Source organism: Neospora caninum, chromosome VIIb, assembly GCF_000208865.1.
Source record: "Neospora caninum Liverpool complete genome, chromosome VIIb".
Taxonomy (NCBI): Eukaryota; Apicomplexa; class Conoidasida; order Eucoccidiorida; family Sarcocystidae; genus Neospora; species Neospora caninum.
In genome coordinates, this window is record NC_018394.1 from 2,798,110 (window position 1) to 2,860,110 (window position 62,001).

Consider the following 62,001-nt stretch of genomic DNA (forward strand, 5'->3'; position numbering starts at 1 on the left):
CTGCCTGTTTGCGCAGTCAAAGAACTGACGTCGGTAGGGAGAGCACAAGTCACAACGATGTTTTTGGTCTCACCTTATGGAGATAAGAGGCGCTTCAACTCTCTCTGCGTCGTCCTTGTGGCCTCGCAAACGATCGCCCTTTCGATAAACATTCAGAATGGCGGCCTGCATGCACACACGAAGCGAGCTGCAGGGCGGGGGCTAAGGCGCCTCACGTCGACACCTTCCGTTTCGCGTCGAAAGCAGCTGCGAAAAACGCGCGACTTCACGTACGCACAGGAAGAAGAATCCACTGCGGCAGAAACGGAGTGGAACGCCGCGAAGAGATTGCAGAATTGTGGAAACTAAAAGGGCGACAGAACGCGACAAAGCACCGAAAGAGGCACACGCAGCCTCGATGGCGTGTGTGCAAAGAGAGGCAGCTCAGCATCTCGCGTGTGCATTCAGTGCGACCCGTGAGGGACAGCGGGGGGAGTGGCTGCGCATTTCGTTCATACTCAGGAAGGACGACACACTTCTGTGGATCGGCTCTTGCCTCGTCTTACATTCATTTTGGGCCTTTTGCACCCTGCTGCTGTTGCCCCTTGAAGAAACGGCTCAGCGAACTGGAGAATGTCGTCACACAGCTTCTCGAGTGCCGGCGGAAATCTCGGCAGTCCAGCATGATTCACGTTTGCCTTTTCGTCGCCTAATCCTCTGTCTGTACGCGTCGTCTTTGTTGTGGTCTGCCGTTCTGCTTCCCTTTCTTCTCCCCTTTCGTCTTCCCTTTCTTCTTCCCTGGCCTCGCCTTTCTCGCCACTGGACGCCACCCCGCAGCCTTCTCGCTGCTTCGTGTTTGCGGCCTCGGGGCCGGGCTGCTCGCTTCCGGTCTCGACTTTCGCTTCTGCAGGGCTCTCAGTGGGGAGCGCGCTTGATTCAGTCCGAGACTGTGTGTCTGTCTCTTCCCTTGCCGAGCCATTTGTTGACCATTTCGAAGATTCAGAGGAACCCAAACAAGGGGCGGACAAGCAAGATCTGTCGAAGGAAGGCGAAGTCGGAGGACAAGTAGGCAGAGTAGGCAATGAAGAGGAGGGACAACACGAAGAGGACGCGGCTGCGTCTTCGCCACAAGCGCCGGGTTGGTTCTCGAGGTGCTCAGTGCGGGATTCGCCCCGCCTTTTTGTGTCCTCAGCCGCACTCGCACGACCGAGCGATGAAGGAGCTCTGGACGGACGCTCCTCTCCTTCGTCTTCGTACGCCCTCCGCGTCCAGTCGTAGTGCCGTCCTAGAGTCACCCATCGGAGCTGGTTCTTCACAAAGACGGAGGGATTCTCCCGTGAGAGATCCCCGTCGAATTGCCTGCATGCAACTGGCTCGTGGGCGTCCCTCGAGCTCTCGCCTTCCCCCGCCTTCCGTTCCAGATTCTCCTTCGGGGAGGAGCTGCGACTCTGGCCGTCTTCACAGAGGTTGCCGTTCCCTTGTCCGCGCTTTTCCGCAGAGGAAGGGAGGGAAGAAGACGCGGCCTCGGGCGTCTCTCTGGCGCCGAGGAGATTGCAGATGTTGCAAATGTGCGGGGGTCTGCTGTAGACAGAGAGACACTCGCGAGCGAGATAGAGCTGCTCGGATTCCGACAGAAACGCGGGAAGCAAAAGCGCGCCTGTGCACACTTCGTAGACGGCGAGACGCGCAGAAGCACCCAGAGACAGAGACACTTCTTCGCTAGTCAGAATCCGCGAAGACAGCGAAGGAGACAACGCGACAGCGGGGGAGCCCGCAGACGAATCAGAGACAGAAAGCAACGACGAAACGCACGGAGACGAAGATGAGGAACCAGAAGAGACAGAAGAGGGGCTGGAAGAAGGTAGGCCAGACGCACCAGGCGAGGACGGAGACGAACAGCGCAAAGATGAATGGATCGGAGCAGAAGAGAGAGGCGGACGCGGAGCAGAGTCAGTAACAGGGTTGGGCTCTGCAGACACCGAGGACCGACTGGTAGGCAGCGCCGGGGACGACGGCGAAGAAAAGGAACGTTTTTCCGAGGAAAGAACGGGAAGAAGAGCCTGTGGCGTTCGATCCAAGAGTTGACGCAGCTCCAGAGCGTCGAAGCGCAGGGTCTGGTCTGGGAGCGGAAGTCCCCCGATGAGCTCAAAATCGCTCGCGTCCTCCCTGTCTTCTTTTGTGACCAGCGCGCTGGGGCAACAGTCCCCCTCACCTCCCTCACTTTCCGCTTCCTCTACCTTCCCAGTTCTCTCTGCTTCTTCTCCCGTCTCCCCGCGAAGTTCTTCTCTCCTTCCTCGAGCTTGCTGGCCTCGTTTTCCGTCCCCCGCTTCTCTTACTCTCTCAGCGTTTCTGCTCGGCAGGCCGCGTCGACAGCCGTCCTGTCCGAGCGTTGCGTCCGTTGTTTCTTCTCCACTTTTTCGCGAGATGCCTTCCTTTTCGCAAGAAAGCAAAGGCTGTTCTGCCGATTCCTTCTGAGGCGTCGGCGCTGTTGTCAGAGATTTGTCGACGCCGCTCGAGGTCTCATGTCGCCCGGCTGTCAATCGGAGCACCTGAGAGATGAAGATGGACTCCCAAGACTGCGCACGGAGAAGCGTCTCCCTTTCCTTGTACGCATCCACTGAAGAGCCGCTGCCTCCTTCGCCCGTCCTTCCTTGCATGCAGCCATGTTGCCGCGACATGCCGCCTTTTCGACTGGCTGTGCTCGTCTTCATCTGAGAGTTGCGAAACAGATCGCCGCCCCGAGCCTGACTTCGGTCTCGCCAGCCTCGATCTTCTTGCCGCAGAGAACCGGTGCTGGCAAGAAAACCAGACACAAAACAACCTTGCTGAGAAGGTGTGAGACAGGGCCGTGGGTGGGGGACAGATGAACGGAGAAGAAACAAAGAAACATGCGTCGACACAGAGGCGGAGGAACCGCTGCGCCGGCGACCGCTCCGGGCCCTTCTAAAGGGGGCTCCAGCGGATGTGGAGACTGCCAGCAGACAAGAGAAAAAGCGACTGGGGAAACTAAGAGAGAGGAAAGGCGCGCCAAAGCGCGCGCTGTGTGGTTTTTGTGTAGATGCACGCGGCAGGAGACAAAAAATCCCAGCTTCGACAGCCTTCTGGGACATGCACGGCATGCACGCCACACAGCATGCAGACCCCAGCTTCTCTTTGAGACTCGCGTTTCTGCCACGCAGCAAGCACATTCTCTTTTTTCCCAAAACATGCTTGTTTCTCTAAACTTCGGCGAAGCCTTTGAGCTTCCCATTTCTCTTCATTTGTAGGGGGTCGCCGCCAGGTGTCTCGCCGTTGCTGCGGCGGTCAGCTAACTGCATGCGCCGGCAGTCTCCTGACCCCGGAGGAAATAAGGCGTCCCCACCGGTTTTGTCACAGAGAAAAAAACGTGGAGAGAGCGACAGCTGGACGCGTCCCTCGATCTCGCTTCTCTCCTCCGTCTTCGGTTCGTGTGCGCTTCTCCTCCCTCCGCTGCTCCGTTCTCCCTTTCCTCCCCCGTTTCCACCCTGCCCTACCGTCATCCTACGACACGCCCAGCTGTACGTACAGAGGCCAGATGCAAGGTCCAGACATACACACAGAAAAGAGCCGCGCATTCGCTCTGCTGGCAACGGGTTATGACCGGCCGGAGCGCTTCCCCATGAGCCGCTTCCTCTGGGGAAGGGAAACAGAGGGGAGAAAGAGAACCCAGGCTGCCTGCGCTCGGACGCTTCCCTTGTCTCCCAAACGCTTGCAGCAATCTCCTCGTTCCGTCATTTTTTTCAATGCATGCGATGAAGCCGACCGTCTCGGGAAGTGTTCTGACACTCCCGCGTGTGAGACGGGAACTTCCGGGCCCCACGGCGCCACTCAGAGGCGCTTCTCGGCACATCAAACACTCAAACTGTTCAAATTTTATCACTAAAGGCCTACGTGTCCCTCCCGTCCCCTCTGCACTGCTTTCCGTCTCGTCGCGAGCAGCGAAGCACAGCCAAGATGAAGATGTCTCCAGCTGGGTTCTTCGAGAAACGCGCGTCTCTGCTGGCTGGGACGCTCTGGCACACGGCAGGAATCCTGAAAATGGAAACGCTTTCTCTCGCCTCGCTCTTTCCGCTTCTTGCGCTTTCTCCCCTCGCTCGGCGTCTCTCGAGGCTTTTTCTCGCGTGAGGAACGCGCTCAGCGCGAGTAGCGCCGCCGTCTCGCGACCTTTCTCAACGGCTTCCAGTCCCCTGCTCTCTCTTCCTGGCGCTTCTGTGCGCAGGCCGTATGCGCCTCGCCAGAAGAGTGTATTTCCACAGCCGCTGCCATGCGTGCATCTCCCGATCGCTGTCCACACGGAAGCAGCCAAAGGATTCTCTGGCAAGGCCGCCTCGCAGTCGCTGCGGGTCTCGCATCCATCGTCCTCGGCCTCGCGACTTTCCTGCGCTTCTCCAGCCACGCTGGCCTCTTCCCACTCGCAGACTGGTCGATCGCCTTTTTTTCTCTCTCCTTTTTCCACCGCACCTTCTTCTTCTCCTTCGCCTTCCTCTCCTTCTTCTCCTTCTCCTTGTCCTTGTCCTTCTTCTCCTTCTCCTTCCTCTCCTTCTTCTCCTTCCTCTCCTTCTTCTCCTTCCTCTCCTGCTTCGACTCTGGCTGTCTCGCCATCGAGTTCCATCGCGGATTCGCCCGCCCTGCGATACCCCTGGGTGCGCCGCATCGTGCCGGACTCTGTGTTTCCGCGCGTAGCTGCCTTCCTGGACCTCTCACGTTTCCACGCCCCCATCGGCTCTTGGCTGCTCTTCTGGCCTTGCGCGCACAGCGCTGCGCTGGCCGCGCCTGCGTCCGTTCTCTCGCCGACGTATCCGCAGGCAGCGGCGGCTTATATTCGGGCGCGCGAGGACGGCACGACGCTCTACCAGGTGCTGCACGCAGGCGCGCATCCCGCGGCAGACGAAACCGCCGCACGGACTGCGTCCGAAGCGGCGCAGACGGGCCAGGCTGCGGACGCTGTTTCGGCCGCAGCGTTGTCTGTCACCGAGCGCGAAGGCTCTTCAGTTGCGAGGCTTCTGCCGGGAGAGACAAACGACCAGGATCTGAGCGAGATCGCAAACTGCCTCGCCGCGCTCGTCCCCGTCGAGGCCGTCTGGCTGGACACAGCCAAGTGGATTGGCCTGTGTGGGGTGGGCGCTGTTCTCATGCGCTCAGCAGGTGTGCGACAGACAGCAGGCAGGCCAGCGAAAAAATCTCAGCTTTCCTCAGAGGCAAAAAACAAGTTGAGGACGCTTCGGCAGCCGACAGTGAAAGACAGCGGATGATCAGTGTCCGTGCCTCGGCATGCCTACACAGATATACATTGATGCACACATTCGTACATTCATCGAGTCACGCGCTGATACAGACAATGACACATGCATTAATGCATAGGGAAATATTTCCATGGATATATATATATATATATATATATAATATACGTGCATGCATGCATACATGTTGCTCCAGGGACCGAGTGGTGTGTCTCGCACCTCTGCGTGTCTTGCTGTTTCGCTTCTAGGTTGCATTATCAACGATTTACTCGACCGGAAGTTGGACGCGCGCGTCGAGAGGACGCAGAATCGCCCGTTGGCCAGCGGCCGGCTGTCTCCGCGAGCGGCGCTCGCTTCGCTGTCTGTACACTTGGGGCTCTCGCTGGGGCTGTTGCTCCTCTTTAACCCGCCCACAGTTGTGACGGCTCTATGTTCCGTCGGTTTGGTTGCGGTGTATCCTCTGATGAAGCGCGTTACGCACTGGCCGCAGCTGGTGTTGGGGCTGACGTTTAACTGGGGCTCTCTCGTCGGATGGACGGCGGTGATGGGGCGTTTCCTCTTGCCAGAATCGGCGTCTCTTCCGGCACCAGACGCGGCGCCTTCGCTCGCCGCCCTCTCCGCGGGCACCGCCGAGCCTGTGAAGCCTGCAACTCCCTGGATCGCCAGCGGCGCCGGTTCGCTGGGCGTGGCCTTTGCTTCAGGGCTCGATTCAACCCTCTTCCCGCTGGGGCTAACTCCCTTCCTGTTGTACTTCTCGGGCATCTTCTGGACGCTCACCTACGACACCATCTACGCGCATCAAGACAAAAAAGACGACCGGAGAGTTGGGATCAAGTCGACTGCGCTCCTGCTCGGGACGCGCACGCCGCTGTGGACCGCAGTCTTCTCGAGTGTCTATGCAACGGGTCTGGTCGGCGCGGGGCTCTGCACTCAGGCCTCCTGGCCGTTCTTCGCGAGTGTGGCTCTCTGCTACGCGCAGCTCCTCCAGCAGTCGCGCACGAATTTGGATGACCCGAAGGCATGCGGCGCCGCCTTCAAGCGGAACCACTGGGTGGGATTGACGCTTTTCTGCGGAATTCTCGCGTCCAAGTGGACGGAGGCATCTCGAGAAAACTCCGCCGAGGCAGGCCAGGCCAGAGGCGACGCTGCGAGTGCAGGCGCAGCCTAGGAGACGCAGCGTAGAAGAAACGAGAAGAGACAAAGACAATCCAGAGGAGGCTCGTGGATCGCGCGGGGTCCTCGAGGGCGGAATACGCAGATCTGAAGGGGGCTGCGCCTGCGTCGAGGTGAAGCGAAATGAAACAGAAAGCTTTGACACACGGCACGCAACGAAGAACCCAGGAAGGGACGTCTGGCGAAAGGGAGAAAAACGGACAGCGGGAAAAACAGGCCGCTCAAACGAACTCCGAAAAGCCAGGCGAGAGGGAGACTCGCTCTAACAGGAAGTCGCAGAAAGTCTCTTCGTCTGGCAGTTCCCTTGAGTTACGCGCCGAATGACAGCCGCGCACGGACCCAGTGTGGAAAAAGCGCAGAATACTGCGAGTTATTCTAAATTCAAAATATATATATGTATATACAGTTGCGAGCATTTGTATGTATGTATATATATATATATATATATATATATATGGATATACATTTTGATATGGAGATACATATTTGTACCCTGCTGAGGCGGGTGTGGTTACTCTCAAGGCGAATGTGAGATTTACGCCTCGGCATGTGGTGAGGGGCTGAATTCGAGATTTGTTGAGTTGTGAGCAGTGTGTCTTGTCAAAATGAAAGATTTGTCGATGCACTCCCGTCCACGAAAGCCGTCACCTCTCACTGCCGTTTCGATATGCGGTGTACTCCCTGCTGCGCGTGCACTCATGCAGGCGTCTGATCTGGCTTCAATTCACTTTCCTACCCTCTTGGTTCTTCCCGTTCACTATCTGTCCACGGTTCACGTGCGTCCAGAGGTTCTTAGCACCGCATTTGTCACAGAGTGTGGACCAAATCGCTGTTTTTCGTGTCTCTTTTCCTCCCTTCTTTGCATGCGCTACTTTCTCCGATGATGTGTGGACTTGCGGTGCCGAGCGTCGGGTTATCTGTAAACTGTTTTGTTTCTACAAGGTTTGTAGATGCGTTCGTTTCTTCTGCGCATCGAATGCACCCGCGACACGACTTCTCTCTCAAGAGGAAAGCCGCTTGCGCGTTTGAACAGATGGAGCCTGTGCCACGCACCCCGCAGAATCGAGAATGGCGAGAAGTCCCCAGACGCGTTTTTCGCCTTCTGCGGGGCTCTGCTCGCAACATGTGACCCTCCGTGGGGCGTGAGAAGGCCGGGCGTAAATCTCCCGGACTTTCCTTTTTTTGGAAGGCGGCCTTGAAAGTTCGCCGCTTCTCACGCACGTGAGAGCGGCAGGTTCTCGCAAACTTCACGACGAGAAAGGAAACTCTCGAGTTTAATGCATCCCTAGCGTCACTCTAAACGGCGCGCCCGCATCGGGAATCAAAAGCCTGGAAGAGAACCCTTTTTTTTGAAATAACGTTTCCTAGACGCACGCAGTCACACGCACTGCCCCTGACAAAACCTGATAGAAGAGAAAAACTCGAGTGATAAATGTGATGAACGAGTCGTCTCCCCTCTATTAATTCGGCGTCAAAAACACGGATTCCTCCTCCGCTTACATGTGTCCCAACCGCGTTTCTCTCCTGTCCTCGGCGGCAGCATCTACGGGACATTTGTTTTTGCTGCGGCGCTGCAAATTCTTCTCGCCACAACCGCCTCGCCGTTCTCGCCACGAAAAAACAGCGCACGTCTTCTGTCGCGTCTCAGGAGGCTTCGTCCGAAACGTTCTCTCTCGCGCCCCTGGCCACTCGCCCCCTCTTTGACAAATACAACTTTTTCACAGCTTGGATCGTGTATGGCAGAGCCGTCTTTAGAATGTCCACGTTCGGGTCCAGCTGCTTGCCCACGCCTTCCAAGATGCTTATGGCCAAAAAGACCTGAGAGAGAGAGACAAAGCCGCGTGGCAGGAGAACTCCCGGCGTGCAGGGGCATTGCTCTGGGACGTACCCGAGCCACATGGTAGTGAGCAGTTCCCCACCTGCCTTTTTCTGCGTCATCTACAGCCTCTACTCGACGCACTCGCGTCGTGATATGCAGTCGCGTGCACATGGAGATTGGTACACTTTTTCTACATATATATGTATATATATATATATATATATATTCGGCCACAGAGATATAGATATGTATATCAGTATGCATATACGTGTGCATTAGCCATATATATATATATATATATATATATATGAATGCATGGTTTCCTTTCCTTACATTTGCAAATTGGCTGTCCAAGACAACGCGGTGCTGGCGACTCAGTTCGAACATTTTTGAGAAAACTTCTCCGAGCTGCGCGGCGGCCAGGAAAAAGCCTTCGCCGTCCTGCAGAGACAAGGCAGAGACAGGGGGGGGGAAGGGTGAAGAGTGTGCATGCATCGAATGGCGTCGATCCTTCGGTGCGCGACAGGGACAGAAAGAAAGGAAAAAAACGCTGTGCCGTGAGCGGGAGTAACACGCGTCCTGACAGCACGCTCTCCATTTCCTCCGGCATAGAAAATATCAGAAGACCTCTCCCAGTCACTTCTTTGCACCTGACAAATTCGAGAGACAAGGCCCATGCGCCGTAGACCCTCTCTCCATTTTTTTTATCCGAAGCTAATGAGCGGAAAAGGGAAGCAGAGAAAAGAAGAAAGTGAGTTGTGCCTCCTATGTCTCGACAGACACAGGGGAAGTCCGCATAGAATCCTGTGCGTGGATGCAAAGATCCAAGAGTTGTTGAGATTCCCAAACACGGAGGAAAACTATGGAAGACTGCCTCTTCAGTTTCTAGAGACTTCGCCTTTCTGCTGTCGTGGCGCCTCGCCTTGCCTCCAGTCCTCTCGTTTCCGTTTGCTTCTGCACCACCCGCCTCCTTTCTTCGTCTTTTCTCAGTTTGCTGTTCACCACTCGCTCGTCTGAATCTCTTGTTCCCTCGAGTTACCTACCGGTTTCCCGTCTTCCTCACGCCTTCGGTTGCTTCCCCTCGTCCGATTCTTCCAGTTGTCTCCGTGACAGGCCTCTCACCTGGTAATGGTACTTTTTCACCACATCCGAGACAGCGCGAATGAAGGCTTCGGCGTCGGAATCGGCGAGTTTTCGCCGCGCACGCTCCACGAGCAGCCGCCCTGGAAACGCGCAAAAAACACGAAACTCCCACGCGTTCCTAACCGAGCGAAAAAAGGCGATGAAGAAACACACCAGACAAAGAGGAATTCCAACCACCGTAGAGCCCGAGTCAAGAAACCAAAGGCCCCAAAGGACTCTCTATACGTGCATGCGACTGTAACCCCACACGCTGATCTCCAGCAATTGAGTGCATGTCCATGCAAATGAATCTGTAATTAAACACATAAGCCTATATATATATATATATATATAAATTTAGAGATAGTGATAGGGAGTGTAGCAAAAGGAGCAAGACCGTACAAATTTGGACACGTGGACGGTGATGAAGAAGGCGGCGAAGCGCGCTTCCCGTGCGTCTCTCCCTGGGACGGCGAGCGTACCGGCTTGCTCTCCTCTCGCGAGGGCGACCGCCTTCAGAAGCAACAGAAAATTTTCAAAGTCCGGCCCATCGAGCGACGCAGCCAAACCGGAATCCAAAAAGACAAGTTGCAGCTGAGGCGCAAAGCCCGAAGCTCTTATTCGCAGTCGTCTGCTCTCCCCTTCTCCAGCCAGTCCAGAAGAGACCGCAGAATCAGATGTTGATAACGGCGGAGAAAAGGCAGTCGATGACGGCGACTGGGTCGGAACCTGACTGCAGCCTTGGTTCGTGCATGTGGCGACTCTCGCGAGAGGGATAAGTGGAATGGAGGCCCTCGCACGTCGCGAGAGAGACTCCCGGGACTGCAGCCGGCGGCGCACGCGAGAAAACGACGCAGGAAAGAGAACGCGACGCGCAGATTAAGGAGAGGCCAGCGCCGCGAACGACGAGGTGGTGTACAGCGATACACACATGTCTCGCCCCCCATGAAGCACGCAATGACTCGTGAAAGCAAGAAACATCAAGAATCTTTGGCTGCCTTGCGCGAATGTCAGGGTCAGGTCTGCGTTGTGGATCTAGCGATCTTTTGTACGCGAGCTCGAAACGGGAGGCGGCCGGCCCTCGAGCTGAGTGGACGCGCCGGATCGCGGCAAGTCTGAGATGCTACAGCCAGTCTTCTCTTTTCGAAAGCGATGCACACAGTCGAGACCCGGCCTCTCGCCTACCTGTCCAACGCGTCCAGCGCTGCTGCCTTCCGCTCCGCCGTCCTCGGGCTCCGCGGGGCAAGGCGCGTGCAGCGCGGGAGGCTCGAGAGGCAACAGCGAGCGCCCCCGGCGAAGCAATACGTTGCCGGGATGAAGATCCGCATGCAGGAAGTTGTTCAGGAGCAGCATTTTCAGAAACGCATGCAGGGTGGCGAGGCCAATGCGCTCCCGGTTCTGAGGAAAAAAGGCAGGCCAGACCAGGAGCGAGAGGACTGGAAGAGCGGTTCGGGACAAAGCCCCGGAAGCGCGCGCGCGGGGAAATCCGGAAGAGTGGCAAGGAAAAGCGCACTGCACACCGACGGCAGAGCGGATAGGAAACTGGCACGAGACGCGAGATGCGCAAAGACGGAGGGAAAGCCATCAAACGGCGGGGAGGGAGGTTCGATGTGCGTGTGCTCGGGGGCCATGCTCGTTGAAGGCCTCGCGAGGCGGTTGGCGGATTTCTCAGGCGATTTGCACCCGGTCCGGCACCTGCTCACCTCATCTACTTGTCGCGAGGCCAGCTTCGCAGCTCTCACGAGCTCCGCCTCAAAGCTGGTCCCTGCATCTGTCTCAGCGTCTCCGTCGCCTCTCCCCGTCGCTTCCTCGCGCCTCTGATCCTGTCGCACGCTGTCTCCTTGCCCTTGTTCAAGTCTCTCCCGCTCGCCGTCTCCTGCTGTTCCTGGACGCCCTTCTCTGTCGAATTCTCTCTTCCTGTCGTGGGCGTCTTTCGCGCGCGTTCCCTTTGATGCCGACACCGCAGCAAATCTTCCGGCGCGTGGCGCTGGAAGGCTCTCTCCCGCACTGGCTGTGTGCGCGGCGCGGGTCTTCTCTCTTTGGCGTTCGTTCGCGAAGCGAAGAAGGAGGTCCAGAGGAAGGCCTTCTTCCAGGGTCATCACCAGCAAGTCCGGGGCACACAGCGGCAGAACAGGCAGAGGGAACGAGACGCCCGGAGGAGCCGAAGGCGCCGCATCTGAAACTGGCATCGAAGGAAGCAAACTCGCCATCCACAGAAACAAAGGAGAGAAAAGGGAGGAAGAAGGCGGGGAAGAAGGAGAGATAGAAGAGGAAGAGGAAGAAGGAGAGGAAGAAGAGGAAGAAGGAGAGGAAGAAGAGGAAGACGGAGAGGAAGAAGAGGAAGAAGGAGAGGAAGAAGAGGTAGAGATGGCAGGAGGGGAGGAAGAGGAAGATAGCGGAGAGAGAGAAGAAGGAAAGGACGGGGAAGGCAGATCGAAGTCGCGGCGAAACCGCAGCAGGTTCCTCGCTTCTGTCTCCAGATTGAGTTGGTTTTGCATTGTCTCTGCGAATTCCGCGGCGCTGGAACGAACCAAACAGGCGTGAGGAAACGATAGAAAGAAACACAGTCTGTCACACTCACAAGAGACTAAGCTTACTCGCGGCGGAGAGATCAGGCATATATCTGTATAAAAAACCACTATGTCAATCACGCAAAACCCCCAAGTCCCCGATAGAGAAAGTGTCGCCACGATGCATGCGTGAACGGTTAAATGCATTCGAAGAAAACTGTGGAAGAGAACGCGGGATCTGATTCCACACGTGGGCCGAACGATTCCTCTCCACACCTGTGCATCGATGGTTCACGCCGACATGGATGGTCAGTTACACCAAGTTCATTTATTGATTTGTCGTCTCGCTGATACGTATGGATATATTTACTAACATACTAAGAGAGACAGCCGCCGGATGGGCCCTGAAAGCGACGGGACCTCTCTCTGCATTTATCCATCTCTACTGGGATGTATATGTGGTTAACTACGTCGCAGGGGGCGGGAGGAAAGACCACGTTGACGGCCCGTTCTCACCCAGGGGAGAGGTTAAGCCATTGCATGCCTGGGAGACTTTCGACGATCTTCGCGAGAGTCTGGAGAATAACAAGATCTGCACTCATGGAGTCTCGGGTGCCGGGTTTGACAGCTTTCACAGCCACACACATCCAGAGCGTCTCCTCGGTAGGACTGCCTTGCACGCCTCGACTCCCTGCATCGCTTTCTCTCGGACCCGCCCCTGCCTTCTTTCTCTCCCCTCCGTCGCTGTCCGTCCGCGACCACTCTACCCGATCGCTGCTTGTGTCTTCTCTCTCGAGGCCTGGACAGTGGCGCCGCGTCGGCGCGACGCTCGCGCGCTCTCCCTTGCCTCCTGCTTTCCCGCATCTCTGTTCCCCTCCGCTGTCCTCTGCCTGCGTCTCTGAAACTGCGGCCTCGCTGAGCTTCGTCGCCCCTTCTGCAGCGAGAGCCGCCGCTCCGACCGCAAGAGCGCCAGCCACACCGGGAGCCGCGCCCGAAGAGACAGTAGAGCCCAACGCGCCCGAAGAGACAGTGGAGCCCAACGCGCCCGCAGCGCCAGGGGCAGCCGCGAGGCCCGCGCAGGTGCCCGCCACGGCCACCGCCCCTGCTCCGGCGGTCTGTGCATGCGTGGCAGGCTCGGGAGGTGCGGGTCCGGAGTCTTCCGGCGGCGCGTCGAAGGCGTAGAACGCCTGAGAGAGAAAGCGGCGGTGGGTTGGATCGTCGGGGTGCACGTGAAGGCGCAGGAGCCCGCGAAACACGACAGCGATGCAGCCGCTGCCGACAGGCCTGAAGAACAAGAGACAGCGAGAACGAGGCGACAGACAGCACACATCGTCGGACCGAAGCAAGAAAAGGTTCTCGTGCATCTGCGAGTAATCATCATCGTGACGCTTGAGATGTAGGCATACGCGGCAGGGGCAAGGAGGCACACGTCTACGCCGCTGCCAGGAACAGCGAGAAAGGGAGACAAAGGAGGCCGTCGAGAACAGATCGACGACAGGATTCACGTCTCAGTGGAATGCAGCAGGCGGCTTCCCTCTCCAGATGCGCCTCTCACTTAGGGTCGAGAAGAAGTTCCTCTTTCCAGTTGTCGCCGAATCTGGACTTGAGAAGAAGCGCGACGTGCGGGAAAGCGAAGGCGCCGTCTGCAGGTTGCCGCTGAAAGCTGAGGGCAAAACGGAAGTCACGTGAAGGAAAGCGCGCTTTTGTCGCCGAGACTCTTTTACCAACCTGTGTTCCTGCCTGGGGCTGCCGCGCCCGATGTCCACAGATGGCTGTCGACACACCGAAAGCGAGGGGGGCAGAAGGAGCGAGAAAGCCGAGAGAGAAAGGCGGGGAGAGAAAGGCTTCGTAGCAGAAAGAGACGGACGGCGAGGAAGAAGCGACGAGGCAGGTGGAGCGGAAACGTGAGAGAAACCGCGGCAGGCGCATCCACACAACGAGCGACAGGAGGGAAAAAAGTCGGAGGGAAACGGGAAACACAGCCCCCAGCTCTTCGGTGTGGGGCCCTCGCAGCAAGAGACGGATGCATCTTTTCCGCGAAATCAGAAAAACGCTCGCGTCGGTCGGGCCTACGCCGCACAAAAGTTGCAGAAGCTGGTCGGGAAGAGGTCGCGGCGAGTACCTGCCCACTGTCGCCGCCAGAAACAGAAAGACAGAAAAAGAGAGCAAAAGGACGGAAGCGAAGGCGAAGAATGAGAGGGAGCGAGGTAAGGCGAAGCGGGAAACGCAAGAGTCCAGGACACAGCAAACGACAGACGGAAATCTACACGGGCTGTACACGCACAAATATACATAAAGAAAGAGAGGCAGAGCAAGACCACGAAAGGCCCTGGAAGAAGAGGCAGGAGTCCACACACACCGCGGGTCTCATACTAGGAAACGTAAAGGATGACAAATCTGGAAGGATTCCTATAGCGAGAACGAACGGACGAAAGCGCCCTCTCCTCCTCCCCGTCCCCTTGTTAGAGTCAGCTAAAGGAGACCAACTGATTCGAACGAGAATCTCTTCTTGAGACCGCGGCCCTCGCTCGATCTACTGGACTAAGGTGTCTCTTGTTCTGCCGACGGCTCCGCAAGTATCGCGCTGTCCCTCTGTCCCTCCCTCCCCGCGCGGCGCTGAAACCACAACAGATTTTTTTTCAGTTACCTGCAGGCACTTGACGTAGGTGGGCCCCGCAGCAGAGGCGGCGGCTCCGATCATCTGGAACAGCGCTCGCTCGAGAGTCTCTTGAACTGTCTCCCTTCCCGGGCGCCGAGTGTCGGAAGGGCCCTCAGGAGTCTCCTCCGCACCCCACACGTGGCGCACGCCCGACAAGGCGAGCACCACGACCCCTGCACAGATGGCGAGAGGCAAAGCGACGGCAAAGAGCTGAAGAACTTTCCATGTCAAGAGCCACGTCCATCTGAGCTTTTCCGTGAGAGTCTGACGTTGGCCTTCGTCTTTCGAGTCTCGCAATTCCACACTTGTTGCCGCCTCCTGCGGGTCCGTTGCTGTCTCCGGCGTCGCTGCGCCCGCGCCCTCAGCCTCCAGATGAAGCAAAAAGTGTTCCTCTTCTGATTCAGGAGTGCCGACGGGGGGGGCTGAAGAAAGGCAGCGCACAGGGGACGACTCGGTGACAGGCGAAACGGCCCTTTCCTCGCCCTCGACGCTCGCGTCGGTCCCGAGATGCCGAAGAAAGTACGCGTCTGCCGCGTCTCCAAAGGCTTGAGAGGCGGCCGCTGGCCCGCGACCAGCAGGAATGAAAAAAAGGGGAAATCCGCCGCGAAACTGAGAAGCGGAAGGCGAGAAAGACGCCCGTCCTCCCGCGGAAACCGCAGAGACCGAAGGAGACAAACGACCAGAGAAGGCAGAGGATCGAGAACCCTGCGAGGCTGAGAGACGCACGTAGGGGCGAGAAATGTCTCCTGCTTTCACAGACTGTCTATGTTGCTCGCGTGCGCATGCCGACTTGCGCCTTTCTTCCATTCTCTTTCGTCTTGTCTCCCAGCGTCGCCTTCCCCAAGCCTCCTTCAAGCACCTGCTCGCCGCCTCACTGCCTCGCCTGTTTCTCTCTCTCCTGTCCCTTCGGTCTCTGGAGTCTCCCGGGACCGGCTTCTGACCGTTTGAACCCCATCGCATCCCGCTGCCGACTCTGTTTTGCCCCTTTCTGTTGACGTCGAGCTCCCCTGCTTTCTCAGTTTCCGCACCCTGCTTTGCGTTCGACGACTTGGCAACCGCGCGAGACGCCATGCAACGCTCACTCACTGGCCCTGTCCCTGGAGCCGGAGACAGCGCACGGGGAACCCTTTCAGGTAACCGGCTGGTCTGCGCCCTCGCTTTTTCGTCTGTGTCTTTCGTTTCGAGCACGCCTCTGTAACGCATTCGCGCATGCGCTTCCTCCGGCTCTCGTCCGCTGCTGTCCTGAAGCGCGCCCCCGACGGCGAGAAAGAGAAAACCCGTTCGAGCGTAGGCGAACGCTGATGCGTGCGGCAGACGAACTGTCTCCTGCTCTCGCTCGTCTTCTCGGTTTGCCTTCCTCCGTCGGCTGTGCTCCCCACCCTCTCTTTGCCGCGCGCTTTCCGTTCCTTTCGTGGCGTCATCCCGTCTGTTGTTCGCCTCGACGGTAGACTGCTGCCGTGCTCGGTCAGCTCTCAGATTTCCGACCAGCCAAGGCGAAGTCGCGCAGCGAACCGCCAAGAAAGAAGGCGAGGCAGCCGCTGCAGCCAAGGAGACGCAAACGGTCGGAGACACACACGGAGCAAAACGTCGAGCGTCAAGAAAAAGGCGCAGAGACAAAGGGAGGACAGGAAAGGCACAACGGCGAAAAGAGAACGGGGCCGGGAAGAGGGAGAAAACGCGACGAGCAGCCGACAGCTTAGCAGAGAGGAAAAAGAAAAGCCGAAAGATCTGAGACGCCCGAGGGTTCGGCACGTGGCAGATCATCGCATGCTAGGTGCGTGACGCGTGTGGTACGGGAAACAGAACAAGCGCAGAAGAAAGGCAGAACGCGCGAGCGACTCTTTATCAAGCATGTGATTTTGCAGTGCAGGGGGGGGGGAGGCTGGTGTCTTGGAGATTTCGCCACACTCGTGTGCATGTGTTTGAAACAGAAAGAGACATTCACGAAAGCGAAGGACAGCGAGATCTACGCAGCGAAGGCGGGCGCTTAACAGATATGCACCGAATTGTGTGTCTCCCATCTTGGTGGGGACAACGACAAGACGAGAGGCTGAGGAAGAAAAGATAGTGCTGGATCGGTGACTTACTTGCATCTCGTGGGCGTGTGCGTTCGCCGGGGGGAAGGAAAGGCGAACGCTCGCTCGCCTGGCTTTCTCGCCTCCGCCTTCTTCCGCCTCCAACAGGAGCCGCCTCGTTGATTTGCCTCGGATGAGGTCGAGGGGGATACGCCAGAGACCAGAACGGAGACACATAGGAGAGAGGGGAAGATAAAAGAGATGCGCCTCGCAGGCGAGCGAAAGAAGAGAAAAAAGAGGAGAGGAGACGGATTGGAAGACGGGGGGTACGAAAGGACGGAGGCAGGGGAGTTTGATGCAGGAGCAAAGCGAAGGATGGGCCGACTAGAGGCGGAAGAAGACCCGCGGAGGGGAAGGAAGGAGACAGCGGAACTATGCAGCGGCCTGGCGACAGATGAGGAAGAAGAAAGGACTCAGGGAAATGTCGAGGGAATGACGTTGCAGCGCCGAGGGTAGAGCCGCGAGTACTCCCTAAAGGTTTAGGCGGAACACAAGCAGGAGTGAGGACTTGAGAAATGCGGTGGACATACGCATCGGAAAGAGCTGAGGAAGAGGCAGAGGTGAATGACGAACGCGGATGAGGAAAAGGGGTTGGCGAAGGGCCAGGTGGGTGGCGTGGACGAAGGAAAAGAAAGGCGTCCTTTTGCTTCCATCCTGTCGACGGGAAGAACGAAGGATGATGCGAATGAGGCGATGAGACACGCAGCGCGGGCGAACCGAGAGGGGCGAGGGCGGCGCGATGAGACGGCATATCGGGAAGGCTGAAGTCGAAACCGGATAACCTTCACCTGCTGAAGTAGGGCGTGAGCGGGGAGGTTCCGTTTCCACGGGCTCTTCTTCTGGTACTGCTTCACTTTGTTCCTCAACTATCGGGAAAACCTGTTATCTCCTCACCGCAGTTGTAAAGCCTGCCCCGTCGTCTGGTTCGCCTCTGCTCGTGTCTTTCTTCTTTGTTCTGTCGACTTCCAACCCTCTCCCGCATGCGGTTCTTGGCGCAGATTGTCCATCGATCGGTCTTCTTTTCGTGCTCGAGTCTGATCGCCTTCCTACGGACCTCTCACAGCCTTCTTCGCATGCCAGCTATATTTCCTCCCAGTTTTTTCTCTGAGGCTGAAGACGATGAGGGGGAGCAACGGAAGAGAAGACAAACAGGGGGAAAGGACAGGCCGAACAGGGGGGAGGGGTAATCTAGCTACAGGAAGTTCAATCTTCCAGAGGCAAGAGAGGAGAGTGAGAACAAGTGGAGGAAAGGAAGACGGGACTTAAAATCCGCCCACGAGAAAAAAATTCTGATGGTTTTTCAGAGAGAAGGACAGAAAAGCGTTTGATTCTCTTTCTTGCTGTTTCTCTCGCTCGTCTTCTTTCATTTTGCGAAAGACACGCACAGTGTGCTTGACGCGCACAGCAGTTGTCGCTCGATCTTTGAAGGTCCGTTGTTTGTCGGTTTTCTCTCTCTTTCTATCGTTTTTTGCCTCCGCTTCTCTCTTGAGTGCCTCCAAGTTTTCTTTCGGCGCAGAGATGCTCTTGCCGTTTCTGGTGAACCCTCTTTTTCTCTCGCCCCGCGTCAATCGCCGATTTGGAAATCGGCGATTGACATTCAGGTCTTCAAGCTGCCGCCCCCCCCCCGTCGCCCGCCTACGCTCGTGTGGCGCGCAGAGTGCGCAAACAGCCTGCCTCGCTTTCTCGCTCTCTTTGTGTGTGTTTCACCAGAAGCTTCTACAGTCATTCCTTGACTGCGGTTGCCCGCGGGGAACTAGAACAAGCAAGATTTTCCAGTTCTTCGCCTCTTTTTCAAGTTCACCGAGATAAGGCAGCGGTGGGGAAAACCCCAGGTTTTTGTCGTTTCTCACGTTTTTCACTTGGATTGACCGCACAGGGTAGCAAAACACCACCGTCGCTTGGCTCCACTTTCGCACATGTTTTCTGTTTCTGTCTGTTTCTGTCTCTCTCCGCCCTCTCTCTCTCTTTGCTTCTCTCCTCGTCTCTTTCCAGCACACTCCGCGGGCACCCTGTCACGAAAAGGGAGACAAGGACAGCTGCGCAGCTCTCCCTGCCTATCCGTTTTCCAAACTTCCGGAAGAGACGCCTTTTATTCTCACACTGATAGACGGCCACGCAGAAAGCAGCCGAGGGAGCGGTAGTTCGCAGCGTCTGAAGGCGCAAGTGTGCTTTTTCCTTCCAGAGTCTCTGCATGTTTCTTTTTGAGACAGCCCTCACGCCGTGGCGCCTCGGGAAAAAGGCGTGGCGCCTCAGCACCACCAGAGACCCCAACTTCGCCAAGACCGGAAACTCTGTCGCTGCTCGGGGAAAAGAACAGAAGAAAGAGAGCGAGAGAGACAGGTAGCACGGGGCAGGTTGAGGTACACCGGGACAGCGGGGACAGCCCAGCAGTGAGCGAAGTGTGGTTCAGGTCAGACGCAGCCAGAGCCGATTTTGCGAGACGAATGGAGACCGTAACTGAGAGAAGAGAGGTTCTGTACCCGCGAGGGGCTGCGAGAGAAAGAGGCAGGTCCATGTAGTGGCAGGTGCTAGGCTATCCCGTGAGCTACAGACAGAGAATGCGTCAAGGGAAAAAAAAACACGGGTAGAAATAGAAATACAACTGCACGCTTGCCTGCTTGGCGATGGCAGTGTTACGAACGGAGAGAAAGACCTCTCGGAACACGAGGGGTTGAAATTTTGGAGATATTATGTAAGGCCGATCGTCAGCAGCGGTCAAAGCGCCAAATTCGCACGAGGAAGGTGCGCTTTGGGTAGTATTCTCCTCTCGAGTCGAAAGGAATGTGTCAGAAAGAAGGCCGAGGGCGACGGACGGGGACGCGTCGAATTCTCGCGCTCGTCTTGTATACCAGGCCTCGAGGGCTCTGTTCTGCCGTGTCATGCGCGGCGAGGATGTCGGCAGCGAGAGGGAGGGACTTGGAGTGGAGCACGATGGTGAACCCTCTTCCTCTGTCGCTCTCTGCTCTCTGCACGGGAGTCTATGGCATTTCTTCTTCCCTGCGTTTGCGCTGTTCTGTCAATTCTCCGGTGGAGACTGTTTTCCGCCGCCCGCCCCGGGCAAGCGAAACCCCTAAGGACTGGAAGGCTCGAAACGCAGAACTTATTCCGTTGAGAAGCGTAGGGACGAGGTGAACTGGAACGTAGCCGGGGAGACACACGCCGCCTCTCTCGCTCCCTGCTTGCTCCAAGTGCTGTCGCGCGCACTCTTGCACCGTTCCCGCCCTGTCGGTGGCATTCGGCGCGGCCGCAAAACCCACATTTTTCGCGTGAAAAAAAGCGGGAAAATGTGTGCGTCGTCTTCAAGGCGAACGCTTTCTTCCTCTCGACCGAATTCGCCTTCCCGCGGGAGCGCACCGCAACCTGCGTCAAATCCCCGCAAGTTCCCGCGCGAAAGGCTGTCCAAAGAAGACACTGCGCTGAGCGGAAGGACCGCGGCGAGTCAACGGGGTGTATGTACACCCGGGGAAACCGCGGAGACGCACGGCGACGCAGCGGCAAGAATCGGCATTTCTTCTCGTTTAACAAGGTTGGATTCTCAGCGGCAGTCCCGCGATTATCAAAGGGCAAGAGCCCTGCGTCAACCGCCTCCCGTCTCCCGTGCCCCGCCGCCCAAAAAGCCGCCGTCTCTCTTGTCCGTCGAAAAAGTAAGCGCTTCCCGTGCTCCCTCATTTCCCCTGTCCACATCGTCATCGTTTCCCCTGGCCGCATCGTCCGGTCTGTCGCAGCCTCTCTCGCCGTCTAGCCTCCTCTGTCCTTTCTCGCCTTCCTCTCGTGCCTCGCCTCCGCCGTCGGCTTCGCGCGCTTCTGCGTCGCTTGCGGCTGCGCTCGCTGCTTCGTTTCCGGCCTATGCGTCTTCGGTGCCGCCGTTGAATTTTTCCCCCGTGTCGCGAATAATGGGAAACGCTCAGGGCGGGAGCGACAGCGCGGTCCTTCGGCAAGTTCAGTCTGAGTCGCTTCCGTGTGGTCCGCGGCGCCTCTCTTCTGGCCGCGACCCGTCAACGGCCGACCAGCCTGCGCCGTCTGGTCTCGCGAGCGCTGCACTCGCAGCCTTCGGAGCTTTCCAGAGACCGAGAGGAAGCCGAGACAGAGCAGAACGAAGCATCGCACAGCATGCTGGCTCAACCATGTACAGACGGTGAGCGATGTCTCGACAACGACAATCCCCGGTCTCCCATGTATATGTACAGCCTTGAAAGTGAACGTAGTTACGTATTCGAAGGATTTGAATGTGTGCATGGACGGGAAAGTAAGAATGGGATTCGAAGCGCGTGAAGGTAAGGTTGCACTTGAAGGGAGATAGGCGGTTGTGAGGACGTGTACTCGCACCGTTGTGTGTTTTCAATAAAGCACGGAGGAAAGCACGGACAACAACCGTTCCCTGCTTCTACAGGGGCCCTCCGTCCTTGAACCGAGAGGGTGACTGTCAAGCAGAAGAGTAGTTCAGTGCAGACGAGGCATCTCAGTGCTATTAACAAGAAGACGCTGTACGGATCCACGGTCTACTTATGCATTATATATATATATATATATATATAGCGAGAGATCTTCGCGGCGTATGCGTAACTTGCCGAGATGTAGATAGTACAGGAACGACTCTTGAAATGGAAAAAATGCATTCGAAAACTCTAGTGTGTGGCTCACGAACCAAGCAACTCTCGACCTGGTGCCACCAGTTTCTTGCAAAATGGGGTAGAGAGGACGCAGGCAAAACACCTTGCGAGAAGACTTCTCCCCATCTAACGTGCCTATGGCTTTTCCTCCTCCCCGGGTGGACTCCGCACTCTCGAAGGTCTCGGCGTTTGGTCTGACTCCGTTGAAACCAAGCAACGCGTCTTCTTTCCTATCGCCCTTTAGTTCGTGTGTCTCGCCACTCCTTCCTCTCATCATAGTCATCTCTTCTTCAGATTGTCGCTTCGTCGCATTCTCTGCTTTCTGCTTAGACTTGAGCGCGAGAGAGTGCAGCTGCTTCGCGATGCCTTCGAAGGGTTGATTTTCCTCGCCCCTCAAGAGTACCGGAATCTTCCTGCTTGCGCCGAGGGCGACAGCGCACCTCCCGCCTCATCTTCGTCTCCCTCTGACGCGTCTTCTGCGCGCCAGAGAGTTCTACGAGTGCTGCCTTCCCATCTCACCGATTATTCCATGCTCGAGACGAATTACGATGGATTCGTCTGGTACATTGCTCTCGAGGGCGCTCCCGGCACGCTGTATGACAAGGAAGTCTTTCTTCTTCGCTTCCGGTTTTCGCCCAAATATCCGATAGGTGAGTGCCGTGAAATCTTATTTACCGCCTGTCGTGTGCGGGGAGAAGAGAGGACATGGCCGTCCCCTCATTTTGTGCTGGTCCAGTGTTGCCTCTTTGCATTGTCTCTGTGTGGGTGAGAATCCACTCACTCTCTTTCTCGTTCCACATTTCGTTGTTCTGCCAGTCTCTGCTTCTTCTTCGGCTGTCAGCTGGAATGTGCGTCTTCACGAAATGTCCTTCCTTTCTCGCAGTCCCGAATGCCCCGCACGAGACGCTCTCCCTCCATCTTCTCGTTTTCCTTCTCTCTCCATCTGTTAATCCTTCCCGTCCGTTTCCTTCTGTTTCTCTAAATCTCCTTCCTGTCTCATTCCCTTTCTCTCTCTTCCGCTCTCTCTACCTTACGCTTTCCACTTTTCTCTCATTCTGCGCCTTTCCTCTGGTTTATGTTTCTCCGCTGCAGAGGCTCCGGAAGTCACGTTCGTGCCGCCGTTCCTGCCGGTGCATCCGCACGTCTACTCGAACGGACACATTTGTCTCTCGATCTTGTACGACTCTTGGTCTCCTGCGCTGGGCGTCAGCAGCTGCGGCATGTCGCTCCTCTCCATGGTCTCAAGTTGCCGCGAGAAGCAACGGCCGGCAGACGACGATGCGTACTGCAAATTCTGGGGGGCAAAGAGCCCCAAAAACGTCAAGTGGGTCTTCCACGACGACCGGATCTGAGGAGGCATGCAAAGAAGAGTGACCTGCGAAGCCACAGGGGAAGCAGAGCAGGGACGAGAGATAAGACTCGTGACTGGTGTCACCGATGCGTGGCGATCGTTGTCTCTCCTGTTTTGGGAGAGGACACTGACGTTCGGGCTCCGGAGAAATGCCCGCAAAGACGCAGGTTCTGGACAGTAGAGGCATGTGCTCGCGAGAAGGCTCCGATTTGTTTTTTCGGGTGTCGGAGTTGCGACTGCGCCGCGCGCAGTCGCTGCATCTCGCCGAGCATTCCGGCAAAGGCGACAGCCTTCCCGCGAAGGTTCACGTGCGGCCTCTCTCCAGAGAGAAGAGAAATGGTGGCAGAGAAGGAGAGAGACATGGAGAGAAGAGACAGGAGAGGGCAAGAAGCTCGGAGCAATCTGTACAGAACTGGATATGGGGTCAGAGAGAGAGGACAGGTAGAGAAGGGTAATGAGATAGAGATGGAGACAGAAGGGAAATAGAGATTGAGAGAGAGGAGAGAGATGGAAATAGAAAGTCAAGGGGGAGAGATGGATCGCTAAAGGGTAGAGCGATGGGGATTGAGAGAGGGAGAAGACAACGAGACGGAGAGAGATAAGCGAGAGAGTCGAGCGCGACATTGGCGGAGTATGCAGAGCCGAACAGAGACATTTTTCCCTCTTCCCACTCCTGCTCGAAGTCGCCGATTGCCGCGGTCTGCGGTGGGCAACATCGCGCCGTTCGCGTCTGTGTCATTTGGATCCGTAACAATGGCAATGGGGATCTAAACCAGTCCCTCGTTTTCCCTTTTTATTCCCGTGTTTATCAGTATATTGTCCGTTCTTTAATTGTTTGTTCGTTTTTTATTCAGTTTTTGTATTTAACTTCTTAAAAAGAGCGCCGCGGGCGACTCGGAGAGCACGGAACGCGGCGGGTGTATGCATGTGAGCAGTTCGTGGGAAGCCAGGCGAACAGTCTGTACACTCCAACTGGCAACGAAGGGTCGTCAACGACACTGGAGAATTGCCAACGAAATAAACTTGCAAAATTATCAGTTCCCTTGCACGTCAGCTTCTTTGTACTCTGTGCTGCTGCTCTTCTTTGTACTCTGTGCTTCCTGCTCTCGGATATATATATATATATATGGAATATATATATATATATATGGAGTAGGCAGATATACGTATAGGTAGAGCTCGCTGCAGTGACTACTAACGACGCGGCGTCAAAGAGGAAGCAGATAGAGCAGATGAGGAAGAAGATAGGCATGCGGAGTGGGGGTTCTTGAATACGTCGTTTAGATCGATACGCAGCCACAACAGGGGATGCATGTGTTCCCATTCCGCAGGAGAGTCCAGTCCTCTTCTCGCTCTCCACTTGGATCCTTGCCTTCCTTGCGTTCATCTTCTCTCCGCATGTGTTCCGCGGACGTCTGCTTTTCAGCTTGTCTTTCGTGCTGTTATTCGCCTCCACTCGTTCGCGATTCCCGCGCGCGTTCAGTTTCTTCTGTCCGTTCGTCACGTCTTGATTCTCTCGGCGGCTCCACCGCTTTCTGCTGTCTCACGCTCCTCGCTGCCTCCGACCCCGCCTCGATGTTCTGCAGAAGGCCTTCACATCTGTCGGGACTTGGCGCTATGGCAATCGCCTTCTGCCGCCACGCCCGAAACACCGCATGCAAACCTGCGAAGCGCAAACATGCACAGGAGCTGAAAACGCAGACGCTCTCTACATCGTCACCTCCTACCCGTCGTGCTCTGCGCTCGCTTGGTGATGTCTGCAGTGCTATCGCGCTTCTGCTATCGTTTGTATGCACATTTATACACCTGTATATGGCGTAGGCTTTACGTATAGACAGAGCGATCTTAGAGAGAAGACCCCACCGCCTCCAAACGAGGGAAACGCAGTGCGTCGATGGAGACCGACGCAAAACTCAGAAACAGGCGCGACGAACGTGCGAACGCACTCTTCCGCTCAAAGGGCGACGGGGCGAGAGGCCAGCGAACCTTCAGCTGCTTCAGCAGCCAACATGGCCGGAACGGCGTGAGGGGGAAAGCGTGAGCGACTGAACGCCCGCGCAACTCATGGAAGCTGAGCACGCGCGAGCGTTTGCCCTGTACGCATTTGTGCGCATGTGAAGACGGGACAACAGCTTCTTCAGAGCGACGGCTCTCCTGCGATGATGCCAGAGTCTGCTCTCACCATCTTCGACGACGATGTCGTCTCCTGCGGTCCCTTCTTCTTTCGAGCCACCTCGTGGTTTGTCGACCTTCGCTTTAGTCGCCGGGTTTCGCGTCTCTGCGTCTCGTCCGTCCTGCCATTCATCTGGTGCTCTATGTGCTCTATCCTCTTCTGGGGCTCTCCATCCGGTTTCTTTGTCACGTGCTTCCCGTTTTCCCCTCGCGCGTGGGGGAGATGTCTCGCGGAGAAGGCGACGACGGACAGTCTCCGGGGCATTGTCATGTTGAGTGTCTCTCTGTCTCTCCCCCCCGTCTAGCTCCACAATGTCGAGCAAACGCCAGGAATGAAAGAAGAAACCCCTGTTTGCGTGTGCACACAGGCTACTTGCCTTCTCAGCCTGTTCCTCTTCCATCTGCTTCTTCGCCCGCCTGTCCAGCTCGCGGAACGCCGCCGACGGACTCAGCCGCTCGGAAAAACACTTGCTGGCACACGCGCGCGGTCTTGTTCGTTTTGCATCTCGAAACGTCTCGTCAGAGGCAGGCCGCGTCTCCGACTCTCCGCTCCAAACCCCTCTCTTTGTCTACCTCCTCTTCCTGCGCCACGTTTCGCTTCGCAGTGCTCCATCCGCTCTCGGTGCGCGTGCCGCAGGTCCTCCTACACCCTCTTCCTTGCTTTGTTCTCTGGTGTCTGTTTGCCCATAGCCTGCCTCGCTCTCTGTTTTGCACGGTTCACATTCCAGAACCTTGTCTCTCGAACCTCCGAGATTCGCTGTCGGAATCGGCGGTGGAGAGACACCCGGCCTCGTAGACTGGTCAACCCAGGGCCCGGTGTACAGACACATGGCGAGGAAGTCGTCGGCTTCATATCCCCAGCCAGGATAACGCACCGACCACGCTGACAGGCAAAAAAACAGAAAACTCACCCTTCTTAGCTTGCGTATCCGCCGGTCTCTGCTCGTGGGAGGCGTGATTCTCATTTTTCATAGACCAACCACGATCAAACGCCCTGCATGAGGACGCGACAGCTTCTCTGAGGCATCTACACAATTATATACATATATATATATATATATATGCAGGGGTGTGTGTGCAGGCGCGTGTACACGGAAACAAGAATATGCGTGATATATAGAGGAAGGCATCGATGAACTTGTTGTTATGCTGGTAGATGTGAGGATTGATCGAACAAGCAGGTGGATGTAGATGGAAAAAGATAGGTACGCATGTGCAAATACGAAAACAGAAAGAGATTGCTACGTAGGCAGATACCGGTAGATGGACAAACGGAGGGAGACATATAAAACGATCGGTAGATCCAACTTCATGGTATAAGGTTCCTAAATGAATTGGTTTATCCTCCACAGCATCCGTCGTATGCTTGTATGCCCCTACCGTGAGCTCGAAGGAAATCGGTGCATCGTAGGACAACAACGCCGCCCAGACACCAGCGGTGTCCGTACAGCTGGTGAACACATCCCGCAGGCGGTGGGGGGAAGTAGGCGCCTGCGAGAACAGCAACGAAACAAAGAGAGGCGTTTCCTGAGAGATCAGAGGCAGCGCCAATGCTCGTGCCTTGTGTGCGGGGGGATGCGCAGAGGGCGAAAACAACGGCGCGCCTCAAGAGCGCGGCCACGTCGCCTAGTAGCCGAAATCCCTCAGTGTCGAGCGAGCGAAAGGCGACTGGTCACTCGCGCACGCGAGTCTCCACAGGCACTGCAGGTTGCTACAGGTCGATGCAGAACGAGGGAGAAGAAGAAATTCAGGAAAGCAGAGAGGGTTTAGATGGCTTTCTGGCTGTTCTGCCGTCCCGACCCTTCGCGTTCCACATCTGTCCTCAACGAAAGCAAAGACGCGACACACGCACTAGTCTTCTCTCCGCGTTGCCGCATGCTTCGCCTCTCAGTGTTCTCTGTCTGAAAACTCTTCTTCACAGGCGAAGCCCCGACGAAGCTCGAGAGACAACAACACCACATGCAGAACGGTACGGGCGCGGGCTGCTCTACTCGCTCTCTCTCGACTTGAAAACACTGGGCTGCTTGCGTGTACTCTCTTCCTTTCCGCCTGAGTCGTACACGGTCGGTTGTCGCGGTAGAGGAAATCGTCATGCCGTCCTTTAGGAACCAGGTCAACGTCGTGGAAGCAGAAGAAAAAGTTTTTTCCAGTCTCACGGAGAGACGCCGAGGAACAGGTCGGCGGCTCGGCTTCTCCTTGGCGCGTTAGTCCGCCTCCTTCTTATTCGTCCTTCGCAGTTTGCCCCTCTGTCTCCGTCTCGGCTTTTGCTCCCAGCCCCTCTTCGCGTCTCCCCATTGCAAGTTGTGCATCCTCTCTGCCGCGTCCTTTACGTAGCGAATCGCGAGAAACGCTTCCGGTATCATTGTCTCCATCGCTGTCTCTCCCTCCTGCACGCTGTGGGGGACCGCCACGGGCAGCCTCGAGTGTCCCCTCGCCTGTCTCCTCGCGTGTCTCCTCGCATGTCTCCTCGCTTGTCTCCTGGTGTCCGATGAAAGGCACACCCCCGGTGGAGAAGGCAGGCGCTGCCCGCGTAAGCGCGGACGAAGAAGACGCAGCCAAGGCGCCGGCTGCGCGCAAGGCGGAACACGAGAGGGGGACAAACGATGAACCACAAGAGAATCGAGAAGAAGTCGAAGAGCGTGAAGGCCGAAAAGGGGAAGCGGAAGACGAAGAAGACGAAGAAGAGGAGGTACAGGACGAAGACTGCAAGAGACAGAGGGGAAGACGCGAGGCGTTGCTCAGGACCCAGGCGACGGCCGCATTGAACAGGGCGCCTGCAAAAGGAATTGGAGACAACGAACAGGGCCGAGGATAAACCGCCAAAGTGGGACCATGCAAGGCCACACCCTGAGAGCCTCCCTTTCTGGGGGGGCCCTCGCAGCCTCTCGGCAGTTGGAAAAAGAAGCGCGTCCGCGCTCCATCAGAAACAAAACGGGGAAGCCTCGGAACCAGTTTCAGGTATCGACAAGATGTTCCCCATCGGGACGACACGAAGGAAGCATGCACGTGAATTGGGGGAGACCAGAAGACTCGACTGAAGCGGTAAAGACGCGCCCCCGACGCAGCGCAGCTGCGGATGCGAGCGCCAAAAACACGCGACTGGAACAGGAGAGATGTACGAGGAAATCCGTTTGAAGCAGACCGCAGAGCCTCCGGAATGAGCACAAGGACACGGCAGTCCGCGAGACACACAGAAGAAAGAGGAGAGAGGCTTGCCGGGATACAGAAACCGCGAAGTGCGAAAGCCAACGGAACGGCTGACGCGACTGGGTGAAAGCGGCCAGGAGACGCCGCGTCGAGAGATGCATCCAGGAAGGCTGAGAAAATTCCAGTTGATGCATGCAGGTTCCGCAGGCAAGCGATCGGAGCGGCACACGCAGAACTCCGTTCATCCAAAACCTCTCGCGCTGGAAGTCAGTGCTTCCCGGCCTTGGAGCTTTCCGGTGCCGAGGCGAGACAGGATCCCGCCTAGAGCTTTCGCCGCGAGCACGTGCACGCGCGTCAGACGCCTAGGTTCACTGAAGACTATTTTTAAAAAAATACTCGCCAGAACGACAAATTCCACGCTCATGGATTTAAGGTCCAGGGCTACCTGGCGCTTACGACCACAAACCAGTCGCTGTGTGATTGTGGATGTACCTTTGTTGAAGGCGTGAGAGTCCGCCTGCTCCGCAATGACGATCGCGCACCGCGGCTTATATTCGGGGCGACGGACGCCAGCCATCACCGATTCGAGATAGCTGGACACGAGGGGCAACCACTGAAGCAGTTGCGATCTTCGATCTCGGTACGCCGCCACGACAAACAGAACCTCGGAATCTTTCTCACAGGCCCCCCCGTCATCTGGGTCTTCTCCCTCTTCGTCTCTATCGTCTTCTTCACCTTCGCGTTCATCTCCTCCCTGTCCCGCTTCTTCTGCTTTGCTTTGGGTCTCCTCTTCGCTTCTCTGGCCTCATGTGGCTGTACGCCTGCGGCCGCGGGCGAGTTGGGCGAGTTCTCTCGTGAGCGGTCGAGACAGACTCCGTTTTCAGAGGAGACAGACGGAGATTCTCTGTCGCAGGTGCGCCGTCCTCCTTCTCCTGGCGAGATGTCGTCGACGCACGTGAACCGCGGGCAGAGACGTCCGGCGCGGTCTGGCTTTCCTCTGGGCGACGAGGCGACGCACCACCGGCGAGTGGTGGAGTCTTGCGAAATCGAAAGACGCGGCCTCGATATGTCGCCGCCCTCGGGCGAAACCTTCCTAAGCCTTCCAGATCGGGCTTCCCTGGACAGGCGGAAGCCGGAAGGAGATTTGCCTCCGCAGACCGCGCGTCCCCTTCACGGAGCAGCGAAGAAGACGAGGCTGCGAGAGCGGCCGAGGAAACGGAGGCACAAGATAGATGATTGGAACACAGAACCAGAGGAAGGGAAGATGGAACTGCTTGTCGCGCTGCCGGCGAAAGCTGCGTTCGACATCGGGCATGGCCGCATGTTTTACTCGTCTCCGCAACGCCCGTGCGAGAAGCGTGAGAGGCGCGTCGAGTCTGTCGCTCTGGAGGCGAGGAAAGACCCGAGGGGGTCGAGGAAGCAAAGAGGCGATGCAAAAGTTCTCGAGCCTCATCAGGAGAAAACCGACAGGAACGAGAAGCTTCGACTTGCGACAGCGCAGAGGAAGAAACAGACGCACTTCCTTCTTCCCCACAGGCCTCCTCCTCGCCCTCCATCTCTCCTCGCAAGTCTGCCTCCCCGTGTTGTGCCTCACCTCCCCGGGTTCTCTCCTTCCGTCTCCGTCTGTCCTGTCTACCTCCTTCCGTCTGCTCTGTCCGCTCTTCTCGCTCTGTTACTCCGGCACTGCGCACGGACCTGACAGCCCCAAGAGCGGCGAAAGAGGCCCGAAAACCACCTTTTCTGGCTGTTTTCTCTGTTTCGCATCGTTGCACACCCGCCTCGAAAGGCTTCCGCCCACGCACTCCTTTTGACGAGAAAGGATCCCTGACTCTACACATCCACAAAACCGAGATACGGACTCTCCCGCGTACTCCCTGGAGTAGACATATACATCACCGAATCTACACATACACGTACATTCGGAGGCATGTCTATCGGTATATGTGGACATATATGAAAAAATGCTTGTACGACGAACAGCAGCCAAAAGGGGGAAGGGCCAAAGTGTAGGGCACGAGCAGTCTTCAAATTGCATACGGAAGCTCATATGGGTCCATGTCACATGTCTTGCCGCCTGCCGTGCCTGCCTCAGATGCACAAATAGTTCGGGCTCTCAGGAAGTGACTCTTCTTTCTGTGCTGACTGCACTCGGCTTACAATCCCCGGACAGCGTCTGCATTGACGCACCGGCACATTCTTGGATGAATGAATGTTGGAGACGGGGAAAAGTATAAGAAAACGGCCGGAAAGGAAAAAGGCGGACGACAGAGGCGCCGTGCTTCTAGCGTTGTCTGCGTGCATGCAAGCATCGACGGCGCATGCACCCGTTTTTCTGTCGACTTCCGTGGAACGCGATTCTTCTTGCGTCAACACGCCAGAGTTGTTTTCAAATGCCCTTCTTCCGTGTCTCTTTTTCGCCTCTCTGCTAGCTGGCCTTCTCCATCTTTTCCTTTTCTTCTCCACTTTGAATGTCGTCTTTGGCGGTCCCGTCTCGCTCTTCTGCTCGCGGCTGTCGGCGCCAGTGTGCGCAAGCACGGTCGAGCAACAGCAGAAAATGAGGGAAGCAAAAGAACGCGAGAAAGAGAGAACGAGAGGAAAGGCGGGTCCAAACGCGGCGCAGACCGAAGGCATGGAAGAGTGAGATGAGCGTCGGTGCAGTCGCCGGGGAGGCACAAGCGAGAGAACCGGAGAGAGAACCGGAGAGAGAACCGGAGAGAGAACCGGAGAGAGAACCGGAGAGAGAACCGGAGAGAGAACCGGAGAGAGAACCGGAGAGAGAACCGGAGAGAGAACCGGAGAGAGAACCGGAGAGAGAACCGGAGAGAGAACCGGAGAGAGAACCGGAGAGAGAACAGGAGAGAGAACAGGAGAGAGAACCGGAGAGAGAACAGGAGAGAGAACAGGAGAGAGAACCGGAGAGAGAACAGGAGAGAGAACCGGAGAGAGAACAGGAGAGAGAACAGGAGAGAGAACCGGAGAGAGAACAGGAGAGAGAACCGGAGAGAGAACAGGAGAGAGAACAGGAGAGAGAACCGGAGAGAGAACCGGAGAGAGAACAGGAGAGAGAACCGGAGAGAGAACAGGAGAGAGAACCGGAGAGAGAACAGGAGAGAGAACAGGAGAGAGAACCGGAGAGAGAACAGGAGAGAGAACAGGAGAGAGAACCGGAGAGAGAACAGGAGAGAGAACAGGAGAGAGAACCGGAGAGAGAACAGGAGAGAGAACCGGAGAGAGAACCGGAGAGAGAACCGGAGAGAGAACCGGAGAGAGAACAGGAGAGAGAACAGGAGAGAGAAAAGGAGAGAGAACAAGGGAGTTGTTTTGTGTGGATTCAGGGAGGACTGACTGGAGGAAGGCTCTAAGCCAAGATGGACCGTCCAGCTGACAGGTCCCATTTCCCAGCTGAGGCGACGGTTTTCCTTAGCTCTTCTTTCCAACACAGCCGCTCCTCTCCGTCTTCGCCAGGACCCCCTTCTTCGGGATGTCCCGAACCTTCTTCTCTTCGTTTCTGCCGCTTTCCGCGTCTTCTTCCGCTCTCCGTTTTCGACAGCGCGTCGCAGCGCCTCAACGAGCTGTCAGCCTTTCAGCCGTCTGTCCACGATCATTCTTCTCCTCGCGTTTCTGCCTCCTCTTCTTCTTCCCCCTCGTGCTCTACTTCCTCTCCGGCGTCGAGCGCTGCCTGGCAAACGCGAGAACTGTGGTACTGGAAGGCATCAGAGGATCTCCGTGAACTCGAAGATCGACAGGCGTCTCTGATGAGAGAGAGGGACAAGGAAGAGACCGACGTCCATGCTCTGTTGAAACGCACGCTCTCCGAACCCTACAGTGTCTATACACTTCGCTACTTCCTCGAAGGATGGCCCGAACTAACCATCCTAGTAAGTATCGCCTCTTCGTCCTCTCGTCTATCCTCGACGTTTCCCGTTTTCTTTTCTTCCTCGGCCGTTTCTTCCTCCCTCCTTCTGCGTCGCCTTGCTTCTTCTTTGTTTTCGCCCTTTTCGCCACACTTCCGTTCTGCAGTCTCGGCCTCTTGGTCTCCATCGCGGTGCATCCTCTCTTCTCTCTGTCTCCTTTTCTCTCAGGCGTACGACGGCCAAATCTGTGCAGGCGCGTGCATGTGCAAAATCGACGAGAAGGAGCGAATCTCCTCCGTTTCTCTTTCGCCCATCGACTCTTGCGTTCCGGCCGACACTCCCGACACAGAGGCCTTCGACGACGACTTCTCGCTTCCTCCGGTAGCGAAGGCCCGCGGCGGCGGATCGCCAGACGCTGAATCCTCGCAACTGCCGGGGAGCGCGAGAAAAGCGGGCGTGCACTGGACAGCCTTTGCAAAGCGACAGGAGAGTGTCAGGAAAGGGTACATCGCCATGCTGTCTGTACACCCCAACTACCGGCGGCGGGGCCTCGCGACAACTCTCGTTCAGACGGTGTTGGAGGAAATGCAGAAGAGACATCCAGCTGAGACCGCGAGCGACGAGACGCAGCCGACGCCGCGTGCGGCCTCGAACGCTCTTGACCCCCGTGCGTCTCCTCGAAACTGGCAAGCACCGCAGACCTCAGAGGCCGAGCCTGCGGAGACAGAAGCGAAGAAAAAAGCGGGAAAAATGGTGAACTGCCGCATCGAAACAGAAGTTCCGAATGCGGGAGCGCTCCGGCTGTACGAGTCTCTCTCCTTCGTGAGAGTCGCGCGCATGCCGCGGTTTTATTTAGACGACAATGACGCGTTCAAGCTGTCGAGATCCTTCGAGGACGAGCAGCCTTGCCTCGCGATGTGGAAAGAAGAAGAAGCAGCGGCCAGCAGGGAGAAAAGACTCCACAACATCCTCAAGGAATCTACATGTTGGTGGTAAAGTGGAGAGCACGCCTCCTCCATCACATGCACATATACATACACTATACATATATATATATATATATATATATCGGTGTCTCAATGCATTTGTGTAGAGATATGTGTGCACCCATCTCAATGTATGCAGATGTGTATGTTTGCAGGAAAATATGTGCAAGTGCACACGTGTCACTGCCCTGTGTCGAGGGGTTCCGGCGTACTTCAGTCGTCTTTTTGACAAGGTGAAAATTGACAGCGCGTGTGAAGATGTAAAGTTTCGGAATTTATTCCCAACCTTTTGAATCGGTTTCCTATGCCGAGAGAAGCGCGCCTCGTGTTGAACGGTCCTCCCCCGCATTTCGAAAAATGTCAAGATCCAAGGCGGGGTTCGAACGCGGCTTTTTGCTTCCATGCAGCCGTAGTCTTTCGTTGAAACAGTTAGACGCTTTCGACGTCAGAAAAGGCAGAGTTGCCACCAGGGAAACAGTTAGATAAATTGATTTGTAGACTTGGTTAAAGTCTGATGGTCCTAGATATAGATACGTAGAAATAGATATTGATAGCTGTAGAGAGACAGAGAGGGGGAGAGAAGGAGCGCGACGCAAAGGCAGGAATCCAGGAAGACGCGACGATGGGCATCAGGGAGAGAGAGAAGGAACAATGACAGGAGAAGGAAGCGAGACACGACAGAGACAGGGAAGGGAAGGCATCCGGACCCGCCCCCCTGAATGGCCTTCGATCTGTCTAGACGCCTCAAAAAAAAACATGTAAACCACTATTCAGCAATATGAAATACTTCTACGTATACCTAAATGTGTGTTCACATGGAGGCTGGTATATTTGTATAAACGTGAAGAGATGCATAGAAAGGAACAACGTGGTACAGATAAATGCTTACGCATGTATCTCCATGTCTCGGATATGCGAGTGTGTACGAAGGTAGAACAGCTGACAGCTTGTTCGTTATGGGGAAATATCCTGCCCCGCTTTATCGGTGTGTACGTGTGCATATCTCATTTTGTTGAAAAGCAAATTTTCCCCTCTTTCTGGTGTTCCAAATGCGGAGGAAACGCACGGCATCTCCAAAGTTGGAAGACTCCTCGTTCACTGGCGATCCCTCTTCGTGAGAAATAAATCAAATCGAGAGACTCCTCGAGTCCAGTCTACCTCAAAGACACAGAACGAAGAAATCGAACAAGCGAAAAATCACCTTCATACATCTTTACAGGCGTTTACACTAACACCCTTCAATCCAGACACGTCTGTGAAGATATACATGTATCTGCAAATCTAAACGTAGAAATATGTATATATACACATATAAACGAAGATATGTTTATATATTTGTATGTATGTTTCTCTGTGGAAACGATTCCACAGATAAAAGGTATGATAGACGGAGAGTTGCATGCGCGAAGATGTGAAAAGCCTGGAGGCTTCTGCACATCGGTCCCCGAGAGATCCCCCAGACGTGACAGGCAATATTCACATTTCTTTGCATCTACATATATATTTAGATGGTTTCTGACCAGGAAACAGAAACAAGTATATATCTCCGTCGGTATGCGTAGCTTCGCACAGAGGCTTATATGTGTATTTTCATCTACATCTGAAATTCACGTATACAGGTATATCTGCAGATGCATGTAAGTGTGCATCTAGAGACGACGGTGCGCCGTCTGCTTTCCTTCTCGAAGGCAAAGTCTTTTAGAACTCGAAAATCTCATCGAGAGCGGCGAGGAAACCCTGAGGCGTTGCTTGCGTAACTTCTGGGAGTCGCAAGTCTGCAGTCTGTGCCTCTCGCCTGACGCATCACATATAAACAGAAAAGAAACGAGGCGTGACCGTGAACCTACGCGAACGCGTTTCTCCCACTTTTGCTTCAAAGCCGACACTGTGGACTGCCTTGCACGTGTGTCGTTCTTCACCTTCCGATATCTTGTGCAGGCGCTGAAAACTATATCTTATCTATTTGGTCTATTATCATTACTGCTTTTTCACTGCCTCCTCCACGTTGTCTTTCAGATGCTCCAGACATTCTTGGTTTCGGCCCGTTTCTGCTTGTTCCCTTTCTTCTCTTCTGGTGAGAGTCTCCTCCCCCTCTTCTTGCAGCTTCTCGAAAGATCTTTCTTTTACCGTGAGGATACGCCACTCTTTTGTCGAAAAGTACGCGCGTGCAGTTTCGCTCAGCAAATCTCCGCAAACATCTCCTCTGGTCTTCCCCTCCCCCCCCCTCAGCTGCGCGGGGCCTTCCTTTTGTTTCACCATCGTCTCTCTATCCCATCTCTTGGGAGTGTTCTCACAAACACGGAGAAGACACAAATTGGAAAAATCCTAACAAGGCAGGTCCCCTCCCAAAATGAGAAGAGACACCATGTGTTTACCTTTTCCCTCTCTCCTCTTGTCCCCAGTCCGCCTCCCTCCTCTCTCCTTCTCTCTATCTCCCTTTTTCCCTGTCTCTATCTCTCTCTCATTCTCTCTATGACTTTCTCCTTCTCTCTGTCTCTTTTCGTCTCTCTCTTTCCCTCTTTTTTCCCTCTCGCGTTTTCTCTCTTCTCTCTCTCCTCGCTTTCTCCCTATCTCTTTCCTTCCTCATTCTCTCGCCTTCGGTTTCTCCGCTTATCTCTTTCGTCAGGATCTCTTTTTCGCCGCATTTGTTCGCTCGCGTTTCGGCCCCGCTTCATTTCGAAAATTTCCCGCGCGGGCACACACCGCCTTGAGTGTCCCCCGTCCGTTCTATTTCGTGTTCTTGCGTCTCATTCTATCCTCGAGTTTTCATGTTTCTGGCTGGCTCGTTTCGCCGCGTTTTCGCGGATTCCTTCTCCCTTCGGCTCCAGCCTCTTCTCGCAAACTTTCCGGTTCGCACTTACCCGACGCGCACTCCGGCCGCGCCTGCAGGCTCCGGCAGCAGCGCTGTCCCTCTGGCGACTCCAGGCAGCCCCGCAGGCTCGGCCGCCGACACTGGAAACCTGCGCACCTCGTCAACTCGCAAAAAGGACAGAGCCCGCAGATCTCCTTCGGGCGAGGCGGGGGCGCACGTGACCGTCTCGTCGAGGTCGGCGATGTCTTCGTACGCGCTGAGAGCTGCGATTTTCCCCTCGACTGCGTCGGGATCTGCGACGCGCAGTTTGCAGGTGAGACTGATGGTGTAGTAGAAGATGAGGATCAGGAAGAAGGCGAGCAGCAGGGACGCGGAGATCGCAATCCACTCTTCGAAGAAGCACCAGACCAGCGTGAGGTTGGATAGGTAGAAGGACAGCAACCCGAGAAAGAAGAAAGCAAACACGTACGAGTGCTCAGACTTCAAGTTGTCGACTGCTGTATGTACACTCCGAATGCCATCTGGGCCGCGAAGAGCCAGTCCGGGGCCCCACATGCAGCAGAGCGTTGTCGTCACGACCACGCACATTTGGAGCCCGAGGGCGAGCGAGGCCAGCAGCAGGTAAACGGACTCGAGAAAAAACGAAGTGTCTCTCGGCAGGGACGCAGTGATCAAGGAAAAGGAAAAGCCCGCCAGGAGCGCTCCTGAAAAAGCACAGAGAAACACCGCACTCAACACCGATTTCCGGGGAACTTTTCGCGGAGCCTCAAACGCCCATCTGTCGCTCATCTGTTCGCCTCTCTCCCTCTCTCCCGCGGTTTTTGCTGTCTCTGCCTGCGCGCGCGCTCTGTTCCTCCTGTTCAGAAGAGCCCTGAGGCGTTCCAATGCCGCTGGCGACATTCCGCAAAGGATACACGCGAGAGCACAGACAAAGGAGAAGGGAACGGATGTGACGTACCTTGTTGAGAGAGCGTCCAGTAGTTGTTGGTGTACCAGTCCAGTTCCAACTTCCGGATTTCCACCTGTCTCTTCGCCACCGCAGTGACGACTTGGTTCTTGTAGAGCTGCAACATCTTCCCGAAAGATTCGAGGCGGAAGGGAAGATGACAGAGAGAAAGCTAGCGCCAGGAAGAAGAGACACTGGGCGAGAAAGGAGAGGAAATGGAAAGGAAGAGAAACGAGCAGAAGGAAAGGAAGAGAAACGCGGAGAAGGAAAGGAAGAGAGAAGTGCAGAAGGAAAGGGAGAGATGCAGAGCAGAGGCACAGAGAAGGCTGAGAGGGGATTGATGGCAAAAGCGAATTCGAAAGGGGGGAAACACACACGGGGGGAGGCGACAAGGACACAGGACGAGAGCGGATTGTGCTTAACAGTGGGAGGAAAGAATGGACTCAGAACATATGAGAAGCGACAATGAACTGTGAACGTGGCACAGAATGAAAAGGATATGTTAATGACGAAGACGGCGAGAGGTCCGTGCCTGGAACGAGAAAAAAAACAAGACGGAGAGTGGCGAAAACAGGGGTAGCAGCGTGGAGACGAGTTCAAGACAGACGGGAGCAATCGGGGAGAATACGGACGAGACGCACATGCGAGGGATGGAAAAAAAAATTAAAATCTGAAAAGCGTTTTCCTCTCGACGGAAAGAGGCAACCGTCGAAGATACAGAGAAACAGGAGCTGGGGAATCGGAAAAGAGGCACGTCGAGGAAAGACTTCCTTCCGTTCTTCGCTCGCTTCTGGTTTTCAGTCCTTTCCACTCCGTTCGTTATCTCTCTCTCTTCTTTTCCCTCTCCGTTCGTTTTCTCTCGCCTCTATTATTCTCTCGTCTTCGCGGGGGCTACACACACCCGTCCTCGGTTCTCGAGAGCTTGGCGCACGAAAGCCAGTTCGGAGGAGAGCAGAGACGAGAAAGAATCGCAAGGGAAAAAACGCGCTCTCCCTGCCTTTGGTGGGAAGAGAAGCGGCGAAACACACAACCGATGCACCGCAGAGAAAAACGGTCAGCGGCTGCGGTGTCTTGCGGCTGCAGGTCTGTGCGCGAGACGAATGGACGGAACGCAGAGAAACGCGCCGGGAGGAAAGCTCAGACAGTGAGTCAGCACGCGACGTTCCAGACGGGTGTACATACACCTCAAAAAGGAGGAAAGGCAGTGTGGGAAAACCCAGGAAGAGAAGAAAAATCATTTCGACTGGAGAACTCCTCTCGCTGTCTCCGGTGACTCGCCAACGTCGCGGCGAGTAGAGCGGGCGCCTTCGCGAAAAAGCTCGCAAGTCGCAGCTCTTGTCTTGTCGAGTTTTTCGGCGTACAGATACACTCGCCAGAAAAAGGTGAGAAACCGGCGATTTAGCGCCAGCGCAGCCAAACAAAAACACGCCTAGCAGTCGCAAACGCTGCTTCACTCCGAGCACTCTCTCCAGTTTGGCACAGACAAGGAAAAGCGGTTGAGTTTCCCCCTCGCTGCGCTCGCTCGCGTGCACCGTTCTGGACCGTCAGGGTGTACATGCAGCTCCTCAGACATCGCAGCGGGGGAGGGAGAGGTACTCCTTTCCGCAGTGAAAAAGAAGAAAGAAATGGGGTACATGTGTGACACTGCGCTGAAAACAAGAGAAGGGGAAAGTGCACGAACACCCTCTCTCTGTTTCTTGTTCTTGCCGCAATTCTCGGCATACGAAGGTGAAGTGGATGGCTGTCGAGTAGAAGCCTCTTTCTCTCACCACCAGACGAACGAGAAGATCCCATGACACTTTACTGTGTCTCCTCTCTCTCTATTCGGCACTGCTCAGATGTTTTTTAGCCCACACCAGTTCCAAGATGGCCGATCTTACAGCCAGCAAAAACCATATTTACAGCCTTCCATCGAACGAAAACGGATGAAGGGCTGCCTGTACAGTGCAGTCTCTATTTTTCCACATAAATGCAAGGAGAAAGATAGCTATGTATCCATGTCTATCTATTTCTCCCTTGACATATTCATGTAGAGACATTTGCATGTCTGTACGAAGGTGCATGGGAGATATCCGTATTTTATCTGAAAAGCATGTGTAAAAAGAACATGTATGAACATATCTCTCTGTCTTGGTGTTTCTATCGGTACATGCATATATATATATATATATATATATATGAGAACGTTTCATGCAGCATCCGCGGATGGAGAGAACACGTAAAAAATGGACGCGTGTTTTGATAGGAAAAGGAAGGTGAATTCGAATGGCAGGTTCGGAATACTCTCCAAGAGAGTATCATCTTAACAAGAAGGGAGTAGACCGACTGCCGCGTCAACGGTTATGTTTCGACGGCTCGCCCAAATCCCCGGGGTGTGTCACAGGCTGGCGTAATCCTGTCAGACTCTGGAATCGCGAAATCGCTTCATTCAAGTTCTCCTGTACCAGCACCGTGACCCACGCGTTTTGGGACATCTTGTCGTCGCAGCAATCATATATATATATATATATATATATATATGCATGTACCGATAGAAACATCTAGACAGGGAGATATGTTCATACATGTTCTTTTTACACATCTTTTCAGGTACGGATGTCTCTCCACATCGCCTTCGTACAGGCATGCAAGTATCTCTACATGAATATGTCAAGGGAGAAATAGATAGACATGGATACATAGCTATCTTTCTCTGTGCATTTATGGGGAAAAATAGAGAGCTATCTACATTCGCATATCGATACACTATATTTACATATATAATGAATGTATGGGCCTCTCTACATATTAAAGTACCTATTTAACTCTCTTTCTCTCTCTCTCTCTCTATATATATATATATATTATATACATCAGTAGATACTCGTAAGGGGAGTGAAGTGGCAAATTCGCAGTGGTCGAATCAAGTAGTTTCCGCGTAAGTACGCGGACATTACGGATCCTGGAGTTGTGCCGATGCCTGAGTTTTTTCTTTAGGTTGTAGCGAGAAAAAGCAAGGAAGCTTTTCAACTCTTCACTTCTGCCGATGGGTTTCCTCTGGGGTTTTCATTACGCTCTCGCAGAAAGAGCAGTTGTCTTGGAAGCCGACTGGCGCTTTGGCGGTAGACACTAGGACCGCAGAACAAAAGCGAAGGAACACAGTTGGGACCGTCTGCATCTCGCCTCTCCTCTGAAACTTTTCTTTCTCGTCTTTCTTCCGCCTACAGATTCTTGTCAACAAAAAAAAGGAGAACTTCTGTTGATCCTTCGCCTTTCTCCCTGGTACACAATTGTTCAACAGCACAAACGTACGAGTAAATACGTATATGTATTCATAATACGCATACGTTTATACACATATGCATCTGCTGTCCATAAATACATTAGATGTAAATATGAAATCATATATATATATATATAATTAAGCATTTATCTATAATCATCTGTATATTAAATATATATAGTAGATAATGATACATATATATATATATATATATATATATATATACAATCATATATATAAATGAGGTTATGTTTCTGTTTGTTTTCATATGTATGGCCCCTCGTACATTTAAAAGCATCTTTCTTTTTTTCAGTTTGAATTCGTGCCAAAACGTGAAAGTAATTCGAGCTGAGATCAAAGTTTGGAAAAAAGCTGGGCTGTCCCGAGTGGGTGACCGACCCATCGATGCGTTGATTGCGGCAGAGAGGGAGAGGCGCCCCGCTTGTTTTTCGAAGTTCGTGTCAACTTTTAGATTTTCTCCCTCAGAAAGGAAATGCTATAGGTGTATTCCGAGAACGCCTCCGATCGGCGTTTCCTCTTTTGTCTGCTTTCTTCTTTTCTTATGTGTCTTCTGTCCCCTGTTCGCTATTCTCTCCAGGTGTTCTTTGCCTCGCTCTCCCCGCGATTGTTGCGCAGTTACTGCAGACGGCCTCCGTCCTGCGCGGTGTGGCTCTCACAGGATTTCCGCGTCCTTTGCTTGTTCTCGTCTTTTCTCTGCACAAAAGCATCTGTTTTGCTTGACGCCGAAAGGGCCCTCACTCTCCGCCTTTTCCTGCAATCTTCGCCGCTCTCGCGCTTTGTCTTTCCCGCTTGCAGTTGCACGCCGGGGACCGCCGCGCTCGGTGTATGTACAGCTGTCGCTGTATACAGCGGCTGAGGGCGATGGCAGGCAGCACGGAACGGGGGAGCTGAGAGCCCGCCGGCGCAAAGATTTGCGAAAAGAGAAAAAAATCGGGGCGCTTGCCGTGAATATCGGATTTTCCGCACTGCGTGTGTGTCGATCAGATCCTTCGCGTTCTTTCCAGCGAGTGCCGAGCAAGGCAGGCGCGCTTTTCAAAAGCGACTGGATGAGACGCTGAACTTTTTCTCTCGCTCTCCTTCCACGCGCGCGCAGTCCACAGTATACGTTCTTTGCGTCTTCCGCGTTCTTTCTCCCCGTTTTCCTCAGCTTCTCTCTGTGTGTGAGCGCCGGCGTCGCCATCCTGGTGTCTAGACTGGTCCACACGCACGGCTGCGAGCCCTCGCACTCTCACTGCAGTTGGAATCAGCCCGCGAAATCCTCGCGAAAACGCATCCTTCTCACGCGTTCTTCGCTCTCTCTCTCTCTCTTGGGCTCGCCCGCTCTCTCTCTGGTCTGTGTCTCAGAGACAGCCATCACACTCCGGCCCCGTGTCTGCCAGCAAGCGCTTTCTTGCGCCTCTCCGCGCTCTCTCGGTCTCACCTTCTCTTTCTCCGTGCTTTTCCTTTCTAGGTTGAGGCCTCTCAGTGTGTGTCTCCGCTTCTTTCTCGTCTCCTCTGTAGTTTGTCTAACTCTGCAAGATGACCGATCTTCCTGCCGTGCTCGTCGCCTCCGTGGGCGGCCTCGTTGAATTTCTCTCGGGGACATTCAGTCGCTTCAGTGCATTCCGCAAGGGCGTTCTTGAGCACATCCGCAATCAGCTCCTCGCCTTCACCGAGGAGAGCAGCGACAAGCAAAGCATCGTCTTTGCGCTTCTAGGATCGCTCATCATGGTGGTAGGTAGAGAGGGGAAGGCGGCAAATTGCTTGAAGGGATGTGGCCTCGCTGTACATACACAGCGTACACATCCTCTGCGTGCCTGTGCATCTGTCTGAATGCTGACACCTTTCTGTAAATGCCAATATGCTCACAGACTTTTTGGTCTATGCGGATCTATCCAATTGGTAGGAATATGCATGCAAAAGAATCGGGAAGGTTGTTTCCAATGAGGGCAAAACCCGAGGCCAGTCGACAGCTTTCTTTGTCGCGCTCTTTCCGATGCGTCGATTCACACAGCGCTCCTCGCTGTTTCCATGAGTAGGGTGTACATTCACCCGGAGCATGATTCGAACAGGAAGCTCCACTCTCTGTGGTGTCTTGAAACGTGTCTGTGCAATCTTTCTGGCGTTCGTGGGTCCCTCCGAGATTGAGAATTCGCGATTTTCGCCTGCATCCTGAGTGCGTTTCTCACACCTCAATGCAGCAGCCGTTCTCTGTCGGCTTCTTGCGTCTGCTTCCTTCCCACCTCTCTCTTTGCGTTTTCAGGTTGTTCTCGCGAAAGTCGTTCTCGCCTGGTTTGGTGTGGCCCGAAAAGAACAGAATGGTAAGCATGAAGAAACTTTGTCCATCTCTTCAGGTGTACGTACACCGCGCGCTCGCCGAATCTCCGCTGATCGCCTTGCGTGAGGTGTCTGTACACCCTACGCCTCGCTTTCGAATGCTGGTGCCGGCGTATAGTCCAAGGGAAAGTGGGGAATGTCTGTTTTATCCGTCTTCAAAAGGACCTTTTCCGGTACCCTTCTTCGTCTTTTACCTCGCGCAATCCCCCACTCTGCGTCTCTCCTTCCCTTTCTAACTCCTTGCCGTCCTCTAAATCCGGGCATCTCTCCGCGACCGCGGAGAGTCACGAGCCTGCCTGCCGCGCGTCTGGCCTCCGCACAGCGTTCTCCCAGTAGCCCTTGCGAGAGTTCCGGTCCGTCCGAAACGTTTCCCCTTTCTGTTTTCCGTTTTTTTTTGCGCAGCTCCACCTGCGCATCGTTCCTCTGTGCCGAAGGAGGAAGTGCCCGAAGCCTCGCCTCGAGCCCGCAGTCGCGCTTCCGGCCCCAAGTCTGCCTCCTCGCCGCGCAGTCGCCCCTTCCCGGTCGTAGTTAAGAAGGAAGCCGAGAGCGAGACGACAGTGCGCGGGCGGCGGCCTGTCGAGCAGCGGACGCTCCCTGGCGCTTCCGAGAAGAAGAGCGGCGGGTGCGCAAGAGACAGCTCGCAGGTCCGCGGCCGGTCGCGGCCTCCGCGCGAAGCGCTGCGCAAGACCCTGGAAACCTCTCCTGTCCGTAGCGTGCTCCCAAACGACGGCGCACGGGCGGCGCGCAGAAGCGAAAGCAGAGCCGCCAAGGCCGTGAAAAACAGGCGACTATCCCGGGACAGCGAGCGGGAGGAGAAAATCACCACTACCCGGTAAGCCCGAAACGCGTAGACTTGCGCATGCAAGAAAGAAATACACAGATTTACACATTTGCATGGAGATCTAAATGTATGTTGTCGTTCAGTGTTTTTGGAGAGAAGGAGCGGTCAGAAAACGAGGGAGCAAGGGGGGGGGGGGGGAGGACACGAAGAGAGGTTCTTTACGAAAACGATGGATAGATGCCAAGTCCACATCCGCCGCCCTCTCGTTCTTGCGACGTCTCGCGTCTCCTCTCCTGCGTCTCTCCCGCTCGCGCTTCTCTTGCATGTTCGCGCATGCAGCGCGCTAAAAATGTCTTGTCTTGCCTTCCTTTTTCAGGTCAGGTCGCGTCAGCAAACGCACGCCGCTGTACCCGGGAATTATCACCTGGGAGGGGAACCGTCCCGTTATCGATTTGACGCAAGAGTAGAAGGGTGGCAGCAAAGAGAGGGGAGACAGGGGGGAAGAAAGGCAGGGCGGCGGAAGCCGGCAGCTGTTTTTCGGGCGGAGCCACCGTCTCTCTAAGGTCACAGAGAGACGCAGGGGACGGCAGAGGCATGAAGTCTTTTAGAGAACCAGAGGAGGGAAACGAACTGTGCGTTCTTTGTCGACGAGACGCAGAGAGAAGCCGTGGAAGAAGAAAGGCTTTTTGCGTCGAGAGAGGTGTCTTTTTCGGGAAAGAGGGAGGAAGCGACGCATCGCTTTCTCACACGGAAAGAGTGACGAGGGGACCGGGGTTGAGAGAAAACGCAGAGGACGGGTGTCTTCTCTTGTCGCCTGATTCTTGTTTTCTAGTTTCGTCGTTTGTCTTGTCTCGGAAAACGCTTGTCTCTCGATCTCGATGCACGCGTGCATGCCCGTTTATGTAGACGCGTGCACTCGCCAACGCCTTCGGCCGCCGTGCGTCACCACTCCGTCTTTGTTCGTCTGTCTTTCCAAGAGCTTCTGCCCTTATGCGCCCATGTATATACACACACATAAATGTGTATCTATACGCGCGTGTGTATATTTGCATCCATCTATAAATGTATCTATACGTATAAGTATATATATACATATATGCATATATATATATATATATATATGGACGGAAACCGCTTCTGGTCGATTTCGGGTGAAAGGCTGTGTGTCGGGAGTGTCTGTGCCGATTGATAGGAATAGGGGTTAGTCGCAACGCATGATATTTGTCTCGGAAAACGTGGAAGCTCGCCTGGGTTGGGAAGCGAGGAGGCTGGGCGGGGGATTGGATTCTTTCTACTCCGTTGCAGGTGAAGAGAATTAGATTCGCACAGACAGTTAAAGCGTCGACTCTTCACATGGGCAAGAGCGCGTCTCGCACGGTGAACTGGAGACATGCGAAAGAGGACACGTTTCCATTCGAGGCATTCAGAGAGATTTGAAAGAAGGGACATCGGATTCCTGGGGATATTTGTGACGCCAGGGGGGGCGGGCAAGCCATTGCCGTTTTTGCGTGGAGAAAATGAGATTTTTTTAATCGTTTGTCAAGTTAAGCATTTCTCGTGCTTTCCCAAAACTCCGGGGGGAGAACGTCCTCACGGTAATTTAATGATTTTTTTACTTTTCGCCGCAGCGGGAGTGCCGGCAGTCCACAACGTGGGGTCTCGAACCACTCCAGCTCTTTCCAAAAAACACACATAACTTCACCAAAAGTCAACCACAAAATATTCATGTACATATATATATATATATATATAGATGTGAAAATGTGTAGAGCTCTCTGTATCTACTCCTTTTTCGATGGGCATCTATGGAGATATGTAGACAGATGGAGATGTATTTACGTGAACAGGTGCATGGGTTTAGGGGTTCCTAGGAGGGCGATGAGTGGAAACATAGAACCATCTGTGTCCTTTGATTCTGGGAGATGTCTCTGAAAATGAATCGACTGGACTGTCCGTTTCCATGGAGTTTCGCGACACCTCGCTTCCTTTGTCGGGGGGAAAACCCCCGAGGGGGAAAAGGGGGGGGAGGGTGGGGGGGGGGGGGGGTTCTCTTCTGCGTCTCCCTGGGTTCAAGTCCCACTTCTCTTTTCTCTCCACAAGACGCATACGGCGATCGAGCGCTTCCCCACCTCCGGGGAGATGGTCAGTTCATGTGTGAAGAAGGAAAGCCTTTGTTTAGATCGCCCGGTCTCTCGTCTTCTCCCTCTGTCTCCCACGTCACAGCAAAGACAAACGTTTTGTTCTCACCGCCTGACCCCAAATACTGTATATAAATAAATATATATATATATATATATTTATATATATATATATGTATATATAAATATATATATATTTATATATATATATATATATGTATATATAAATATATATATATATATATTTATATATATATATATATGTATATATAAATATATATATATATATATATATATATTTGGATGTTAAGAAAATACGCACACATGCATTCCGGTATTCTTGGCATAGGGAACTTTTTGGTCCGCTTTATTTGGCGTACTCTCCTTCTGCCTTCACAGACCTGCAGAGACATATAATTCTCAGCAGATCGATACGAAGTCGCATGTGTAGACGAAGGAGCAGAAGGTGTTGTGTGCTGATAAATCTGTATCGGGCGAGTCGAAAGAAGATATGGGGTAAAGCACATGGGCACATATATGCATGCAGAGAAGCCAGAAGCCTCAGCTTCTCTCTCGAAAGCGGCGTTGTGTTTGTCTTCAACGTGGCAAGAGACAGAAAGAGTTGCCGAAAACTTCACTAAGGTGAGCGTTGGGTGTCTCTCATCTCAGCAGAGATTCACATTTCTAACACGCACGTGAGCAGGCTCTGCCCAAGATGAGGCCTCACGAGAAACATCCTTTCGTACCTACCAGGCCGATGTTCTGCGCAGCTGCTTTTGTTCGGGAAATCTGGGGTGAGACAGCAGCTTACTCGCCCCGACTCAGAGGAACGAAAGAGTTTGCACAGGCGTGCTTGACCTGTCTTTGTATCCGTCAAACCTGTTGTGATTTAACGCACTCTCCACTGGGGACCGAAGAGGGGTTCGTGAAGCGAGAGTCTCTCCCAGAGAAGTTCCTTTACACTGCATGGGCGCATGCAGTCCAGGAAGATGTTATTACAAGAGAGCCGAAGTCGATAAGCCGATAGATAACCCGAACCACCCTGTACACCAGCGGGACAAGAACCAGCGTTTCGGAAGCCGTCCTGTGCATAAATGTTTAACTAGATCTGAAGACACCGATTCGTATGTAGCCCAAAAAACGGAAGCACGTGTGAAGTTCCAGCTCTTTACCCAAGAGGAACCTTTCGAAACCGACACTTTTGACATGTCTGCATTCCGGTATTCAACGCTCGAATCTCAGTTCATAATCCTAGATTCCGAAGGCGCGCAAACACCTACTTCTGTCTCTCTCTATCCAGAACTACATGTATATAAGTAAGGACGTACAAGCTATGCATACAAAGAGCGATATATACGTATGAGGCGCTGTGGATTCCACGGTGTGTGTGCGCCAGTGACAGTGAGCGTTTGCACAGGTTCAGACTTTCTGCTATCGAGTGCGCTTTCCCTGTGTGAGATCATAGCACGTTTCGTGCTCTCACGTTCCCGTCTTCGAAGTGGGGATTCGCTGCTGGCGCTGTGCAGAGCGGTCCAGGGAGCGAAAGCCAAAAGGCTTTACTTGCCGTAGCTCTTCGCTCCACACCGGCGCTGTGTCTAGCATACCCTGCCTGCTTCGTAAACGCACAGATCCTGAAGAAATCTCTTTCAAATGAATGGAGGAACGATTCGCCACAAATCCGCGTTTTCTGCCTCTGCCGCGAGCCTCTCACTGTTGGCTGGGGGAATTCCAGCGACGTTGGACTACGTTTCTCCCGCACCCCATGTGTCCTTCCACTTCAGTGAGGCATGACCTTCCGTTTTCTGTCGGGAACGAGGGATTCAAAACTATCAGAACCTCCGGGAAGGAAACTCGTTTTTTTGGCAAGTACTACTGAGCCTCTACAGGCTTTCTTCGAAGTCTCTCTGGAGCTGCTCCTTTCGGAAGCGTGATCGAACGAGGCGCGCTGTGCCTGGTGTGTGTCGCGTCGATTCGTTCTGCCGGATAAAGAGGGGAAAATGTGTAAAGAAAGGCTACACTCGAGAAGGCACCGCGCCTCGAAAAATCCGAGCCCGTCTGTCTCCCGTCTGTGCGGCATTGCTTGTTGTGCGTGCTGTCGTTCTGCCCTTCAGGGAACGAATAACAGGATTCCGTTCGTTTTCGGAAAGAGAAACACCGCATTCTTCTTTCAAGGAAACCCCCCGCGGGCCTTGCTCTTCCCCATCCGTTTCCCGGCTCCTCTGCCTTCCGTTGATCCACGAAATGGGGCATCGGTTCAGCCCTCTCCTCTAACGCCGCGTTTTCACAGAGGCAAAAGACCTCCCGTCGGTTTTTTTCGCGAAAAAACGACGCCTGAATCGACACTTCCCCTCTCATTGCGGTGTACATACACCGCGGCTCTCCCGGCAGCGCCACTCTCTCTGTGCGGGTCATCTGCGTCGTTGCCGCCAACCGGCCGTCTTTTTTCCCATCATACCTGCGCAATTCCTCCAGGGAAAAGCTCCTCGGAACCCAAGAGAACAAAGAGCGTGGTCTAGTAGGTTTCGAACCTACATAAAAAACTTAGAAGGGGACCTGAAGATCCCCCTGGTTCCCCACCGAATTTCCCGAAAAAAGCTCTTTGAACGCCATGCCCAGCCCCAAGTGCGTTCCTGGCGTGTTTGGCAGTGAGTGGTTCTGACGCGCGGCGAGACGTGCCAGGAGCCTACAGCAGATGTCTCGCTCCGGTTTTTTAAAGACGCGACCGCCCTCTTCTCCGCAAAGAGAAAAACGACTTCATTTCCTGGGGAGTCTCTGCTGACTCTCGCTTCTGAAAACCGTTTCTGTCCAGGTGAGACCCAACGGGCGCACCCAGCGCTCCCCGAAAAGAATCGCGGCGAGAGAACCTCGTCGCTGGCAAGTCTGCCCGAATTTTGCAATCCTCGCGGGGCCCGTGACCACGAGCGAGCTCGCCGCAAGACCGCGACGGAGGAGCGATTTCCTGGAGCTTGGCGCTGGCGACAAGAGAAAACGCGCGAGAACGGGAGTTGGAAGACGGGTTGTCCCTCCGAGAAGAATTGCAAAACTCAAGTGCCTTCGCCAAACGCACGCGGAAACGTTTCTCCTCCGAGCCAGAGAGGAAACCCGGGGACGAAAGAGGAGAGACGGCGCGGGAGAGGCGTGGCGCACATGCGGATTGGGTTTTTCGTGGTTCAAACCTTCTGCGGGTCACGAGTTTAGTGCAACACGAGAAAGAAAAGCAGAATTTTCAAGGAACTGGAAAGCGAACTTACCAGATGTAGGCGCAAGGCGGTTCGCGCTTTTCGAGGTGATCAATTTTTCCAAGTTCAGGGAAAACAGTCCGCAGGCTCGCCGCGTCGATCACGCCTTCGCACGACGAATGCCGCGAGGGTGACGGTGGAAGACTCTTTTCAAACTCGAAGAAGACATTTCTCGACCTGGATGTCTCCAGAGAGAGGGAGAACGAAGACGGGAAAACGTCGGGCCTCTCGCGACTTGCGCGAAACTTCTTCTGCCTCGCCTCACACAGACCCCGACCGTCGAGACCACGCGCGGGGTGAGAATCGATCTAGCGGCTTTCTGATTCTCGACGAAAACGCTCCAATTTCGCCTCCTCGTTCTTCTCTTACGCCTGTTTTTCTCTCTCGCCAGAGCGCTTGTCTCCTTGCGCAGGGGGGTAACTATCGCATCTGCGCGTCCGTCTCGTGACACATAGACGAACAGTCACACGGTCGAAGAAAGAAAGACAGGACGACGGGAAGAAGCGGAGATCTGTCCGAGTCGATCGAGAGAGACGTCTCGCCAATTCACAGGCCGCCTTGCACGTTTCGCGCTTCCAAAAGGAACCTTTTACCTCTCGTCCTTTTCTCCGCAACGTCTAGCCCCGCTCCCTCTGTCGCCTCTGCGTATCCGTTTCCCGTTCACCAGCTTTTTCGCTTTTTCGGCCTCTCCCGCGGCTCCGCGTCGCTTTCGCTCGCTCCTTTCGCCTTCCCTTTGCCCGTCGCGCCTTTCTCTGCTTTCTCGCCGAAATGCAACTTACTTCCAAGTCCGCCGCCGCGGGGCTCCTTGTCGCCCTCTTCTGCGTCTCGGCGCCGGGAAGACAGACTTCTTTCTCTCTCGAAGCGTCTGAACTCGCAAGAGACGCGAGACCCCTTTTTTCTCTCCCCGCGTTGACGGCCGCGCAGGCCGCCACTCTCGTTCGGCGCACGCGTACAGCCGAAGCGCCTGCGGCGACACCTGAGGACGACGGGAACGATGAGGACGAAGTCCCTCTAAAACTGGAGAAGAGACGCACGTTTCGGTCCCTCTCGCTCCCGAACCACAGACGCAAGTAAGCGAGGAAGAAACGAGCAAAAGCGAGCCAGGGAACAGACAGCAACGCATGCGAAAATCGTGCAGGGTAAGGGAGAAGCGGACTCCTCCGTTCCAGCGGACCCGACGCGCGCGGACGACAGAGCAGCGAGGGAAGAAACAGAGAGGACAGCAAGGAAAAAGAGAGGAAGACGCGCTCGCAAGACGAGGCATAGAAAACGTGGGAGACTCGGCCGCGACACAGAAGAAGACCGCAGGACGGGTCACAGAAGACGAAAGGAAAGAGGGACAGACACGAGCAGACGCGAGGAGACTGAATCAGGCAGAAAGAGAATACGGGAAGAGAATGAAAGAGTGACACGGGAAAATCAGACGTTGAGACTTGTTCACAGAAACATGACCAGACAAGGGAGAGAACGACGAGCGGGAAGAAGACAGAGAGCGGTCGGGATCAAAAAAGGACCGATGTTGAACGTGTGTTTGCGTCCCTGCCTCACCATCCCTTCGACAAAGCACCGCTTTCCACAACGCACTTTTCTCTCTTCTTCTCTCTCCATTTCTCTCCGTTTTTCACTCAGCGCTTCTCCATGTAGGGCGTACCTCTTCTCTTCTTTGCGCCTTTGCTTCCGACTTCCGTGACACGCGTCTCCTTTTTCCTCTTCCTCAACGCACCCTCCCAGGTCGCCTGAGGGCTGTGTGTCCTTTCCTCGTTTCGTTCCTTTTCCCGTTTTCGCACCCTGGGGGCAAACCCACGAGAACGACGCTCTGTCTCCCTCTCTGTGTCCCTCCTTTCGGCTCTCTTCCTCCTCGTCTGTTTTCTCCGTGGCAGCTCTGGTGCACTGAACGGAGAGACGTTCTGTGCATCCCCGACTCTCCGACGCAATTCCCCCGTCTGTCTTTTTCTGGCTCCTGCCTCTCCGTCTCTCTTTTTTTTTGTGTCTTTTTTTTCAGCAAAAAGATCATGCAGATTGCTCAGTGGGCGGGACTCGGCCTCGCCGTTCTCACTCTTGTCGGCGCTCTCGGCTACGCAGTGCGCCCTGAGAAGCAAGCGGAGAACCTGGAAGTTGCCAAAGTCACCAACACTAGCGAGAAGAGACGCCAGACCCAGAAAAGCCAGGCAAAAGGAGAACCGGCGCGCCAGGAACCTGGTGTCTTTGGAAGATTCGAAAGAAAGTTCATCTCCAAAGTGAAGAGTCCGGCTCTGCGCGTGCGACGAACTTTGGACGAAGCCGTAGGTGGAAAGACTCTCGGGAAAAGGAAGGAGGCGAGAGCCGAGAGAAAGCCAGCAAGGGAACAGAGAAGGGGAATGGAAAAGGTACACCGAGGGGCAACACCAAGGGTTCTGTGCACCGCAAGAGACGGAACACAGAGGCTGCCGAGAGGCGAGAGAGAACGACAAACGCACAGAGAGACGAACACTCAGAGACCACATATTTCCACATAAATATCGCATGACGCCTCGCCCAGGTGCACCATTCTCTGAGTGTGTCGTCTCACGTTTACCTCCTTTTTGCGTTTCCAGTGCAGCGCCAGCGTCGCCACGCGATATGTGCCTTTGCTGCTCCGGCCTTACCTGTGGCGTGCTTCCTCCCTTCGCTTCTGTTCTTTGTCGCGAATTGTTCTCTCTCCCTGTGTTTTCGCTCCCTCGCGGCTTTCTTTTTCTGGGCAAAAGACAGAGGGAGGCGCTTCAGAGGCGACTCGTCTCTCGAGTCCTTCGCGTTTCGTGCGTCCCTGCTCGCGAGCTCGCGCGACGGAGAAACGTGTGTGGAAGAAAGCACAGATTTCCCCAAAGAACGATTACCTTCCTGCAGGCAGACAAGACGGACCTCGGCGCACCGATGGCGTAGTGAAAAAACGTCGCTTTGTGTTGTCTGCGTTCTTCTGCAGGTGTCTGTGAGCGACAGATCACCGATAGCAACCGACAACGACTCTGCTCTGAGTTTCTCTTCATGCGAGAAACATGCGCTCCTGGACTTTTTCACACATTCACGAGTAGATCCATCTGGAGGGACTAAATGTTAGTACATTCAGGTTGTCTAACAAGCCGGCGAAACCCGACAGGAAGCGGGGTTTTTCCAGTGGTGTATCGTGAATCTGGTTGGTAACACACAAAAATGAAGACATTAAAAAGGAGGAAGGAGAACAGGACACAGGGAGTCAAGGGCAAAGGAGAAGAAAATCGCAGGCGGCGACTACGCCGGAGAGAAAGAAGCTTAAAGCGTGGAAGCACAAACGCAGGAGAAATGAGACAGAAGAAGCAAATACAAGGGGAAAAGGGGGGGACAGAGGCGTCGTGTCGAGCGTTGTGTTGTGGGTTCTGTGTCGTCTCTCTCAGCAAGTGAGTAACGAAGAAGAAGGAGCCGGAAAAGAAAGACAAAAACACAGTAGGGACGCCGAAACACAGCATCGAGGGGAGCAAAGGTCAGAGGGAGGGGTAAACTCTCGGGACATCGATGGCGCTTTCGCCTCGGAAGCGCCAGCGTGTTTTGAAGGCTGCGTTCTGAATCGCTTGCCCGGCTCTTTGCTTTGTCTCTTTTTCTTCGCTCTCCAGACTGTAAGTTTCCGCACTGCACGACTCTTCTCCACGAGAGGAGAACAGGCGCTGGCCGATCTCCTGAGATCAGGAAGCACTGTATGTACACCACAAAAGGACGAGACACGGTCATGCCGGAATCACTGGAGAACGGCTAGGCAGGGTTGCATGGAAAGTTGAGCCGAGCCGAATCCGCTTGAAAGAAAGCCGCGTGGAGTCGGTTTGGGAAGGCTGGTCCCTGAATACGTGAGAGAGAGGAAGGCGCAAAGGCAGACGGCCTGCTGTACGTACACCGGGACGAAAGTGCTGGAAGAGAGAGAGGAACGGAATCTGACCGGAGGAAAGCAGGCGTCGACAGGAAGGTTATCGCCCACAAAGACAATTCGCGGGGCTCGGGTTGGAACTGTAAGATGGAGAGCTGTCAGTTTCTGCGAACGTTCCTCTCGCTGGTTTTCTCCTGGGGATCGGCGAACCACGGCCTCGGCGCCTCGGGGTTTCGGTGTTCTTGATGCCTCACCCGGTTCGCGTTGGGGCCTCTGCCAGGCTTCCGTTCTCTCGTGGGAGATGGCTCTTGCACCGCCTTCTTCGATTTCTTTGCCTTTCGTTTGCAGGCTTCAACGATTGTGAGTGTCGCCTCACAGGCAGAGAGAAGCGCGCAGTGTGCTGTCTCGCAACACTCCTTTCGGTTTCTGCTGCATGAGCAATCTCCAGGAAGCGCATGCGAGCTCGTCGACACGCAAGTCCGAAGGACACCTATACTTGTTTTAAGGGTTTAGCAAGCTTTCCTGTTTTCCTAAACCGGAACGTTTCTTGATTTTCGTTAAGGCCGCATCAGCGTACTTTCCTCTCGTCAGGTCCACGTAGAGACATGCGTGTGTCCCTCTATCCTACACCCAGCATTCATCGCCGCTTTCGCTGTTCTGCCTCTTTAATCGCCCCCATCAATCTCTCTCTGTATATACATATACATATATACATATATGTATGTATATGCGTATCTGTTTCTATTTCGTTATCTGTATTTGGGTCGATCTGCGGGAGTGTCGATTCTATATCCTTTCCTATAGATGGGTACATTCACATGTTGAGGGCAAAGAAATGTGCAGGGTTATTTGGCTGCTAGATTCAAGGTGAACACATTTCCACAGCATGCGCTTAGCCCCTGAGTAGAATGAACGTGACTTTCCCGCCCACGTTTTCCCGAGTTGAGTTCACACTTTCTTTCACGCGCACCGAGGTTGCTGCCAAGAGAAGGCTGTGGGGTGTGATTCTTGCGAGCGTTGTCGGCAGTTGAATCGCGAAACTCTCCCAGAGATGGGAGACTCGCCCTGAGGAAGTGGGGGTTGTGGACCAATCTCCGTTGAGACTGCGGAAGTTCATTCCCCGAACTGAGCAACAAACGAGATGGGTTTTCTCAGGTCGAGAGGAAGACGATTGAAAGTGGCGTCGTAAAGGAGCAGCAGTTGGAGACGAATGTCTTTCCGTGCCGTTCCGTGTTTTTTCTTCTGCGTTCCAGAAGGTGAGGCTTCTCGTTCGCTTGTTGCATCTGTTCGTTTGTTGAGTATATCTGTTTCGACGGCTCCCGTGCTTGCCCAATGCTTCCTCCTCGTTCTTGATGGCGGTAGCTCTGCGCTACTGCACTGGGTGTTGGCGGATTTTGCGATTTCTCTCTCTCAGTCCTTAGAACGACAAGCGCAACAGCGTCCCTCCTCACTTTCCCGCTCGTGTTCACCAGAACGTAGGCCTCTGAAAAACGAGACAGCAGAGGCCGCTCTGCCGTCCCCGCACAAACATCTCCAGGCCCGTAACGCACAAAAACTGAAACACACGGGATTCAAGGGGTGCCGGAAATGTACAGAGATACACGCGCTAATATACATATATACAGTTATACATACATATATGTATTTTTACATAGATATAGGCTCAAATACGCAGAAGCATGCAAAACAAATAGGAACATGGACAAAGGGCTACGTATGTATATGTATATTTATATACATGGGTGTGCATGGCCCCGGAACTACATTTTTATCGACTCAAAATGCATGTGGTCATAGAGATAGATTAACACACATGTTGTCCGATGTCTACCAAGGGATGGGTGTGCACTGTTGGATATTTATGTCGTAAGTGGTGAATGCGGGGTGCGTTGTTTCTGGTTGCGTTTCGTTCTGGACCAGTTCGTACGTTCCGAGTTTTTGCCTGCGATTCATTTTCCCCTGAGCCCCCGCTTCGGCCTCGCCTTCCTGCCGGCTGATCCGCCTTCCGAGGCAGCCTCTCTTTCTCGTTTCTTTTCCATTTTCAGGCGCTCTTCTTCCGCCAGAGCCCGAAAACTGACTGGTGCATGCGCTCAACCTTTTCCTTAAATCGTAGTCCACACAGCCCACAGAGAGCGGCGGCCTGCGCGGCGCTCTCCGGAAATGAAAGACGTCTCTGCTCTGTCGTTCCTTTTCAGCGACAGGTGAGTTCGTGGAAACTCCCGGCGGACGCGGCGAGAGGAAAAGTTTCGATGTGCGTTTCCGAGGCACGCTCAGACAGCAGAGACACCCGAAAGCTAGCGAGGCAGCGGAAAGCGGAGAAACGACTGCGGAGAAAGTCTGAATCGAACGGCAGGTGAAGGCACTGGAAGGCCAGGGAAGGCGATAGCAGTTCGCCAGCGAGGCAAGGAAGGGAAACGGAGGGTGGGAAAACCCCAAAAGAGGAAGAAGGAGTCGGTATGTGAGTGAAGACGGGAATAACGAAGCGAGAGAAGGAGAGAGGCTACTCAGGGATTTGAAGGCACTTGCGCGTCTAGGCGCAGAAAGGTCTTTTCTCCATGCGTGGACAGTTGAGGGGGCGTGTGGAAGGAAAACGAGAAAGGTGGTCGCGGTAGATGTCCGAGAACTTTGTGCGTCCAGAGAACGTGGACCTTCTCTGCTGCGAGACGCAGGCGGCCTGCGGCGAAGGCGCCTTGTGTCGCATTTTGTGTTCGAGCAGTGTCAGAGGCGAGAAAGTCTTTTTCGAGAGAACCGCTGTCTCTGCTGAGAACTTCGGCTTCCCTTCTGTTGCGTTCACACGCACACGTTCTCCGCGCTCCAGCGTCGCCCGTCTCGCCTCGTTTGGCATCCTTCGCTTTTCGCGATTCGCCCGCCAAGGGTTTTTGTCTGTTGGGTGCTCGATTGGCGTCTCTCTCAGAGTCCCGAGAGCGTGGGTGCCGAGACAAAACAGCCAAAACGCTGGCCGATGAAAAGAGGCCGTTTGCAAGGAGGAAGGGGAGACAGGCGAGAAGCTCAAACGGCGACGAGCGCTCGCGGCCACGTTCCCGAGAGGGTCAGGGGGAGGCTCCGTCAGAAAGCCGAAAGGCGAGAGAACGCGAAAATAGATAAAAAGAGAGAGAAAGAGAGATAAAGCCAGAAAGATGTGTATGGACAGAGAGGCTAGAGTCGAGGAAGAGCGAGGAGGAACGGCGGGGGGAGAAGCGAAGCGAGAGACAGAGAGGGCCCAGGAACCTGGGAAATACGAGACGGAGAAAAGACAGGGAAAATCACCCTTTCAATGGAACGGCGACACCCAAGATGGCATGCCTCACCTTTCGCTATCGTGTCGTTTCTCAGGAAGTAAGGTTTGTTCGTGTCGGCGCGTGTAGTCTACGTCACACCCGTCCCCCTCTCTGTTCCCTATTCCCCGCCTCGTTTTTGCCTTCCTCTCCCTTTGTCCTCGTGTCTTTTTGTTTCGCTTCAATATCCGTTCTCTTTCGTCTTCTCATCTCAACATTTTGGAGGCAGCAGCCAGCTTCAGGTGTTGATCGATCTTCTGATCCTATGCAGTCGCGCAAACACGTCCTTGAAAAGCCGCGGCTCCTGTTCTTCGTCCTTTCGCTTTCTCTCTCTGTCCGTCGTTTTTTCCAGCGGATGTCGAAGTGTTGCGTGCCCGTTCGCAAATGCGTTTCGTCTTTGCTGCCACGTCTTTGTGATGCATTCTGAATCTTTACCGTTCCCGGGGAGATTATGGGGCATTCGCCAGTTACGCTTATCCACTCTTTCTGTGTCGCCTTCGTTCCTGTCGAGTCTCCAGGCACCTTGTCTCTCTCCCCTTCCCGTTTGCCCCGTGCATTCGACTCGACACCCGTTTTTAGTTGCTGCGAAAGCCAAAGGCTTACTTCGTTGACGTCGCCCCGACAACCTTCTCTCTGCATTCTGTGTGCTGACACACTCAGATGCAAATGCTAGTATGGCCTTCAGACGGAAGTCCCCGTCTGTCCACGAATCAGAGGAACAGGTAGCTGACTTCGATCTCCTTCCTCTCCTTGCAGATATATATGTATACATATATGTGTAGCTATATATTTATTTGCAAATATATATATATATATATATATATATGTATATATGTATATATGTACATATATTTATACATAACTATATATGAGTCTCGATACACGCGGGAAAGCGGTGTAGGCTTTGCAAGAGTTTGGTTCCTGTTCGGATCTGTTTGCTTCAGAAGCGTGTCAGGAGTTTTCTCGCATTTGTCTTCGGTGTTTTTCTCAGCTTCTAAAGCTCGTAAGGCGTTCGTTACACTTTTGCATTGCCTCCTATGCGCATGCCAACCGGCACGCAGATCCTCCAGTTCACCTTCAGATACCTCTTTCCGTCGCCCCTCAGATTTTCTCTTCTCTCCTTTTTCTCCTCCCGCTTTCTCTTTTTCTTGCTGTTCTACTGCTTACCTCCAGCTGCGTATGTATATATATATATATATAAACAGATACATTTAGGTACATGCTTTGGTTATTCTGTGAAACGGTGGCCGAGTACACCAAAGATGGTGCGACCTGCGCAGAGAACTACCAGCGTGATGGTATCTCTCTCGACCGCCTGGGATTTTGTTGTTCTTTGCGCGCATGCATTTTACAGAGGCAGAAAGTGAGATTTTCTTTTGAAGCGGGTCCGCCCTCGCGAAGACCTGCTGACAACGTCTCCACGTTCTGAGCTCAGTGCATAAGCAGCGTTTCAGCCAAGTCCATAAGTCTGGATGCATCTGGATTTGCCCAGGGATTCTGACAAGCATACAAATCAGCTTGCATGGACTCTCGGTTTCTAACCTGTGTAGCCGCAGTTCCTGTGCACATAAGCGAATGACCACCCTTCAGATATATGTACATATATTTACATATACATTTTTAGATATTCATGAATATACACATATATATTCATATATATGAATGTACCTCTTCCTATATATATATATATAAATATATATATGTATATCCCTGGCGTATCTATACAGGGAGAAAATGCGACTATGCGATATGTGGATCTCGTTATGTTCGTCGACTCTTTCTTTTCGATTTTTGGTTGTTTTGCTCTCTTTCTTGACGCAGCACTTGCATCCAGCAAAGGCGCACATAATGTCTCTCTGACTGATGCGTATGTTTCCATGCTGTCCATTTTCCTCCTGTTTCTGTAGCTCCCAGAGCAGGTGAGGCGGTTCAGACCTGACTTGTTTCTGTCTCCTTGCTTTCGCGTGCCGCTCTCTTCCCTTTTCAACTTCTTCTCTTTGATCGCATTTCCACCTCGCTTTTGCAGTGCTTCGCTTTCAAGAGCGAAGTACAGGCACGCATATTTCTCGCCAGCTTTTCCCGTGCACTTCTTCGTGCGACGAAACGTGTACGGAGAGAGGCGGAGACAAGAGGAAAAGAGTCTCCAGATTGCACGGAGGGTTGTGAGATAAAAACATGGGTGCAGAGTGATGAAGGTTTCGGGCTGAACACGAAACAGAAGTAAGGCGGGAAACGAGGAGCGAACGCGCAGAAATCTCTTTTAGAGCGAGAAACGAGACGGGGAGAGCCCGTGAAAAACTCCGTTCCGTCTCGGTAGCTTTTGCCTTTGAAAGGCGACACTGGAAAAAAACAGGAGACAAGGAGAAAGCGCGGGTGCGATCGACGACCCGACGCGGTTTCCGGCTCTGTGTGTTCCTGTTTGTCTCTCTCGTTGCATTTCACTCATTCAACCAAGCAGAGACAATTGGCGAGACACAGTTTCTTTGCCTCTCGTGCCCGCGCCTCCTGCAGATGGTACGGCGACTCTGGCACAACACCCCAGATTCCGCGTATCCTTCCCCACGGCGTAGTTGGTGAAGCATGGGGGGGAAAATCCAAGATATAGGGTGAGAGGAACTCGGACAAGGGGGTTTGAATCGATAGCGATCGCATCACACGAGGGGGTACCGGCCTCGTAGATCTGTCTTTTCCGTTTTGGTGGTGCTGTTCCGTGTCCTGAGAACCGCGCATCCAAGTGACTCTAGGCCGTTTTTTCTTTGGTTCACCTTCCTCGTTCTCATGCTGTCCGTCGGTGTTCTCTCTGCAGGACGTAAGCTGAGAGGAAGAGTCGAGGCTGCCTTCATCACGCGACCGGGCTGAGCGGCCTGGGTGTCTCTTTCAATGTCCTTCGCAGCCGCAGCGTCTCTTTGTTTCAACGCCTGCTGTCCCAAGAGCACTGTGTATATAGCCGTTAGGCGCCCCTTTTGTTTTCGCAGATGTATGCTTATGTAGGAAGGTAAAGAGAGTCGTGTGAGTATAAATCCAATACCACTGATGCTCATATTGACGCTTATGTCAGACGATGGCACGGCCGCATATTCAGGGCCGTATATAGATCGAGCGACATTCCATACTTGGTCATATATATATATATATATATAGATACGTACATACATACATGAGTGCATATAGAAGCAAAGACATAGAGGAGGCATGTTTTTCAGGCAGGTTTCCTCCTTTTGTACCGCGTTCGTCAGCTTGTAAGCTCGGAAGTGGAAAGGGTCGCGAGAGCCTGCGAGCCTGCGCGCACGCTTTGAGGTGGAGGGACATATCTCGAGACGTGCACAGCACAGGAACGCGGCCACGGCGGTGCCGACTGTGGAGAGACACAGAGAGTCCCGTCTTCAGCGCGAGACTGACGAGGAAAGCGAGAGTCTGGCTCTTGCCTGTCGCCGCCTCGGCCCTCGCTGGGAACACCCCGACAGGAAGAGAGAGAGCGAAGACATGCTACGCTGCCTCAGAAGAGAAAAAGGACAAGCCTCTCAAGCGGGGTAACGCGCACATGATATCAGACTCCCTGTTTCTCTCGTTTCACTGCTGGCTGCTTTCTGGAGTTTTTCCACGGAATTGCCTCAGATGGTGAGGTGCTGAACAGCTTAGTCTTCCCTTTCTCTGTGCCGCAGCCAAAAACGGATCTTTCCATAGGACTCTGCGCGGATGTTCATGGAGGGAAGAGACTCTGCAGGGATAAACTCTCTTTCTTCTGCATGTTGGTGCTCTTGCGCAGTCTGTAGGCCACGTGATGCATGCGAAGCTGCTGTCGTTCTTGGAAGAGCGTGGGATAAGTTTCGTTTGTATCGAGGGGGTCCTCAGCATCGCAATCGAGCGAGAAAGAACGGTTCTCGCAAGTAGAGAGAGGACGCCTCTTGCGGGCGTTCTCGCTGCTCCATCGGCGTTTGGCTGTCCCTTCGCTCTTCCCTTCAGCTTGTAAGACACCGCCGCGTGGGATCCGACTTCTGAAAAAACCCAGAAGGTCGAAGCAGGGGAAACGCTCAGAAAGGAACACACAGGGCGACGCGTGCTGGAAAGAAACGAGCGAAAGGGAGCAAAGAATAGAACGTGAATGAGAACAAAACACAAAAAGAGGGGGAGAACGAGAAAGACAGAGAACGAGGAAGGGCAAGAGAAAGAGGAGGGAAACAAAGAAAGCACTGAGAAAGAGCGGAGAAAGAGAACGGATGGAGGAAAATTGTAAAGTTAAATGTGTTTTGTATGGAAAACGAGATTTTTGGGTAATTTGCCTCATCCTTTGATCCTGGGTTGCCTTTCCCAAACAGGGAGTAAGCCTCAGTGTTTCACCTCTCGATGGCATTTTTCAGTTTTTTGATTTGCAGATGTCTACGTCACTGTAACCACATGCATATATATATATATATATATATAAATACGTATCGCTTGCTTTTCATAGCGGCGCCATCTGTATATGTGTATATACGTGTATGCTCAACAGCATCTCGAGAAGTGCGAATATTTCCAAGTGTAAAACCACAGAAATATACATGTTTGTTTAATATAACGGAAAGCATGCGTGTGGAGAGTTCCAGAGCTGTTCGTGGGCGGGAGACCGCGTGTTGCTCGTGTTCCAACAGATGGCACCACAGCGTTGCTTGCCTTTTCCGCTACGCTCGTCTTGCTGTTTTTCTCTCTGACCAAGTCGGATAAACATCCGTTTCTTCTGGGATGCATGCGCCTGTTCCAGCAAGTACGTGGTCTTTAGTTGCACCCAGGGTCTTGCATCACCATGCGGATCGTTTACAGGGCGTGCCTGTCTCTCCGGCTGCTCCCCCTCCTAGCTGAACGCTCTTCGGTTTCGCCACGTTTCGCTCGCGCGTTTAAAAACATCGGCCTCCTTCTCAAGATGTATCTTCCTTCCTTTCTTTACGTCAGAATGTAAGCGCAGTGGCATCTTCCCGAGCCTTCGGGTTCGTCCCTCAGATTCGAAACTTCAGGTGTTAAAGCTTTTCATTCGCCTTCTCTTTGGTTTCCGCTTTCCTCCTCCCTCTCAGGCGGTAGGTGTCTGCTCTTTTTTTTTCAGTCGAAAAACTGTAAACTACGGCCTGCAGAGAAGAGCAATATGTGTGAGTGAAGCGCCCCTGCTTCTCCTATGGGCGATTTAGACGGCTCTTCCTGGTTTTCCTTTCTTCGCAGACGCTTGCGAGCAAAGAGCCCATGGTTCTCAGGTCTGATAGCTTTTCGTTTCGCAGCGATCGTGAACGATTGGGAACACGAGGCACCAAACGAAGAGACACCCGGGGATACCGAGAGAAGCGAAGAGCTCCTGTAACGACTGCGGGGCGGGGTTTTGCACAGTCTATTTTGCCGGTGAACTGCCGCCTGCTCTCGGGAGTTTGCATCTCTGAAACAAATCGAAGTTCACCTGGCGTCGTTTCGCTAAATCTTGCTGTCTGTGCTCCGACTACAGGTGGTAAGCGGACGATGTTTCACATACACTGTGGGATAACGGAGAGCAACTGACGAGAGAGGAGAGCGAGAAAGGTATACGAAAAACGAGGGAGAAACGAACGAGATACAAGCGAGAGGAAGGGACGAGACACAAAGGTAAAAACACGAGAGGATGAGAAGATAGGCCGAGACGAGAGAGAGGAAAGTTGAAGGAAGGACAAAGAAACGGAGAATTCAGGAGGTCCGACGACAACTGATGGGAGAACATCACCCGACAGGGAGGGAGAACGCAACCGCAGAAACACAAGGCGATACGTGCGGTCGTTTTTTTTCGTTTCTGTTCTTTCTTTCTCATGCGTACGCGTCGTGTGCTTTCCTGCGCTGCCGCAGGCTCTCGCTGGTTTATGTCTCGCGGCTGTAAGTGCTCGCAGAAGGAAGTGCTGTGCGGCATTTCTCGTTTCATCCCTTTCAGAGTGTTTCCCAAGCAGGAAGAAGGGGAACAGGGCGAGGAAAGAAGGAACCGCGTTTGTGGAGGCTGCTAGCTGCGAATCTCGCAGCAGCTTCTGACGGTCACGGAGAGAAAAAGCCCAAAATCAACGAGACAGACATGGGGGGTATTTAGAGCCGCTCTTCCGTGCTCGTTCTCTTTCGCATGGCGAGGAACCAAAAGCGAGGGAGAGATAGAAAAAGGCTGTTGTGGCAAGCAAGAACCCGACTCTCTCCGTCTCTCTTTGTACCACCGCAACAACGAGCGCAAACGCACTGCACGAAAACGCGACCAAAAAAACGAAACGCAGGCGTGACCAAGAGCAATAGAAAGCGACGGAGCGAGCGCGCCTGATGTTCTAGGTAGCTACGAGCGCGTACCAGGCGAAAAGTGTCCCGTGTGTCGATCTTTCGTCTCGCTCTTGTGCGTCTCGCGTCTCGCGCAGTATGTAAGCAGTCAGGAGAAGACACTCAAACACTCGCTTTCGCGACTTTTTCTGCCTTCTACACAACACAAGACAGCATACGAGCGCGCAGGTCTACGGCCACGAACAACTCGAACACGTGCCGACATCCACTCTCATACATCCACAGGAATGCAAAACTGGGGATGAAAATGTGGACGTACACCTACGAACATAGCCATGGACTCTCAACTTGTGCGCCAGTACATTTTGCGATCAGAAAAACAAGGATATATATATATATATATACATATAAA

General features: G+C 54.1%; 8 protein-coding genes across 8 annotated transcripts in view; 5 read left to right on the forward strand and 3 right to left on the reverse strand.

Moving 5' to 3' along the window:
• Positions 1–2,690, reverse strand: part of NCLIV_027390 (conserved hypothetical protein) — a gene marked incomplete at both ends in the record, with an annotated part of 4,589 nt that extends 1,899 nt beyond the window's left edge. The window contains 2 exons of the mRNA XM_003882933.1: positions 74–165; positions 546–2,690. Of these exons, the coding sequence (XP_003882982.1) occupies positions 74–165; positions 546–2,690 (2,237 nt within the window). The remainder of the gene's footprint in view (positions 1–73; positions 166–545) is intronic.
• Positions 2,691–3,740: 1,050 nt separating this feature from the next.
• On the forward strand, positions 3,741–6,405 carry NCLIV_027400 (hypothetical protein; the record flags this gene model as incomplete). Its single annotated transcript, XM_003882934.1, has 2 exons — positions 3,741–5,142; positions 5,486–6,405. 2 exons carry the CDS (start codon positions 3,741–3,743, stop codon positions 6,403–6,405), a joined length of 2,322 nt encoding a protein of 773 aa, XP_003882983.1.
• A 1,649-nt stretch (positions 6,406–8,054) lies between these two features.
• Positions 8,055–15,327, reverse strand: NCLIV_027410 (hypothetical protein; the record flags this gene model as incomplete). Its single annotated transcript, XM_003882935.1, has 10 exons — positions 8,055–8,228; positions 8,563–8,670; positions 9,352–9,452; positions 9,834–9,945; positions 10,537–10,749; positions 11,055–11,871; positions 12,378–13,145; positions 13,417–13,524; positions 13,590–13,633; positions 14,509–15,327. 10 exons carry the CDS (start codon positions 15,325–15,327, stop codon positions 8,055–8,057), a joined length of 3,264 nt encoding a protein of 1,087 aa, XP_003882984.1.
• Positions 15,328–20,488: 5,161 nt separating this feature from the next.
• On the forward strand, positions 20,489–22,557 carry NCLIV_027420 (hypothetical protein; the record flags this gene model as incomplete). The annotated part of the gene is made up of 3 exons (XM_003882936.1): positions 20,489–20,730; positions 21,536–21,855; positions 22,298–22,557. The coding sequence occupies 3 exons, from the start codon at positions 20,489–20,491 to the stop codon at positions 22,555–22,557; spliced, it is 822 nt and encodes a 273-aa protein (XP_003882985.1).
• Positions 22,558–27,216: 4,659 nt separating this feature from the next.
• NCLIV_027430 (putative acetyltransferase domain-containing protein) lies at positions 27,217–32,725 on the forward strand (the record flags this gene model as incomplete). Its single annotated transcript, XM_003882937.1, has 5 exons — positions 27,217–27,417; positions 28,279–29,233; positions 30,305–30,512; positions 31,426–31,753; positions 31,958–32,725. The coding sequence occupies 5 exons, from the start codon at positions 27,217–27,219 to the stop codon at positions 32,723–32,725; spliced, it is 2,460 nt and encodes an 819-aa protein (XP_003882986.1).
• Positions 32,726–34,413: 1,688 nt separating this feature from the next.
• Positions 34,414–36,600, reverse strand: NCLIV_027440 (conserved hypothetical protein; the record flags this gene model as incomplete). Its single annotated transcript, XM_003882938.1, has 3 exons — positions 34,414–34,510; positions 35,577–36,231; positions 36,486–36,600. 3 exons carry the CDS (start codon positions 36,598–36,600, stop codon positions 34,414–34,416), a joined length of 867 nt encoding a protein of 288 aa, XP_003882987.1.
• A 4,674-nt stretch (positions 36,601–41,274) lies between these two features.
• Positions 41,275–43,320, forward strand: NCLIV_027450 (conserved hypothetical protein; the record flags this gene model as incomplete). The annotated part of the gene is made up of 4 exons (XM_003882939.1): positions 41,275–41,469; positions 41,999–42,056; positions 42,475–42,904; positions 43,230–43,320. The coding sequence occupies 4 exons, from the start codon at positions 41,275–41,277 to the stop codon at positions 43,318–43,320; spliced, it is 774 nt and encodes a 257-aa protein (XP_003882988.1).
• A 5,678-nt stretch (positions 43,321–48,998) lies between these two features.
• On the forward strand, positions 48,999–51,128 carry NCLIV_027460 (conserved hypothetical protein; the record flags this gene model as incomplete). The annotated part of the gene is made up of 3 exons (XM_003882940.1): positions 48,999–49,300; positions 50,233–50,512; positions 51,093–51,128. 3 exons carry the CDS (start codon positions 48,999–49,001, stop codon positions 51,126–51,128), a joined length of 618 nt encoding a protein of 205 aa, XP_003882989.1.
• Between the last annotated feature and the right edge of the window lie 10,873 nt (positions 51,129–62,001).